Source organism: Zootoca vivipara, chromosome Z2 (assembly GCF_965207765.1).
Source record: "Zootoca vivipara chromosome Z2, rZooViv2.hap1.1, whole genome shotgun sequence".
Lineage (NCBI taxonomy): Eukaryota > Metazoa > Chordata > Lepidosauria > Squamata > Lacertidae > Zootoca > Zootoca vivipara.
In genome coordinates this window covers 29,761,848-29,824,425 of record NC_142585.1, presented here as the reverse complement: position 1 = coordinate 29,824,425, position 62,578 = coordinate 29,761,848, and the positions used below count along the sequence as shown (strand labels likewise).

Genomic DNA, 62,578 nt, shown 5'->3' with positions numbered 1-62,578 from the left:
ATATTTTCTAACATTTTCCTTTCCAGTATAAAATAATTAAGCATATTTTCCAGATACTTTTGAAGCATTAAGACTACAAAACCCATGTTGCTGTGTGCAGTCTGCAGCAAAATATGAACGTGCAAGTATTTATGCAGCCTTGAGACTACAGTATTATTAATATTACCCATCCTGGGGCAATCCCAGTCAGATAGGCGAGGTGCTGCTGCTGCTGCTAGAATCGTAGAATTGTAGAGTTGGAAGGGACAAGGATCATGTAGTTCAACCTCCTGCAGTGCTGCAATGTCAGCTAAAGCATCCATAACAGATGACCATCCAACCTCTGCTTATAAACAAAGGAGACCCCAACCACCTTCCAAGGGAGTCTGTCCCAGAGTCAAACAGCTCTTACCGTCAGAAAATTCTTCCTGATGCTTAGTCAGAACCTTCTTGTTACTTGAAGCCATTGGTTCAGGTCCTACCTTCTGGAGCCAGAGAAAACAAGCTTGCTCCATCTTCTATGAGATAGTCCTTCAGATATTTGAAGATGGGTATCAAATCTCCTCTCAGTCTCCTCTAATCCATACTAAACATACCCAACTCCCTCAACAACACCTCATAAGGCTTGCTTTCCAGACCCTTGATAATCTTGACTGCTCTCCTATGCACACATTCCAGCTTGTCAATATCCTCCTTAAATGACGGAGCCCAAACCAAGGCAGAAGAGAGCAGCAATATGACTTCCTTTGATTGGGACACTATACTTCTATTGATGCAGCCTAGAAATAGCATTAGCTTTCTTTGCTGCTGTATCAGGTCCTAGGGCAGGTTACAACAATTAAAAAATTTAAACAGTTCATGCATTGCATGTTTCACTACAAACAGAGAGGCTTACCTGATGTAAGCAAGTGTTTTTATTGGAAGAATGAGAGCACAGGTGATATAAAATATCTCTCAGATCAGCCATAGCCAGCCTCTGTAAATCCTTTGATCCACTCTCTTCCCTGGCAACCAAGCTGCAACCAGTCTGAACCAGGACTCAACACTGTGATCTGTAAACAAGTTTGGACTAGAGGTGGTTTTTGTAGTGTTGCAGGGGTTTGTTTTGTTTCTAAAGTGTACTGGCTGCACAAATTGAACTAGAAAATATATTATGTTCTGATGGACCTAGAAATAAACTGTTTCCAGCAACATTTTGATGTGGAATGAGAGAAGAATGTTTTAATATGTCTTTGCTGCAGGATTGCATTAATATTGCTGCATGCGTTCCCACCCCCTTTTGAGTGCTAAGAGACTCCAGGGGTACTATGGTTCTGTTTCCTTGGAATGAAAGTCAATGGAGATTGTGAGATCATTAGTATTTATGGTTTTATTTACATACATATAAAACCTGAGCATAGATGGAGGGACTCACATCATTAACACTCAAACAGATCTTTCTTCCCCATTTGGTTTCCACAGAATCCTCAAGCCACAGCTTTGGGTCCAGCCCAGAGAAGAGGAGCCTCTGTAATTCCAGTTTCCAGCAGTAGCCCCAAATTCTCTCACGCTATTGTTCTCCATCCTAGGTTGATGTAGCTCCAACCAGGTGAGGTGGGTAAAGGCCCACCCATTTGTTTCTATGGCAACCTCTTTGGACAGGTAGACATTGGCAGTACTTAATTGGCCAGCCAAGGCCAGTACCTTAACAAACATAATGATCTGGCTGGTTCAACAGATTTCCTGTTATACTGTCTACCCTCATAGGTACAGAATCACAGGGTTGGAAGGGGCCCCATGGGCATTGTCTAGACCAGGCATCCCCAAATTTCGGCCCTCCAGATGTTTTGGACTACAATTCCCATCATCCCTGACCATTGGTCCTGTTAGCTAGGGATCATGGGAGTTGTAGGCCAAAACATCTGGAAGGCCACAGTTTGGGGATGCCTGGTCTAGACAGACCCTCTTCCCAAACCTACAACAATATTATTGCTTTTTAATCAATTTTTATTGAAATTTCTCAAATAAGAAATACATAATAACAAACACAGCATACAAAACAAAACTTTACTGTGAACTTAGTATCAGAACTACCTGTTGATGCATCAAACTAACAAACAAACCAGAGGACACGATGATAAGGAGACACAGCAACCTGGAACATCAAATTCCAAATCTACTTTGTAGATTTTTACATTAAAGGTCAGAAGTGTTTAGGTATTATACTAGTCCTTAACGGACTATGAAGATCTGGAAGGACGACTCTTCGCTGTTGACGCAAATCAAATTCAATAGATGGAGACCAATATTATTTAAACAATTTGTTTTGCTCCTGCTATGATTAATATAACAATGCTTCCTAATGCTATATTTTCTACATGTATGGAAGGAACAAGGCAGGGTAGGACGCCCTTGGAAGGTAATAGAGCGAATAATACAAGAGTTCTTAGGATCCAGGCTCAATTCCGCTTGCATCCCTGAGTCATAGCCATTCTCTTGTTTGCAAATGAGAAACCTTGCAATGTGATCAAATATTTCATGGTTGATGGTGCCTTTGCTGCTAAACATCCTCTACTGTCATTGGATGGCCTCTAGGCAGCAAAGCCAGGCCGGAGTGACCTTCCATCCTGTAGACACTTAAATCTTATTGATTTCAGTCTCCTATTTAAGCCATCACCCCAAGGCACCCTGCCATGTGAGGAACCTGGTTTCCAAACAATACTGGAGCGCTGGGGTGCCCCCTCCCCGCTGCCATGGAAGACTGTTTTCTTCAAATGAACATTTCTCTGCCTGCAAGCGGTGCATGCCATCCTCCTCTCCAGCTCTCTCAGCCTTGGCTTCTTTTCTTTGTCTATTTTTGACTCAAGCAATAGAGATGTGGCTGCCCTGACATTTTGACAACAGCAGGACTTTAGAAATGAAAGATTCCACCGTCTTTTTGATTGGTTTGTTTTTAGCTTCTTTATGCTTCATCCCCTATCTGTGGAACTCAATGAAGTGCTCTTCCGAGGACGGACTATTATTTTATCTGTCCTGAATCTCCCAACGTTCAGCTTCATTGGATGTCCACGAGTTCTAGTGTTACAAAATAGGGGGAAAACAACACCATTTCTCTATCCACTTTCTCCATGCCGTGCATAATTGTAAAAACTTTCATAATGTTGCCTCTTACTTGCCTTTTCTTTAAACTAAAAAGTCCCAAATGCTGCAGCCTTTCATCACAGGGCAAGAGCTCCACTCCTTGATAATTTTGGTGGCTCTTTTCTAAACCTCTTCCATCTCTACAACAGCCTTTTTGATGCAAGGCAACTAGGACCATGCACAGTTTTCAAATGCCTTCACAGCATTGATTTGTATAATAGCATTATGTTATCGGTAGTTCGATTTGCAGTTCCTTTCCCAATGACCTCTGGCATGGAATCCTTTAAAATAACAAGCAAACACAAAACGATCTAATTTAGTAGCCATCATTGTTTCCTGTGGAACCGAGTTCCACAGTCTTAACTCGCCTTTTCAGTCTGCCTTTTGATACTTGAGGTGTATATTCTTAAGACCCAACTTACTATTGTGGTGGGGAGTTGTTATAAAACTGTTCTTAATACAGTATTGTGTTTTACTGTTGTAAACTACCCTGAAACCTTAGGGTGAGGGGTAGATAAATAAAAACAACAACCACAACAAAATAACTTCATGCTAACGGATTGAGGTTGAATCCTGACAAGACAGAAGTACTGTTTTGGGGAGACAGAAGGAGGACAGGTGTGGAGGACTCCTTGATCCTGAATGGGTAACTGTGCCCCTGAAGGACCAGGTGCGCAGCCTGGGAGTCATTTTGGATTCACAGCTGTCCATGGAGGCACAGGTTAATTCTGTGTCCAGGGCGGCTGTCTACCAGCTCCATCTGGTACGCAGGCTGAGACTCTACCTGCCCGCAGACTGTCTCGCCAGAGTGGTGCATGCTCTGGTTATCTCCCGCTTGGACTACTGCAATGCGCTCTTCGTGGGGCTACCTTTGAAGGTGACCCGGAAACTGCAATTAATCCAGCATGCGGCAACTAGACTAGTGACTGGCTGCCGGGACCACATAACACCGGTGCTGAGAGATCTACACTGGCTCCCAGTATGTTTCCGAACACAATTCAAAGTGTTGGTACTGACCTTTAAAGCCCTAAACGGCCTCGGTCCTGTATACCTGAAGGAGCGTCTCCACCCCCACCATTCAGCCCGGACACTGAGATCCAGCACCGAGGGCCTTCTGGCGGTTCCCTCGTTGCGAGAAGCCAAGTTGCAGGGAACCAGACAGAGGGCCTTCTCGGTAGTGGCACCCGCCCTGTGGAACGCCCTCCCAGCAGATGTCAAGGTAATAAGTAACTATTTTACTTTTAGAAGACAACGGAAGGCGGCCCTGTTTAGGGAAGTTTTTAATGTTTGATGCTGTACTGTTTTTAACATTCGGTTGGAAGCCGCCCAGAGTGGATGGGGAAACCCAGCCAGATGGGCGGGGTATAAATAATAAATTATTATTAAACTAGTGGAATTCAGCCCGTTTAAAAACGGGCGCTAGAGCGCGTGTCTCGGCAGAAGCCGGGGCCGCGGCGCCGCCTCCTCGGCCAGGACACCATGGGCGCTGCTAGGAAAAGGAGAGGTGTCGGGGCTCAGGCAGCCAAGGGGCGGAAAGGAGGCGGCGGTGGGTGGATCCCAGGGCCAGCGAGCCTACTCCTCCTCTTCCAGCAGCCAGCCAGAGGCTATGGCGACGCCCGTGAGGAGCCGCGAGGGGCGGCCGGAGCTGCCGGGAGATGGGAGGAGGGGGTCCCACCATTGTCGCGCTCCTGCTGCTGCTGCTGGAGGAAGAGGAGGAGGAGGAAGGAAGGAGCCCGGAGCTCGAGGCGGCCTCCCCGGCGGCCCCCTCGGCTCGACACCCACCGCGTCCTCAGCTGCACATGGCAGCGGTGACTCTGCCGCTTTCCCGGTGTCTCTGCCGCTTCCCCGGTGTCTCCGGCCCGAGTCCTGGCGCTGCTGCCTGGCCCGAAGTATCCTCCGCCGGGGCGAAGGCAAGCGAGGCGCTGAGTTGCGGCTCTCTTTCCCCGGCGCCGCTTCCTGCCTTTGCCCTCGGCCCGAGAGGCGGCAGTTCCTGGCGGCTGCTTGCCGTCATGTCCCACCAGACCGGCATCCAAGGTACTGAGCCCCTTGGTCTGCTGGTCGTAGGGGGGGGGAAGGGGGCTAAAGCAGCCTCCTCCTCCTCCTTGCTCTTTAGCGCAAGCACACTGAGGCGCTTGTCCGGCCGGGAGCGGCAGTTGGCAGAGGGGGGGGGAGAGCGTGTGCGCGTGTGTGTACGTCGTCTCTGCTGTCCAATCCCTGTGTCCCTGGGGCCCATGCGCAGTACCCCAGGGACACACGGGACAACTGGACACAGGGACAACTTGGACATTATTATATAGGATTATTATATGCTGCATGAAGATTTCTTTTTTTTGTATCTGTTCTGAATCTGCCAACTTTAAACCTTAATAGAGGCCCACAAGTTGTAATGTTATGAGAGAGGGAGGCAAATTTTCCTCTGTTGACTTTCTCCATGCCCTGCATGATTTTGTAAACATCTATCCTTTCACCTCTGAAATTCCCTCTGCTGTTTGGCCAGCCACTAGTCCTGTGAGATGAGCAAACAAATGGCAAATGTCTGTGTTATGTATTGAAGTTCTCACCCTGGCCAGCAGGGGTATAGTGTACATATACGGTAGTTTTCACTCAGGTCCACGACAGTTAATTTAGTCGGGAAACCTTGGGCTGTTGTTACAATGTTGTCAGCCGGCTGCCTATAAAAGCAGGGAGGCTGAGCTGTTGAGTTAGTTCTGTTCCAGCTTGCTAATAAAGAGCTGCTTAGAGAAATTGCTGTGTTGTCTTCTATGTCTACCCACTATTTAACACTGGAGATGAAGGTAGGATCGATGGACATCAGAGCGCAGCCAGAATCAGACACTCACTGAGCGGAATCACAAGCAGAATCATGGACAGAACAAATTCAGAGCTGACCGTTCTGGCTAGAGCACTGTGTTCCATCCATCACCCTCCACGTCAGCATCGGAACCATGGCTTCATTCATGCCTCTCCCGCCATTTGCCCCAGCCTCTGAATCATGGGACACATACCTCGCTCGGTTCGACTGCTACCTCCAGGCAAATGGGCTGACAGCAGGGTCAGAAGAACGTAAGCAAGGCCTCTTCCTCAGCTTCTGTGGACCCGAGAGCTTTGAAATGGCCCGAGTATTGGTTGCACCTCTAGCAGTCCAGGCAATGCCATGGGACACACTTCAAGAGAAGCTCCGCAACTACTATGCTCCGAAGCCGTCTAAAATGGCTGCCTGCCATGTGTTCTACCACCGAGACCAGGCAGAAGGGGAGTTGATCAACAGCTACATCACCACCCTCCGAAAGACCACATTGCACTGTGAGTTCCGAGACTTGGAAGATGCCCTGATGGATCGAATTGTCTGCGGGGTCTGGGACAACCGTCTGCAACGGCGTCTCCTCGCCAAGCCAGACCTCACACTGCAGAAGGCCATTGAGGAGGCCGCGGCCTCAGAAGCTGCTGAACTCTGTATGTAATGCAACCACTATGACTTTTGTTGTTGTTTAGTCGTTTAGTCGTGTCCGACTCTTCGTGACCCCATTGACCAGAGCGCACCAGGCACTCCTGTCTTCCACTGCCTCCCGCAGTTTGGTCAGACTCATGTTTGTAGCTTTGAGAACACTGTCCAACCATCTCGTCCTCTGTCGTCCCCTTCTCCTTGTGCCCTCCATCTTTCCCAAGAACAGGGTCTTTTCCAGGGAGTCTTCTCTTCTCATGAAGTGGCCAAAGTATTGGAGCCTCAGCTTCACGATCTGTCCTTCCAGTGAGCAATTAGGGCTGATTTCCTTATCTCAGTGGGGAAGGGTGTTATGTATTGAAGTTCTTACCCTGGCCAGTAGGGGTATAGTGTATATAGTTTTCACTCAGGTCCACGTCAGGTAATTTAGGTGGGAAACCCTGGGCTGTTGTTACAATGTTAGCTGGCTGCCTATAAAAGTAGGCTGGCTGAGCTGTTGAGTTAGTTCTGTTCCAGCTTGCTAATAAAGAGCTGGTTGGAGAAATCGCTGTGTCGTCTTCTATGTCTACCCAGTATTTAACAGTCTGGATCTGATACCAAGATGTGGATAACTGGACAATGATGACCCCACTTATAAAGCCCAGCCTATGGTCCAGTCCCCAGAAAATGTGGTTTACCTTCTTCTCTCAAAGCAGAGTTATGTGGAACGGAAAGAGCTGAAAATAGTATGCCTGCCATTCACCTTTTGTGCTATATTGACTCTTCCCTGGGGATGCTACCAGATTTGATGTCCACTTGGAAGGAGTCAGTTTTTCCTAAAAGGGGAGGCAGGAACAGTTTTGCAGTGACTGATCTAGGCAAAGGATAGCACGCAAACTGAGTTGGTGGCCAAGGTTTCCTGGCAGGCTGCTTTGTGACTGAAGGGCCCTTCCTTCTGGATCAGTGACTGTCCTCTGAAGTATTTACAAACAGTACAGCAGGCAAAGGAACTGTTAATATGCTCTTTGTATCCCTGATTCATTGTGGCTCCTGTGCTGGGATTGGTTATAATAGCCACCTCTGTGGATCCTGGTAGTGTCACACAGCCATGCGTTTCCTATTTGTTTCCGATTTTTTGACAGCAGTTGGAGATTTTAAAAAAAAAAATTATGGGTGGTATCAACAATATCTGGACATTTTCTGCGGTCAGAAAATGGCAAATGGCAAAAAGTCTACATTTGTTTGTTTGTTTGTTTGTAGAGTTTGTACCTGGTTCTTCAGCTAAAAAAGCTCCTAGAGTGGCTCACAAACAATCAAAACAAGACAAGTATCTCCCCATTTTTTAAAAAAATGACAACCAAGGGCAAAGAGACAGGGAGGGAAGAGGAAAAACAAAAACCCAGGTAGATTTCTAAACAGTTGTTCTTAGAATGACCAGCAGCAGGAGGTGCCTGGTGGAGCGGGGGCCTTTGGCAAAGGTGATGGAGGCAGCTTCCTGCCTCCCACCTCTTCCACTGAGGTCTCATCTACAGTTCCTCTTGTTCTGCTGCTTTCCCCCAGAGAAGACCAATCTTTAGCACTCAGTTGGAGCAAACCGCAATCGGGTTTTCCAGGGACTGCAGTTAGAGCTAAAAAGTGGGTTTTCCCTGGGAAGGAAGGGAGACAAGGGGAAGTGTGGACAAGGCCACAGGCAGCCTGAGGCAATGGCTTTCCCACAGGTGCCATTTGAGGGGAGAGGAAGCCTGGTGGGGCTGGCCTGCCACAATAGAGCCGATGGAGGGAGCCCTGAAATGTTAAATGAAAATGTCTTTTTACCTCTTAGCAACTTATGGCTGGCCAGGCAGTATAGTGTAGTGGGAGCAGGCCCAGGAAGACTTAGGTTCCCTTAGCCCTGAAACTCTTTAGGTATCATTGTGTCAGCTGCTCTCCGCCAGCCTTGTCTACCTCACAGGATTGTTGTGAGAATAAAATGAAGTGTGTGGGGGGGGGGAGAACTATGTTTGCTGCCTTGGAAGAAGGACGGGATATAAATGTAGTAAAACAAAAACGAGTCAAAATCAGCCTAGCAAATTGTGACGGCGTGGAGCTGCGCCAAGAGAGGGAAGGGGTGGTGGTGGTGGAATCAAACTAGAACAAGCTGGCCCCTCCTCCTTGCTCACTTCACTGCAGCCGCCTGCCACCAAGTGGATATCTTTATTTTTCTCCAGGTGCTTCCACTAAACAGCCTTTCAGCCTTCTGAAATTTAACTGGATTCAAATATAGGAAAGGAGATTCTGACTAAAAATCAGGAGGATCTTCAGGAATCATGAAGACTGTTTGACAGTGGAACGGACAACAAACCAACAAAGAAAAGGATTAACAAACCGTTGAAAAGCCATTGAAAACTCACTTCTCTTTCTGGTATGTATGTGCAACCACACAATACCCACTTTTCACACACATAAAGCCAGGAAAATTCTCACCCACCCACAGCATCTTGTCTTGAGTTGCTGCCTTTCCTTTCACAAACACCATCATTCCTTTTGCTCTCAAATTATTATTTTCTCTTCGCTACATGGGCTGAAATCCATGCAGGCATCCCCCCCCCCCCGCCGCCCAACTCCCACCACACACACGTCCCTCGCTTCGCTCTCTCTGCAGAAAACGCAGGGCCATTTCCAGTTATTGTCCACCAGCTGCTAGATCCACCCAAATCACCCTCTTATTTGCTGCAACAACCTATACCAAAATGCCCAGCTTTCATTTCATCTGTTTGTTTATTTTGAAGCTCTGTTTCATTTAAAATGCATAAAATCATACAGTAAAACCATATTTAAAAAGTTAAAACCAGACATCAGTTATGGAAAGATGCATTCATAATTGCCTGCACAGGCCAAACAAAATAGAAAAATCTTCAGCAGTCGTTTAAAAGTTGGCACAGAAGGCACCTGCTGAAGCCTTTGCATGGTAGCTGCAGGAGCTGTGCATCGCATCGAGGAACAGCCTGGGGCAGAGGAATGCCTGAAGCGCTTGGTTCCCTCTGACTCTCAGCCAGTTCCAAAATCTCCTGTTGAATAATGCCTTCCTCTGCTGCCAACACCCCTCCTCTCCCCATGTCTTGAAGAGCACATGGCCAAGAGGGATAGCAGATCAATTCAGTTTGGGTCACACTTTTATGAAACCTCACCTAACTTTGGTTTTATATTTATATCCTCTCGGTTTCCCAGTTCAGTGGCTTACACAGATAAAACAACAAGCCAGAAACATTGAGACAACCATCATTAAATGCTATTAAATGCTAATAGAATTAAAATAGTATTTTAAAAAATCCATTAAAAACACAGATAATACAGTAACTTAAAAAAAAAACAACCCCAAAACATCCCAGCACGAGCCCTTTCATTAGAATCAGTCTGTTTCCAAAGGCTTGTTTGGAAAGTCTTCACCTGCCGGTGGAAGGACAGCAAGGAGGGAACCAGTCTGGCTTCTTTAGGGAGGGAGCTCCAGAGTCTGGGAACAGCCACCACCAAGAGGGCCCTGCCCCACATCCCCAAAAGAATAGCCTCCTCAGCATCTGGGCAGGTTTGTTTGAGGGAATGTGATATTTCAGAGAGCCTGGGCTTAAGCAATACAGGATTTTACATCTGTGACCATCTTTAAGAGTGGTGGCTCTGGCACCCTTGTTACATTTGAGCCTGTGTGCAAATGAGCACATCTCCTGGTACACATCACCAGTGCTGGTTGGTGTGTTGGATTATGGCTAGAGAGATCCCTGGTGTGTGTTTACAGTACAGTACAGTACAGTGCAATGAATTTGTGGTATTCTTTAGTGCAGTTTCACAGCTCCCCCCCCTCCCAGCTGCTCACATCAGCATGGCTTCAATTTGATTCTGTTTGTATACTCACTGGGCAGGAGGCATTGATGTGGGATGTCTTTACCCCATGCAAAGGTGTTTCACATCTTAGCTTAGGAATGGCTTCGTGTGCTGCTGCTTTGAGAAACAACGCATCAGACAGTAGTATCTTACAACGAAGTACGGGATAGGATTTGGCTAGTGCTATGTGAACACAGGTTAAAATCCTAGTACGAGAACAAATGAGTGCACAGTAGGTGGTATTGTGAACACAGCCCCAGGTTCAAATCATCAGCACATGGGGTGATTTTGAGCCATTCACTCATCCTAGCCTACATTACAGGGTTGCTATGAGGATAAAATGGGCAAGAGGGTGAACCATCTATGTTGCCTTCAGCTTCTTGAAGGAAGTTAGTATCATAGCTGTCAAGTTTTCCCTTTCCCCTTTCCCTATTAAGCATAAGGGAATTTCCCTTAAAAAAGGGAGAACTTGACAGCTATGGTTAGTATATACGGTATGTGTAATTAAAAAACAGCAACAGTACATTTGGTTTTAGACATAGGGCTGATCCACACTTTTGTTGTGCTGCCAATTCTAGATAGTTCTGTGATGTGAAGGCATGGATCCAAGAAGTTATTTAATTGACATTTGTTCCGATTCAGGAGCAAACGGGGTTTTTCCTGGGGAAAGCAGTGGGACAAAAGAAAAACCTCTCGGACCTGTGTAGATGAGCCCATTCTTGCAGGACAAGGCATCAGACAAGAAAATACACCAACTAATATAAAGACCAGTGAGACTGGGTTTGGGGTAAAAACAGGCCACAACTTTATTGAATACTAGCTGGCCCTGCCACGCGTTGCTGTGGCTCATCCCTGTGAGTGCCCCCACCCTGTCCCGACCCATGAGTTATCCCACCCCCTCCTCTCCCCACCCCCCCGGTTCATCCCTGTGCTTGTCCCCACCCTGTCCCGACCCATGAGCTATGCCTCCACCTCCTCCCCGCAGCCCCCGGCTTATCCCTGTGACTGACCACAGGCAGTCCCGACCCATGAGCTATTGCGCCCCCACCCCAGCTCGTCCCTGTGTTTGGTCCCACCCTGTCCCAACCCATGACCTATCCCGCCCCGAACCCCCTCCCCGACCCAGGCGAGCCCCCACCTCCACTCAGCCTAGTCTGCAAAGCCAAGTCAAGCTGTTGTGGAGAGGGAAGCTTTCCTAGGTGCAGTACCAGTGTAGCTGTCGCTAGAGGGTGCTGTTTTGCATCATCTCCTGTGCTCCCAGCATGCACTTGAGGGTGATTTGTGAGTTCTGGAACAAGGTTTTTTGGGGGGTTTACCTGGTGGAGGTGTGACATCTGTCTTAGCAAACTTTATAAGATCCTTCAGACATTCGCATGTGATGTTGTGTCAAAATTTCACCTCAATCAGTCAAGCGGTTTTGGTGAAAAGTGGAGACACACCCACATGCCCTTTTTACATTTATATATATATAGATAGTCATACTGTGTTTCTCCGAAAATAAGACACCATCTTATATTTATTTTTCCTCAAAAAACCCCCACTATGGCTTATTTTCAAGGGGTGTCTTATTTTTTCTCTCCTCCTCCTGCCGTGGCCGGCATTGCTGCTGCGCCTATCCCTTCCCTATGTCTTATTTTCGGGGTTTGGCTTATATTCCTTGAATTCTTAAAAATCCTGCTATGGCTTATTTTATGGGTATGTCTTAAAATATGAGAAACAGGGTACCTCAGGTTACAGATGCTTCAGGTTGTGCCTTTTCGGAAGTACCTGAGCTTTTTTTGGGGGGGGGTGCCCACAGTTGTTCAGCTTTGGGGTGGGGAATTGCACAGAGTTGTGGAGCATTTTGGGGGGGGATTGCTGACAATAAATCACCCGCCTAACCGCCACTTCCAATCGCACGCCTCACCAGAGCCACCAATCGCCTGCCTGCTCACCACCAGCCGCCGCAAATCACCCACCCAGTTGCCGCCACCAATCGCCATCAGGCCTTGCTGCATCCACCAATCACATGCCAAATCGCGCTGACAATCTCCTGCTCGCAGCTGCCACCAATCGCCCATCCCCCCTCTGCACTATCCATGTATAAGATGACCCCCAAATTTAAATATTTTTAATATAATAAAAATTGCCCTATACACGAAAAAATACGGTAAATACTTTTGGCCCACCTGAGTGACGCATGGTCAATTCAGGTGGGGGTTCCTAAGACATCAAATAGGGTGACCTCCGCAGGGGCTGCTGTCTGGGGGAGTGCCTTTGATCCTGGGCCCCCTGGGCATGTGGACGTGGCCACTCCCCCTGGATCCCTTTAATGGGATACCCCAGCATTTGGAGGGGCAGGCAGAGACTACAACTAGCCTCCATGAAAGATAAAGGATTGCCCCAATGCCCAACCGGTTGTGATGAATTGCAGGTAGTTAGGTAGGCAAAACTGCTGGGTCAGAGCCAATTAGCCCAGTGGGGAGATTCCTACCCGGCCCCTTAAAGAATGGCGACCACTGTAGCCACAACAAAGTCATTGACTACCAGCGTAAACTGAGGGTGGGTGGGATGGGGGGAAAACCTGGCGCAGGAACAAATAGGCTGTGCCCCAGGTGTGGGCTACTTAAATGGGCAAGGAGCGGATCCGAGGGAAGCCCACCGTTGGCTCCATTGACTCTGCCCCTGGCTCCGCCCACGTCCCAGCCTGCACCCCCATTTGACAATGCAGGGTGCAGGCTAGGATCAGGTTCCTGATAGGCAGTGGGGGCTTATGCCCCCTCCGCCTATCAGGAAGGGCACTGGCATTTGAAATCCACTATAGGGGCCCCAGTGAAGCCTCTTCCGTCCAGCAATGCTGCCACACCGAGCGGTTGAGCGGACTTGAGGCATGTTCCAGACTTTGGAGTATGTAACTTACCAACCATATTGTATTTTTGTCAAAACGCAACATGTTTGGTGACAGTTTTCAGGATAGATGAGGATTAATCTGTCATTGCCAAGTCCTTCATCACTGACAGTTAACTTTCTTTTGCATTTCCTATAAGAAGCAAGCACACCTCTTCAAACTGCCTCAACAGCCCCCTCTCAATGGCTAACTATACAAACAACACTTAGAAGGTCATTTGTCAAAACGGTTGCAATCCCCCCCCCCCCCCGACAACTGCAATCAAAGCACTGAGGATGGGGAGTGAATTGAGCTGAGGGATATAATGTTATTTATTTATTTTTATTCACTGCATTTATATCTAATATTTTTTCTCCAAAGAGGTCGTGGTTCTCCCCCTCCTCATTTAATCCCCAAAACAACCCTGTGAGATAGGTAAGGGCGGGAGGCAGTGACTGGCCCCCAAGGTCTTTCCCAGGTCCTACTCCTGTTACACTAACTGGTTGGGGCAAGGCCTGATCCACGAGTGACTTATATGCAAGTAGAGCATAAACAGGACAGATGCTGAATGCAAACAGATGATGAAGGTATTGCAGCCACTCCCTCCAGTTAAGTAAACGGGGAAACTCTTTCAGAGAGGTCCACATATGTATTACAGTTACACTGCCTGCAGCAGACTTTTCTCTGCCTACATCAAGCTGTCAGATAGGTTTTTTTTCTTAAGGGCAGCATCCTCTTTCCCTCTTTCTGCCCATATGTTGCTGGTTAACATTTGACATGCCAAAGAACATCTTCTGAGCACATGCTTCTTTCCCATTGCAGAAAGGAAGAGTTGGTTTCAATTAGAGGAGTGAAAGGGAAATGTTATTATGATGGCATCAGCCTCCACTTGTCAGCATGATAGTCAAAGGGACAAAAGTGCATGGTTTCTGTTTTGTTTTGTCCTATGAAATCCATTTATTGTGATGTCTGAAGGCACTGAGCTTTTTATCTTTAAGAAAAGACCCCTGTAATAAGCACACATTGGGGAGGATGCTTGCAGAAATGATATTGAGGTCATGGAAGCCACAGTTTCTTGCACATCCAGAGGAGGAGGAGGAGGAGCTAAGATATACACCTGAAGAAAGGGCAGGTGGGCTCAGTAAGGGTGGGAGGAAGCATCCATGTATTGTTTAAACCAGGCCACAACTCCTACCAGCTTCATACAGCTGTGCTGGTTGGAGCTAACGGGACATGCATACAGTCCAACTTTTTCAGATCAAAGCTGGGACACGCGTCTTCCAGAACATGCTCCCAGGCAAGCCATGTGACCCACATTGTAATCTTGCCGGGGGGGGGGGGGAGAGAAGCATTTTTCAGGGTAAGATCATGGCATGTGAGATCACAGCACCCAAAATGGCCACCATGACCTCTTGTAAAAAAAAAAGGGATGTCCCGTTCCCCCCTCCCCGGGGCACTTGGCAGGTGCAGACTCGTAGTGCAAAACAACTGGAGGGCACCAGGTTGGTGGAGCCTGGTTTAAATATACACTGGGGGGGGGAGCCACTTGTGGTGTAGCAATTAAAGTGTCAGACTAACCTGGGAGAGACCAGGATGCAAATCCACACTCAGCCATGAAGCTCATTGACTGACCCTGGTCTACTCAATGCTTCTCGGTCCCCTCATACCTCACATGGGTGTTGTAGGAATTAATTGAGGAGGGGAAGAACCACGTATGCCACCTTGAGCAACTTGGTGGGAAAGCTGGCATAGAAATGCAATGAATGAATGAATTAGTAAGTAAGTAAACTATCTATAGTGTTGTTTTAAAAAAATCATTCTGAAGAAGAAAGTTGCACATCTTTCCCCAGCTTTGGCAGAGCTTTGGCAAGGACCTCCCATATCCCTTGACTCAGAGGGAGTGGCATTTGAAAACCCCTGTAAATTCTCGTTCCTGAGTCACGATCTCAGCGCACGCAGCGACTTCAAAGTATGTGACAAATGCATGTGCTGAGCCAGGGACAGCAAGAGCGGCTTTGCTCACACTTGGAGGGGAAAAAAATTCAACACTGGGGAGGCAGAAGCTCTCGTTCTCTGATGTAGGTCAAAGTGTGCAAGTGTGGCCTTAACAGAGCAGCAGCAGCAGCGACAGGGATTCCACGACCCTCTTTCCTTCCCCCTTTCCTAGGCCTTTTCCTTTATGCGTCGCATGACGGAAACAGTGATAGTGTACACAATATCATGGGGAGAAGGGCTCAGGAAATGTCCTTACTTTAAAGGTATGCAGTATGGTGACAAACCCGCTTTCTTCACTCCGAGGAATCATCGGGCTGGGTTTCCTGAGTCTCTGGAATTCAACATCCTGCTTGCTATGCCTATGTTGGAATCCACCCCCCAGCCAGGAAAACAATTGGGAGAATATCTCCCAAGGCCTAAGAATCTGACCACTGGGTGAACTGGTGTATTTGTGTGTGTCTAGAGCAGGGGTCAGCAAACTTTTTCAGCAGGGGGCCGGTCCACTGTCCCTCAGACCTTGTGGGGGGCCAGACTGCATATTGAAAAAAATAATGAATGAATTCCTATGCCCCATAAATAACCCAGAGATGCATTTTTAATAAAAGGACACATTCTACTCATGTAAAAACACCAGGCAGGCCCCACAAATAACCCAGAGATGCATTTTAAATAAAAGGACACATTCTACTCATGTAAAAACATGCTGATTCACGGACCATCTGTGGGCCAGATTTAGAAGGTGATTGGGCCGCATCTGGCCCCTGGGCCTTAGTTTGGGGACCCCTGGTCTAGAGAATGCATTAAAAGTGTTTCAAATGGTTACTAGAAGTGCCAAGAACATGAAGGGACATTTTATCACGCTTGGTGGACATGAAAAAAGGCTTTAAAATATTGGTTACAAATACATATATTGATACAGCAGATTCTAAAGGGTAATATGCAATTGAAGACAGAGCTTTCTTTTTTTAAGGGTTAATGGATATATAACCGGAAAACAAAACTATGGAAGATTGTGCTAATACTGTATATTATTTCAGCGGTAAGATTGTATGCATCTTTTGCATGTAAGATGGAAAAATACAGCCCTGTCTACTATGGAGGAATCACTGATGAAATAATTGGACTTGGCTGAGATGGCAAAGTTAATGTCTTTAATTAGAGAAAAATCATTATTGACATTGGAAACGTCTTACGGACTTTTTGTGTGACAGAGAAAATGAACTTGAAATATCTAGATTTGAAGATTGAAAAAATATTGGCTTATAGAAAATAGATGGTTGTTAATTAGTGGCACAGGAGACAACTCCTGGGGCTGTGGGAGCTTCGTTCCCCCCCCCAATAAAATATTTGAGGGACCCCCCCCCCCCAATTTGATGGGCATTGCCATTCAAATTGTGTCTGTGCATCACATCATTCAATCAATTATGTGGGCTGGGGCTTACCTCGCCCCCCCAATATTTTATTCAATTTGGCCCCCCTGATGAGTGGATACTATGTTTAGCTAAAGGACAGAGAACTTTTCCCATTCTCTTTTTTCTTTCTCTTCCCTCTTTTTCCTTCTTTTTTGCTCCTGTTCTTTTTTATATTAGATATTTTAAATATTTCTTTCTTCTGGTGTATTATAAAGAGATACTTTGTATTGGGTAATGACTATGGTATATCTTTGGATAAGTATAAATAAAATATTTTTAAAGAGAAAGGGAATAGGGTTGGGAAGACAAGAGGAACGTGTTCTCAGGGGCCCTCGAGTGCAGAGGGGCCTCTTGGTCTGCTGATTATGGCAGGTGAGCATCTCTCTCTCTCTCTCTCTCTCTCTCTCTCTCTCTCTCTCTCTCTCTCTCTCTCTCTCTCTATATATATATATATATATATATATATGGGCTACCTTATACCAACCAAGTCAAAATACTAGCCCCACTAGCTCAGCATTGTCTACACACTGACTGGCAGCAGCTCTTTGGGGTTTCAGACACGGGATATTTCCAGTGGTGGTTCTCCATGTGTGAAATGCCCGTTTCTAGTAACGTGTGTCTGTGCCCACCATTTCAAACCCTCCAAGTGTCCCTATTTTCCAGGAACATCCCTGATTTAGAGAAGCCGTCCCAGTTTCTGATTTGATCCCGACATGTCCTGCTTTTCTTTAGGACGTCCCTATTTTCACTGGAGAAATGTTGGAAGGTATGGAGTTATTCGACTCCTGAACCATCTGAAGGCAATTCTGTATAGGGTAGTTTTTTTTATTTTAAATAATGTTTGTTTTATTATGTTTTTATATATGTTGGAAGCTGCCCAGAGTGGCTGGGGCAACCCAGTAAGATGGGTGGGGTATAAATAGTAAAATTATCATTATGGAATGTGAGGTCCCTATTTTCATCAGAGAAATGTTGGAGGGTATGTTGTTAATTTTCAGGAGGAATTTGGTGGCTGAGAAATGCTGTTTCTGGCAGCCACAAGATCATTGCATGGAAGAATAATAATAATAATAATAAAAACTTTTTAAGAGCCTTTTCAACTGTAATTGCTTTTAGATATTTTCAACTGCACTTGTCTTTAGCTAAATTGTGTATCTGTTTGCAGCCCTGTACTCCTTCAGGAGGAAGGGCAGGGTATGAATAAAAAAAAACAGGCAGATTCTCAGCCCTACCTGGAGATGCTGGGGATTGAACCTGGAACCTTCTGCATGTAAAAGCATGCACCAAAAATGGACATGAGTTAAAATGGTGCCTCCATCCCAATCAGTGGCACCAGCCATATTGAGTCTAAGGCAGGGCAGAATTTGGCCAGAATGTTGATATTTCCTGGATCAGAATCTATAGTAAGCAGCATTCCTCAAATGCAGAATCAAAATCCTTTCCAAAGCTTGTCTTTCTTGGCCCAAATGATTCAAACCTTCCAAACCACATAGAAACTCCTCCCTTGGCCTGCTTGTAAAAAATAATTATCAACAATATATGAGCATAATGTAACTGCTGTTAAAAATAAACCCAAACAGTAGAATGTCAGCAGGGAAAACTGCCCGGTGACAGAGTTTTCCTCTTTCCACTGTGATATAGGTTAGGAGATGGTTGAAGAAGGCTGATTGCTGCTGGAGGGAGGGGCAGATTAGGGGTAGGTGGGTTTGGATGGGTGAGAGGGGGAGAGGAATTACAGTACTGTTGTTCGGATTTCGCTATGTGTAGAACAACAACTTCCATTGAGTTGATGCAGCCTAGAATAGCATTAGCTATTTTTTTGCGGCTACATTACACTGTTCTCATGTCTGGTCTACTAAGACCCCCTAGATCATTTTCACATATACCCTGGAAAGTCAGGTGTCCCCCATCTTATATTGGTGCAGCTGGTTCTACCTGCCAAAGTGTAGAACCCTACATTTGCGCCCTATTGATTATATAACATTTCCCCTTTGATTTCAAGAAAATATTCATGGTCTGCAAAACCATAACCCAGAGACCCAAATGTGTGCAGCAGAAAAGCACCCTTTTAGCAGAAAGTTCCATGACAGGATGAGTCTCTTTTTCTTCCCCGTGCTCTCGACTCCTGCCTGCCATGCAACATCCTAAGAAAGGAATCAGTGGAAGGAATAAATAACAACAAGGAGGGAAGCAGCCAGAACATCTGTCAGCCAAATGGCATCTTGAGGGTGACGCCCAAACTTCCAGACGGCACTCTTGGCCTCCAACCAGAGAATGAGTGAATGTGGACCAGGGCCTGGCAGCCAGCCAAGATGGAGCTTTCAAAAAAGCAGCTATGGAGAAAGTGGGTTTTCTGTGGAAAGTTCCATCCAATCCTGCCTGCTTTCTTGCTTGTCTCAAACAAGTGTCACAGGCAGCTTTTGAACTAGATGCGAAAGCGGAGCGGCTATTCTGGGATGGCCGAAATGGAATAGAAAATATTCTGAGTCCTCCACCGCCACAAAACTTATCTGAACTATACTTGCAGAAGAGCTTCCCAGGGCTCCTTCGATAGGGTGGGTGGAAAAGAAAGATGGTGGTGATTATTATGATTAGAATCTGGCATGACTTCCAGTAAGAACAGTGGAGTGGAGTGGTTAGTGGAGTGGACAAGTGCTTGGGAGAACAATCTCTCTCTCTCTCTCTCTCTCTCTCTCTCTCTCTCTCTCTCTCTCTCTCTCTCTCTCTCTCATTTCTTTCTACATATTAAATTTGATTCAAGCCTCCTGCTGAGCCATGATTGGAAATCAGAAAATGCTGTATACTGATTTATTCTTAGAGCAATAGTTCATGTCCTGATGAGTTTCCACTGAGCTTCAGAATGAGAAGAATTTCATCTGTCCCCTGCCTCCACTCTCTGTGAACAATTGCGTAGGTCATATAAGGGGGAAACTATCTTCTTCTTCTTCTTCTTCTTCTTCTTCTTCTTCTTCTTCTTCTTCTTCTTCTTCTTCTTCTAAAAAACCGTCTGAAGTGGAGTGCTCCTTGCCTTAATAAACTAAGGCTCTGCCTGGAAGTGCGAAAGAAAACAGTGCTTTGAAAATTGGTTTCATCTCTCTATAATTGACCCAACAAGACTCATTCTGTGAGTGATCTGAAAATCCAGGTTATTAGAGCCCAGGATCTACCTTAATGAAAGGTTACAAAAGCACAGATAAAAGAGATAAAACCAGGTTGATAAATCTTCCCCAAAGAACCTATGTTCTCTTTAATAGCCTTGTCAAGCAGAGAAGAGCCAGAGCATAGAAATTCACCGAGGCAAATATCAAATCTTTAGAGCATCTTCTTGAGTCCACTGGTATTTTACTATGTTTTGCTGCAACGTCCCAAATATGTGTAGCTACTCCAAAGGAGTTTACTGGAACAACTTGGTTCATCCATCCTTTGCCATCCAGTGTGGTGGTGGTACAGTGGGCTTAATGGAGGCTCAGGAAACTCACACCAAGAAGTTCATGAAGAGCTGCACATTTTGTCCACTGTGTGGCGCTGCACACTTAATGTTTTATGGCAATGACATGAGCAATAGCAAGCAAAACCACTGAGGGTTATGTTATGACAAATAAAACTCCACAGGAGGTAATAAGACTCCTAAGATAAGAAATGTCCCCTTACAAAATTATCTTCTCAATGTACCCAGAACACCAGAACTTGTTGGAAGAATGAAAGGTTTGGGTTATGCTTGATCTTAAAATTAAAAACAAAAACAAAACAGACATTATAGTCCTGCAGTGACTGGAGCAACATGTTACTGTCTGGATTTGATGGTGTTTCAGCCCCAAGTGTCTGGAGGCCACCAGGTTGGCTAAGGTCAAATGCTGAAATTTATGTGAATATAACACACTTTGTTTCCCTGTATATCATAATATATTTCTTGATTAATTTTTTATCAGAGAATGCACAGCTGATAAAGTGGTCAGCTTCACCTGCAGACTGGCAGTTTTAAGGGAAAAGGTTTGTGGGAATGATCAGTTAAATTCTGCCTGGTTTAAATATTAACTAATTTTAACTCTGTAATGTATTTTATTTTCTCTTATGCATCTTGTTTTTTGTAACTACACAAATAAATAATATTCGTATACCTAATCTATGGCTGTTGAAGTTATAGAGAAACAACTCTACAGTATTAATGAAGGCAGGCTACAATATATTTTGCTTTTTCTATAAGGACAAATAAAAGTTCAGCTGGATCAAACCAAAGGCCTCTCATGCTCAGTACTCCATTTCAAAGTTGATCTGGAGGCCTAAATTTGGACTTTTTGTAGGTTGTCATATGTCTGGAATTTCCTGGACATATACAGAATTTTTTTCTAATTTCTGCCTGGACAGTGCTAGACACAGTAGTGGCAAACCGTGTTGGCAGTGTTGTTTTTGGCGATTTTTCTCAAAAACATTTATTTCAATTTATTTTCTGTGAATTTGGCCAAAAAAGAGCTCAACAACTTTCCTTTCCAGATTTTTACTGTTTGGCAAGATTTTTGCAATAAGGAAAGTGATGAGAAAATGTGCTGGGAAGCATGGGATGGCACTTGCTTGACATGAGGGATGGGGAAGAAATTCAGTTCAGTTCACACTTAAAGGTGGGCTTACCTAATCTGCACTTTCTGAATCAAAATGCAAACAAAAATATCCTTCCAGTGATTTCCGGCTGAAAAGAACCCCTGTTATGCCCTGTGTGAAGAAGTATTTTCTTTTATCTGTCCTGAACCTTCCAACATTATGCTTCATTGAAAACCCATGAGTTGTAGTGTTTATGAGAGAGGGAGGAAAACTCTTCTCCGGCCACTTCTTTATGTTATGCATAAATCTATAAACTGCCTGAAAGGGCCCACTCCATGCATGCAGGGATCTGCAGATGAAATGAAATCATGACTGTGCAGAGCTCCATATCATGTTGGAAGCTCCTGCAGGTTCACCACTTTCCACGATTAGGGTCCCCTTTCATACATTCCACTGAATGCTCAGAGGTGAGAAGCATGGGTAACTTCATGCCACTATGGGGTTGTGGGCTGCTGACATTGGGCTCATCCACACTTCCATTTGTTCTGTGCCTAGAAAGCATGTGTCTGAGTGGTTTTCCACTGCTCCTCTGCTTTCTAGGCATGGGTTCAAGTGGTTTTGCCCTTGCTCTACCACTTTCCCCTGGAAACCACTCTTTTGTGGTCAATCAGAGCAAATGTCAATCTGAATAAAACCCTGTTGATGTTTGCTCTGATTCAGTGGTAATGGTTGGGTTTTCCTGGGGCAAAATGGCAGTGCAACTGCAAGTCTGAATTAGCCCATAGTCCTAGTTCCCTTACACACATTCCAACACATATATGGGAGGGAGGAACTGGGAGGGATCATGCCCTTGGCTATTGTGAGCATGTTTGCCAGGGAACGACTAAACTCGTTCGGAGGCCTGCATGGTCCTAGGCATTGACAAAATTAAAAACTGTGCAATTTACATCCTATTTCCATTTATTGGTTTAAATTCAGCATAGAAAACCATTCTGAAATCTCTCCATAAGTGCCTGTTTGCAGAAGCTGCCCATAGCCGCCAAGTTTTCCCTTTTCTCATGAGGAAGCCTATTCAGCATAAGGGAATTTCCCTTAAAAAAGGGGATAACTTGGCAGCTATGAAGCTGCCCCAGAACATGCCTCTCCCCTTGGCCTTTATGGCCTGCAGTCCTTGATTCCATTAGCCAAAGACCAAACCTAAATAGGTGGGTGTTTTGTTTGTTTGTTTTTTGCGCATGAGGTTTTTGGGCACTGTTGTAAATAAAACTGAAAAGCCTTTCTATTTTATTTTCAGACTTTCTCCTGGGAACTGTTCAATTACAAAGAATGTTCCCATGCAACTGAGCTGATGCTACCGATTATGGAAAAGGAGAAAACCGCCTTAGATAGCTCGTCACTGGACACAAATGCCTGAAGCAAAGCAAAGGGAGAATGAGTGGCTTCCCGGGAGCACTAGTTTTCCTGACTATCTTCTCTATGGCTTCTTTTTCTTTCTTTCACATTCACTGTAAATGACTGCATACATAATATATGGTCTGGTTCTCTGTGTGAGAAAGAGAGGGGAAGTGCCACACCCACTTTTGCTTCTATGCCTAAAGGTGCAGCGCCCCCTGGTGTTCGGAAGGTTTAGCTTTCCCTGACACATTTCTGCACACGAAAGCTCATACCAAAATAAAAACTTAGTTGGTCTTTAAGGTGCTACTGAAGGAATTTTTTTATTTTGTTTCGACTCAGACCAACACGGCTACCTACCTGTAACATTTCTGTATGTATGTGGGTTTTTTGTAAAAAGCTATTTGAGCAAAAGCAACTTTTTAAAAAAGAGTAACTCAAATGTAATAATTACTTGTGCATTTCCGTTTCTGTTTTCCCTTCCCTTTTTTTGTTAAAAATATCCCATGTGTTTGGAGCTTTCGCGCAAAAGCCCTATTAAAGAACTTCCGGGAGGTGAATTTAATTTGCACACCAGAGGTTTCTTATTGTAGCACTTATTTCTGGTGGATTAGTGGGCACTCAAGCAAAGCATAGGGAAACAGGAAACTGAATTCCTAGAGAGGCATTAAAATGCAGAAGTCTTTGTCCTAGAGCAGGGGTAGGCAAACTAAGGCCCGGGGCCAGATGTGGCCCAATTGCCTTCTCAATCTGGCCTGCGGACGGTCCGGGAATCAGTGTGTTTTTACATTAGTAGAATGTGTTCTTTTATATAAAACACATCTCCGGGTTATTTGTGAGGTCTGCCTGGTGTTTTTACATGAGTAGAATGTGTGCTTTTATTTAAAATGCATTTCTGGGTTATTTGTGGGGCATAGGACTTTGTTCATCCCCCCCCCAATGGTCTGGCTCACCCCCATGGTCTGAGGGACTGTGAAAAAGGTTGCTGACCCCCGTCCTAGAGCGACCACAGTGGTGTGTGTGGCAGCAATGGTCTGATTCCTAAATAAGGTGCATGTACCAATTGCCCTTCTTTCCTGGAGGCAAGCACCGCTGGGGAAAAAGCTTTAATAGAATCTTATTAAAAAGAAGAAGGAAGTGGGGAAAAGGGTGATGGACTAGATGGGCCACATAGGCCTGATCCAGCAGGTTCTGTATGTTCTTCTGTTCTTACCACTAGGAGGGAACAACTGGCTTTAGTGTCCAAAAGTTGTGAATTCTGATATCAAATATTCAGAGATTGCCCAAATATTAATCACTGCATATTTGATACTGCTATTTGTTGGCTGATGATATTTAATGCTAATATTTGACAGCTGGTGCTAAGGCAGTATTTGGTGGCTGGCATGCAATAGCATTTGGTATTTGACAGGCTGACTATTTGAGAGCTTCCTCATTATAAACAATCAATAGATGCCAACAAGTCTAAGTAATGCATTAAAATTTCCAAGTAAAAATTCACATTCAAAAAATTAGCATTTGGATTTCCTGTTTAAAATTTTGAGTAATAACCAAGAAGGAAACTTCAGAACATTTGGCATACCATTCTTAGTTCAGTGACTGGCAGCAAATTGCTCTGCTGGTGAGGTGAAGGGCGAGGATAATAATAACAACAACAACAACAACAACAATAGTTAAACACATTTGCTTCTGTTATTTTTGTATTTTGGAAATTATTCCGTTAATTTTGTACTTTGCTGCTTATTTTTGTATTTTGGAAATTTAAAAATGTAAACTATCTGCAAATTTGAAATATTTCTGAATATTTGTTTCTTCTTGAGTATCTTACGTAATCTTGTGTACTGCTCATGCGGACATGGAGCATCCATAATTCTGGCCAAGTCAGATGGCACATTTGAATAAGTAGATAGCTCTATTGGCCATATTAACCAAGGGAAATCATGTAAGTCTTTAACCAGTTGCTGAGGGCATGGCGAGGTGCTTCCGGTCAGTGGAAGTGTTGTTTTTCTTTCATTTTTCTTCTTTTTTCTTTTCTTATATAGATAAGCAATAAAACACCCCACCCTAAACCAGCAGATGTTGCTTAGGCAATGCATGCAAATTAACGTCCAAGAAACTTAAGTTCTTATCCCAGTTTACCACTTGTATAGAAGGCAATAAACAGTTTGGGTTAACAGAAAGGTTTTATAATGTGAGAGGAGTCCTCTGTTTTCATTTTTAGCCCTGTACATTATAAAGCTGTACCACTCAGTTGCAAAGGTGTCATTGTGCTTCAAGCCTTGTGCCAATTTTATTTTATTGGTCAATTTCCCACATGTGTTATTTGCTGCACTTTATTGTACCCATCAGTCAGACAAGCACCCTTCAAGTTCTTCCTCTACCTTGTTGTTATGAGCTGTAAGATAGTATTATCTCCCATGAAATGACTGTGCATAGTCAGAGCTGGATATTTTGAGATGTTTTGTCTAGTAATTGCATTTATTTGGACAAATGCTTCCTTCCAGACCTGAGCCACTCTCCCACATGTCCGCCCCCTGTGTTAATTACAGCTTCACATTCTGCAACCTCTCCAACTGTTTGTTGCCCAGGAGGAGCTACTATGGGCTTCCGGTCAATTGTGTTGCTGCTTATGGAGGGTGGGGGCATAGAGGGGGAGGCAGTAATGAGGTCAGTGTGGTGCAAGCATACTGGGAAAGCAAATCTGGTGTTCCTGTTGGTACATTTGCACCACACCAACTTCCCCACTGGCTCACCCCTCCCAGTAAACAACAACAACATTACAAACTTGAGGTCAGGTGAGGGAACACTGCCTTTCCATGCTGTCTAACTTTTTAAAACTGATGCCTAGATGTTGAGGAGGGCCAATAAATGTGCTGAATTTTGGCAAAATGGAGGCCCTGTGTGTGAATGGTTCTCGGGTGCAATAGATAGGTGTTCTGGACAGGGCTGAAGGATTTGTTATATAGCCTAGCTATGCTCCTTGATCCATCTTCGTCACCAGCGGCCCAAATAGCCTCAGTGGCTTGGAGTGCTTTCTAACAACTTCAGTTGATATACCAGCTTTTGGCAAGGATAGCTTGGCCACTGTGATCCATGTACTGTACTGGTAATCTTGGGGTTAGATTATGACAGCACACTCTCTGTGGGGCCGCCCTTGGAAACTGAAACTAAGGCAGAATGCCATACCTAGGCTGCTGTTAGGAGTAACCTGCTGCCCGCATGTACCGTAACATCACTGTTGAGTGATCTTTGCTAGCTGCTAATTAGCAACCAGGCCCAAGCTTAAGTTTTTACTGTTAACATATGAAGCCTGTAAGCACCCTAGCAATGTTCACCTGAGATACCACCTTTTCTCATAACATCCTGCTTGAACCTTTAGGTCAATAAGTGATGCCCTCTTGTGAGTATTACATGCCACTGAAGTTCATTCAATGAGCACCTGGGACAGAGTTTTGAGTACAGTAGCCCCAGTGCTTGGGGGTTCATTTTTTTTAAAGAAACTAGTTCTATAAGTTCAAGTTCAACCTGTTCAAAAGGAACTGCTTCTAGTTGAAGTTTGTACTTTTGCAAAACAAAACTGTTCAGTTTACGTTCATCCAAATGAACATTTTTAGTTCATAATAAGTTGCTACAAACTTATTTTCTGAAATATAGGATTCAAAAGTGAATCCTAACACCCCACGACAGACAGAATGTCAACAGGTGAAGCTTTCTCCATTATTGCATTTCCATAGCAGCAAAGGCTCACTCTCTTTAATTTCTGCCTGCCACACAGCTGTTAAAGACATAAAGCATCATTCACTTTGTTCTTAGACCCTATCCTTCTCACTGCAAGTGGCTCTGTTGGAAGGGAACTCTCTCCCTCTGATGGCATAGCAACAGTGATCAAGTGACTAAGTGTCATTAACAACAACAGCACCTTCATATCTGCCCAACAAGCCTTAGAAAATTGCCTCAACATTTTGCTTTCTAACTTTCTTTATAGATAAGAGTCCATGGCCACTGCTGGAGGATGAACTAGAATTTATTCAGTTTTTTACCCCAAAATGAACTTAAGACACCTTTATTTCACCTGGTAATTATGGGAATGGTAATTATGGGAGTTCAGATATTTTTTAAGTACTTTTTTGTCATTTTAGGCACCTCCTTACTATTTTTTTATTCGGGCAGGCATTGTTGAATATTGTCCCTGTTCGCTGTACAGGTAGATTTATATTTGTATATTATATTTATTTCTTTTTTGCACGCTGCCATGGTATTTACCAACTTGTGGGGTCAATTCACGAAGCCTACAGAAATAAATAATTAAATAGAAGATGTATTTCCTTAAGAGGGCATAAAAATGTGTCCCCACAGCCTGAGCTAGGCACAGCCCTGGCCCCTTCCTGGCCCCCTCCCTCTCTGATTCTGCAGCAGCTGAAAAGCATAGTGAGCTATTGAGGAAGAAGCTCCATTGCCACAGCGGATAGAAGCTGATGCAAAGCCCCAACTGTCAAGTCTTGAGCAAGACGGTCCACCCAGGAGGAGCTGAAAGCCCAGCGGTCACTCACTTCCCCCAGGCAATGACTCTGCAAGCAGAGGGAACAGTGTCGAAATGTTGTCTTGGTTAGGGAAGACAAGTGGTGGCAGATAAATGACACATCCGCTGCCTCTTCACAGGCAAGAGGGATAAACACACAAATCTATAGGGCTGGTCTGTGACAGATACTTTAGGAGCTTCAGGAGGGGCTGATAAGCTGGCCTTTGCTTGTCACCAGCCCCCTAATAACTTTCTGTGGCTACGGGTCTGTTCCATGTTGCACACACACCCTATAACAGGGGTGGGAAAACACAGACCTAGGGGACTGAATGCAGCCCTCCAGGCCTCTCAATCTGGCCCCCAGGATTACCTCAGGGGCCATGCTCTTCCCTAGGATTCATGCATTACCACTCCTGCTCCATGCTCTTCTCAAGTGCTTTTGCCTGGCTGGAATATGCGCTTGAACAAATGATAGATTACTTGTTCACTGTGCTCGATGCTCTGGTAGCTTTCTGGTTGGATAATTTTAATGGACTTTTCATGGGGCTTCCCTTGAAGATAACTCAGAAACTCCCAACTGGTCCAAAATGCAACAGCTTGATTACTGGCTGAGGTTGTCTTTAGAGCTCATAAAACCCCCTGTTCTAAAAGAGCTGCCTTGGCTAACTGTTCATTTCCATGAGCAATTCAAGATTTCTTGCGTTAGTGTCCAAAGCCCTAAAAGACTCGGGCCCCAATTATCTGAAAGGACTCCTCCTCCCCTACAGGCCCTCCTGAGTGTTAAGATCAGCATAGAGGCCCTTCCACTAATTCTACCTCCCTCAGGTGGTGTTTTTTTGAGGGGGAGGGTGGTCCTGGGAGAGGGCCTTCTCTGTGGCAGCCCTTATATTGTGGAATTCTCTCCCCACAGAGATGTGTCTGGCTTCAGAAATCCCAGATGCCAGATATGTGTGTGTTTTAGGGCCCAACCTATCCCTGTGATTGTAATATAAAAATTTTAATTGTTGCGACCTGCCCTGGGACCTGCTGGTGAAAGGCAGTGGTAATTCTAGTAATAATAATTCTCATACGAATGCCCTTTGTTTGCTTGGATGAAGCCTCTGACTTTTGTGTGGCCAGAGTACATGTGAGAGTGAAATCCATCGATCTGCTCCCTCACTTTCACCTCTGGCCCTGCCCACCACTGGCATGTGGCCTCCAAAAGGTTGCCCACAAGGGAATGTGGCCCTCAGGCTGAAAAGGTTCCCCACTCTTAGCTTACATGGAAACCACTTCCACATAGGAAGCAGTGTGAAGCAATGGTTAGATTTATAGACAATGTGGTGTAGTGGGTTAGAGTGTCAGTGTAGGACCTGTGAGATACCATGACCCATTTACAAAATTAAACCCCTGGGCACCCTAAGTGGAAGGGACTGTGTACAATTGTGATGTTGTGTTTAGTGAAGGATGCTTTGAAGGCCATCCAGAGGCTGGAACTCCTCTTAACCAAAGACTGTAACAGTTAGTTGGGGTTTTCTTATCATACCCATCTCATATGAGAAGCAACTAAGACTTCACAGTTCCTTTTTTCCCCGGGGGGGGGGGGAGGAGAGAAGACGCTTAGAACTTTAAATAAAGATGACAAACACATAATCATCGAGCAGCAGCAATATCCTCCACTCATATTTTTAAAGAAGAAAAATGAATCTTCAGTTTTGGCTGAAGTCTGAAAACAAAACGGGAAGAGAAAAGAGGCCCCAAGACACTTGCAGCCGGTTTATTATATCTGCACATTCACAGAAGACAAGGCTATCAATGGCTACTAGTCATGATGGAGCTATGTTCTACCTTCATGGTTGGAGGCAGAAATGCTTCTGGAGACCAGCTTCTGGGAAACACAGGAGGGCAAAATGTTCTTGTGCTTGAGTCCTGCTTGCAGCTTCCCCGCAGGCATTTTTTTTGCCACTGTGAAAACAATATGCTGGATTAGATGGGCCATTGGCCTGATCTAGCAGGGCTCTCCTTATTTTTTTATTTAAAATTTTTAAATTCATTTTTAAGATATATCAACAATTACAAATGCAACATCCAGAAAAAAGTAAGTCCCCCCACTCCCCCAGCGTGGAACTAGTTTTATACACCATACAGTATCAATTAAGTTCCAATTTCTGATGTAGATGTACAAAATCATTAAATAAAAGTGCTGTTCCAGTGCATTTTTGGAGGGCAGAAGCTGTGTTCAACTGATTGTACATGGTGAATAAAGTCAGAGGATGTTGCATAAAAGCAATGCTTTTGTTCCCTTTCAGTGTTCTTGTTGCAAAGTGGTAAGTTTGTCCATAGGTATTAAGTCCCAAATCTGTGCAATCTGGGTTTCAAGGAGGTCCACATCAAGGCACTTCCAATGATTTAGTGATTACTACATTTGCAGCAGTTAACTAGTGTTAGATTAAATCCTTATTTATCAAATTGCAAAATTCTAAAGTTTGTTAATCAGTACAGTACCAATTTCAGGTCCCAGTAAGATATTTTGTTTCAAAATCTTATTGATCAAATGTTGTACAGTACTCCCTACCCCACCCAACACACACAGAGGTTTTTGGAAAGTACCATCATAATGGAAGTAAAGTCCCATGTTGTTTGCGACTTCTCCAACAAAGTGGTGAGGAACTTTGATCAATTTTGTTTGGCTTGGAAGGATGCATGTACCAGCGTTGAACAGTTATTAGAGCAATTACTCAAACTGCCCCAAACTTTTTTTTACCATATTTGATCTTCTAGATGTTCACTTATTTCCATCTCAATTTTAGTGCTATGAGGGATGGGGAAGACAGCTGTCGTACCGGTATGTATAGTTTTATATATTTGAGATATCAGTCCTCTTCTCAAAGCGTTTGGAGTGTCCACTAATTGTTCATGCTGGTTAGGTTTCCTGAGCTACCTAAGATTGGATTTCCTGCTGGGGAAAATTTGTGCAGGTGTTGCGCTTCTGGGCCCCACGTGCATTGATGGAACATCCATAAGCCAGCCCAACCCTGTTATGCCCTCTTCCAGGTCCAATAACAAAAATCCTACCCAGCCACATAAAGGATAGCTTACCAGGGTTTCCCAAACTTGGGTATCCAGCTGTTTTTGGACTACAATTCCCATCATCCCTAGCTAGCAGGACGAGTGGTCAGGGATTATGGGAATTGTAGTCCAAAAACAGTGGAAACCCAAGCTTGGGAAACCCTGGCTTAGACCATCCTCAAAGTTTGCCAGTCAAGTCCCTCATTATGGCTCTTCTCATGTTCTTAGGTTCATAAAGGAAATGTGATTGGCTACTGGATGCTGGACCAGATAAGTCATTGACCTGACTCAGCAGGGTTCTCCTCATGGATGCTTCTCTATACGTAGAACATAACACATGCCATTACATCACAACATAATTTCCAGCTGCTGTTGGAGAGGGTGTAAGTACAGAATGTTGAGGAACACAGGAACTCACTTTGTTACATTTAGTTCTCTGTCTTTCTTTCCCTCCACACTGAACATCCTAAGGAATTGCTAGAAGATGCCCAGAGTGTTGGTGGTGTTATAAAGCCCAGCAAATTGCCATGTTTGTTTCTAATTTGGCAGAAACTTAAATCCTGGTCCTTTTTCAGTCCTCACCCTTCATTCACATCAGGGGTTCTTATCATTGCCCACCCCTACAATTGTGCAAATGTGCAAGCATGCAAATTCCCTACTTATTGTGAAGAGGAAGAGCATTTGTTTGTTTCTTTGTTAAATTTCTATAGCACCCTTCATCTGAGGAGCCCAAAGTAATTTATAAAAACACAGAAATACATACCATAGTAACAAACAAAAACAATACACCCCCACAGAAAGTTTAAAAAGCCATAGATAGTTTAATTAGCCAAAGGCCTGGAGCCTCCCTAGGGAGAGCATTCCACAAACGGGGAGCCACTGCAGAAAAGGCCCATTTTTGTGTTGCCACCCTCCAGACCTCTCATGAAGGAGGCACACGAAGAACAGACTCATAGGATGATCACAGGGTCCATATGGAGCAAGGTGGTCCTTGAGGTATTGTGGTCCTGAGCATAATCCCTGACCACTGGCCACACTAACTAGGCTTGATGAAAGTTGGAATCCAGTGACATCTGCAAAACTTCAGATATTTGGTAAAATGCACTCAGAAATGTGTATGTGTATGCAGACTTCTTTTTAAATTGCAAAGTGATTTGGAGGGCTTTCATTAGGAATGGGGGGGGGTCCACCTAACAACTCTCAGTGTCCTTAACAAGCTGCAGTTCCCATGATACTTTGATGGGGAAATCATGACTGTTAAAGTGGCATAAAAGTGCTTTAGATCAGTGGTTCCCAGCCTTTTTGGTATGGCAACTTACTAGTGCAAATTCACTTCATATGACGCATTCATTTATTGTCACTTGAATTTTGGACCTAAGGCCTTTTCTGCTGCCAGCAACCAGAAAGCAATTCACAAGTGTTAAAATCCTTCCTTGGAGGCTTTTATGTAGAGGTTGGATGGCCACCAGTCATATATGATCTAGTGGAGATTTTTTCATTGCAGGGGGGTGGAGCAGATGATCCTCGGGACCCCTTCCACCTCTACAATTCTATGATCCTGTGATTCTATATAAGACTCGAAACTTTCCACCATTTGCTTACAAGTGTCAACACAGCATTATAACCCACCAACCAAACATAAGTTTCTAAGAAGTATTCATCACACCCGTTGGATTGCAGGTAATCAAAGAGGGAGGACATCTTCAGTGTTTTTCAAAAAATTAAATGATGCATCCTTTTGGGGTAGTATCTTCCTTCTGTGCAGTCTATTTTTAAATAAACATTATTGTTCTCCATTCCCCTTTCATTAAACACTTGAAATGAAAGAGGAAGACCACATCAACTTTCTCAGTGAATCTACTGCTTGTTAGCAATGGATGGGAATGGTTTGTAGATGAAGATGCAAACCTTCATTGTGTGTGTGTGTGTGTGTGTGTGTGTGTGTGTGCAAGAGCACAAGGAGGGCCAATGTAATTATGCATCCAGACTAATTAAGTTCTGGTATAACCCATTGCAAGTTTTGGGCAGTGGGGAGAGCAGGACAACCTGTGCCTGGCTTTCAGCTGAATCATCAATTAACTAGTAAGGAGAGCAGGAAAACACCAGTTCTTTGGCATCTTCCTTTCCTCCATTAAAAATGAGCATGAGGGAGCATGAGGGAGCCAGCTGAACATGCATATTGAGTGCCACCATGTTCCCTTAATGTTCAGGGAAGTTTTGAATGACTGATGTTTTATTGTGTTTTTAATATTTTGTTGGGGCTGGGGCAACCCAGTCTCATGGGTAGCATATAAATAATAACATGATTATGATGACAACGATGTTTTACTGTGTGATTTAGAACCTTCCCACTTCTAGCCCCCCACCAGATGAGGAAGTCGATTGGAATTCAAACTTTAAGCCGAGAAGCAAAGCATACATTCCATTTTCCACTGTCATGGTATATCTCACTGCTCCAGAGAGACTACACACTCAAGGATCCCTACCACCATACAGTTACAAGAGCTGTGGCACTTGAGCAAGTGTTTGAACTTGAAGCATGCAATTGTCTTCTCAGCCTTTCTCCTGAATTTCAATATGAATATTGCGTTTTACATTATGATTTTCGCCTTCTCTTAAGAACATTTAAGAATACATTATGATTTTAAGAATACATTATGATTTTCGCCTTCTCTTGAGAACATTTAAGAAGGAAGTTGAGTCAAGCTGGTATTCGAATTTAAAATGTTGAACTGAGTCCTGAATACACATGCCAATTCTAATACCCTGATATTCAGCTGTGATAGGGGTTTAACAAGCAAATTATATGTACTGTAATGCCAAATAAGCTAAGCCAAAGTCTAACTCAGCTGGTTAATGAACGAACGCTAAAAAAAATTTTTTTTGTTTAACTCTCACCTGTTCTCACCAAAAGTGGATTTTGATGTGCATCAGCCACACCAGATAGGTTCACTGTCTCTTAGGCTTGTTGCTCTACATTACAACATACACTGGCGCACATGTCTTTGCTGTCATTACATGGTGCTGGACACAGACCATGTGTAGTTGCTTGACATGTTGACTTCTATCTGCCTACTTGGTGAATCAGGAAGTACCGGAGCAAATGGGAAGTGTATCCATCTATCCCCAAGTAGGCATTGCTTTCAATGGGATGTACATTCAGATTTGCATCTGAACAAACATCCCTCCACATTGACAGAGATGTGGCTTTGAATGCACCAGCCCACTGAAAGCAATGCAGTGTCAATGGATGCATACATGCTGACGTATCTGTTTGGATGGGGATTTGGTTCTTGGTCCATCAAGTGGCACTCACACAGAAGTTCCCTTTTGTGAGTGGATCTCCTTAGTTGGAGCTTGGTGAACAATGCCAACATTAAAGCAGATTTTGTATCCTGGAGACGTAAGGGGACATCCCCCTCATTCCATGGTCCCCTTAAAGCCTCCTGCTTATAGGGTCCACCGAAGACAGCTTGGCTTGACATCTAGCAGTGTAGCTGACTCAGCTGGTGCTTAAGACTTCCATTAGATTACTGCTTCAGAACTTGAAGCAAGCAGCCTGACCATTTTATTTTATTTATTTTATTTTATTTTGCAAAAGGGAGCTTTAAACGTTTTGCCAGATTCCTGAGTTTTGGTCCTTCCCCCAAGTCCTCACTGTTCCTTTGACCACGTTCAATCCAAGTCCCATGGTGATGTTTCCATTGAGGTGATGAGCGTTACCAGCCATCAAGTTTTCTGGTGCTAGCCACTCATGCACACCAAACAGAGCACTGGTCATTCTGTCTTGATCAAATGCTTCTAGAAACCTAACCAAATTTCTTAAGCCTTGCTTTAAATGGATTGCATCTCACAACATTTTAGTCCATACTCGAAGGGCTTATCCACAGGCAAAGAAAAGGTAAATGTGGATTAACCCCTAGCTGCAGGATGGAGAGGACATTACTTAGAAATGCAGTCCTAATTTGGTGTCAACTGGTAGCAGCTGGTTGTGTTTGCCACACAGCTAAAGACAAGAAGCTACTTGCTTTTGCAGCAATATTTCTCAATGCTGACATGTTGTCACTTCACATCCAGATATTTCCTGTCATCTAACCTCAGCTTTATCTTCCCCATTTTCAGCTTCCTCTTGAAAAGAGGAGAGGCCCCTTCAAAACAAGCCTCTGTCCTGCCTGGAGCTGCATTTGCTCCTCCTCAGCTCTGCTTGAAGGGTGCTCCTCAGCAGGTAGAGTGGGCTCGTCTTACCCACTTTGCATGATCACAGGGACAGGTAGAGTATGTCTGCATAGCTCTGCTCATTTGGGTGCTTCCAGACTAGGTGGGACAGGGTTCTTTTTATTGCAAAAACCTTTATATTGCAAACAGGTTTTTGAGAGATATTACAAGCAGGTTGTTGGCAACAGATTTTTTTTTAAAAAAAATCATATTCTCCCTAGAAAGTGTAGATCCAGATTAAATGGGGTGGTGGAATACAAACTGGCATTTTGATGCCAATGACTGCATTGCTTGTGTGGAAACTGCAAACAAACAAGCAAACTTGCACGCATGGGGACCTACTGTATGTTCTACCTCACCTTTCCAAGGCAGTAATGATTCTGAATGCCAGGTTGCTGGAAAACACAGGAGGACAGAGTGTTTTTGTGCTTGGGGAGTCCAGGCTTCCCATTGGGGCATCTGATTTGCCACTGTGAGAACAGGATGCTGGGCTAGATGTGATCCCTTTGGCCTGATCCAGCAGCCTCTTCTTGTATTATTATGGAACACCCACTCAATAACAAGTGCCCATCGGGGAAGCATTCATTGTTCTTTTAATGTGGTGAAAAGGTCTTGAGGTTTTGCTAGGATGGTTGGGAAGGAAAGAGGAGACGGCTGCTCCTACACATTTAAGATTTGTGCAGAGGAGAGAAATTCAGCTGGTAAACCTTGTCATATAAGCTGATATTCCTTGCTCTATGCAACAATTAAAGATTCAGGAGTCAAGATTTTGAAACAATATAAAAATTGACCAAATTTGTCTAGCAGTTGTGACAGCAGGGCAAGGGAATGAGAAGCAGCCCCTCTTGCAAACCACTTTTGGTTCTGAGGCTGGAGGCAAACCAAAGTTTGTTTCAGTGAAGTGAAAATGGGCCAAAAGAGGGGTTGGCTCACAACCCAGGATGCGGACAATAGTGTTTTGTGTTATTTTAGACGGTGGCATAGGAAGGGAGGTGTGATGGGTGCAGGCCACCCTGGGTGTCATCACTGAGCGGGGTGACCATGGCGCCTGGCCTGCAGCACGCCCAAGCCACATGTCTCTCTTGGGGAGTGACACAGTGGCTCGGGCACCTGCAGGCTCTGCGCTGCCCGAAACAGTAACGTGGGGTTTACAGACTCCATGGAGGTTCCGCGCAGGTGCTCTGCTGTTGCTTGCCCTGCCCCCGGGTGCAGGGTATTTGCACTGCCCTGGGTGCCTGAGCAGCTAGCTATGCTGCTGATTTTAGAAACCCTCAAAACCTTTCTGAGATAACTTCCATCAGCCTTCAAAACTATTCTCAGTCTACAGACTTTGGGGGTTTGGAGACACATCAATTTGGGGGTGCAGAAACTGGCCACTAGACTCCAGCCTCATATAGCATTTACTTGATTCGGGATTCTACTCCATAATATTGCTAGCTTTTTTCTGGCAAGGCTCATGCACCTTTAATAGTTGTCCAAGAGGAAGAAATTCAGCAATGGAAACCTTCCCCATCTCTCTAATTTCATGCAGTAGGTAAATGGCACCCCTTCTGTTTTTACCTATCATACTGAACTGCTTATAAAAAAATTAAAAAGTAGCGCTCCTATCTGCCAAAAGGAGAGACTTGCATATTATTCCTTCTCTGCTTTCTCAAAGGGTTCACTCTTTCTTTTTTCTCTGCTTGTTTAATTTTTGTTATTACTGTAGTCTGTTTAACAGTACAGAGTTTCAGTTGAGTACCCCGTAATTCTTTCCCTACAGCTCAGTTCTCATGTAAGGATGTCAGCTTCAGCTGCCCCTTAAAGGTAAAGGTAAAGGGACCCCTGACCATTAGGTCCAGTCGTGACCGACTCTGGGGTTGCGCGCTCATCTCGCATTATTGGCCGAGGGAGCCGGCGTACAGCTTCCAGGTCATGTGGCCAGCATAACAAAGCCGCTTCAGGCAAACCAGAGCAGCACATGGAAACGCCGTTTACCTTCCCGCCGGAGCGGTCCCTATTTATCTACTTGCACTTTTGATGTGCTTTCGAACTGCTAGGTGGGCAGGAGCTGGGACCGAGCAACGGGAGCTCACCCCGTCACAGGGATTCGAACCACCGACCTTCTGATCAGCAAGCCCTAGGCTCAGTGGTTTACCCACAGCGCCACCTGGGTCCCTTTCAGCTGCCCCTTACTAGTGCCTTAAACAGCTTTTCCCCACAGCTATTGTCAAGGAAAATATTTAAACATACCCAGCAATGATAGGCATTGCAGATGTTCTTTGAATGTGCCAGGCACTGTAGAACATATCTTTTTCTACTGTCCATTGTACAACCAGCTATGTCCATTGCACAACGCATGCTATCCCTTTTTTGGGTAGTCTAACATCATGGCACAATGAAAATATCAGATTCTATCTGTCTGACATTAACCTGGAAGTAACTGTGCAAGGGTGACTGAGTTTTTGTCAATAGTACCTCCTAGAGTGGTGAATGGCACTATTTAGCGGGAAGAAATCCCAATGAAAATCCTTGTCATTATATATTTTACCTGGCTGCTTATTTGTATATATTTTAAAATTTTAGCCGAGATCTTTAAAGCTAAATCTCAAGTTGCCTAATTTATTCAATGGTGCCTATCTAGTCTTTTATATATTGTATGTGTTTGGATTATCAATGTATTTGGATGATGTTATGATTTTATTGTTTAAACTTATGCCAGCGAAGGCTAATAATAATAATAATAATAATAATTAAATATGGATGTTTTATGATGGCCTATACTTGTAATAGGGACACAGGTGGCACTGTGGGTTAAACTACAGAGCCTAGGGCTTGCTGATCGGAAGGTTGGCGGTTCGAATCCCTGTGACGGGATGAGCTCCCGTTGCTCGGTCCCAGCTCCTGCCAACCTAGCAGTTCGAAAGCACATCAAAGTGCAAGTAGATAAATAGGTGCCACTACAGCGGGAAGGTAGATGGCATTTCCGTGCGCTGCTCTGGTTTGCCACATGACCTGGAAGCTGTACACCGGCTCCCTCGGCCAATAATGCAAGATGAGCGCTGCAACCCACAACCCCTAACGGTCAGGGTTCCTTTACCTTTTATACTTGTAATGCCTAATAAAGTTTTGGTGAAGTAAGGAAGCCTTAAACAGTATTGCTCTCTGAAAAATTCAGCTGCTACTTTTTGCACTGTAAAGGCATGGCTGCTGAGCTGATTGAGAAGTTGGCAGCCCTCTTTAGAGAAAGTAGTGTCTCCCAGACTACTAGCTGCTGGTGATCTTCACTAATTGTGCTAATAATTACCCAGTAGGTATTTAGCATTGTTGTGTGCTTATTTTAAAGGGAGGTAAATGTACTGAGGGTAACATACTCTACAGAGATAGTATGAGAAACTTCAAACTGTCAAACACCCTATCAAAATGGTTGTGCTTTTAACAGTCTCCCTCCCCACCCACCCTGAACTTGAGGGTACTTGTTGAGTATATATTTGTTCCCCTTTTCATTTATTTTGGAATTAAGATGGAGGCATGCTTAAATCAGGATTGTTATTTATTTGTTGCATTTATATCCCACCTTTTCGTCCAAGGAGCTCAGATGCAGTGACTGACCCAAGGTCACTCAGGGAGCCTTATGACCAAGTGGGGAATCTAGAACCCTGGTCTCCCAGGTTGTAGTCTAACACTCACCACTCTGCCACACTGGCTGTAAGGATTAGTAATCCTAAACACATTTACTAATTCAGAGTAACTCATGGGATTTGCATCCAAATAGGTTAGGCCAATTTTGAGTCACACAAGTGACTCCTGCATTTTAAAACAAATTGGTCCAAACTGAGGCAATTTCTCACTTACTTTGTGTGTGTTTTTTAATTTCGGAGACAATAATGCATAAGTCCTGAATCCAAAATGCCAGGAAAACTAGTGATTATTTGTTGATTCCCCAGAAAGCACCTCAGGCCAATCCTGGAGTGGATTTTTTTTATTTAAAAAAAACCCATAGAACCATAGAGGGACCACAAGGATCACCCCTTGCACTACAGGAATATTTTGCCCAACACCCTGTGAGATTACAAGTCTCATAGAATCATAGTATTGTAGCATTGGAAGGGACCCTGAGCGTCATCTAATCTAACTCTCCTGCAATGCAAGAATATGCAGCTGACCCATACAGGGATCAAACTTGCAGCCTTGGCATTATCAGCATCACACTCTAACCAACTGAGCCATCCAGGCTCTACCAACTGAGCTAGCCCAGCTCCAGTCTTAAAGGGGCATGTTTCTTTCATAAACAACACCCAGGTTGTTCTAAGCATAGTATTGGATTGGTAATCATTTTTATTTGCCTTAAAAAAATAAAATACAAAATACAGAAAGAAATAGGAGAGATGTGTGTCGCTCTTCAGTTGCACGGCTGAGACACATAAAAGGGTTAGAAAGAGAGTGCAATCCAACCAAAATCGATTAGAATGATTAAACCCAATGGCTGCAGCTAACAAGTCAGTTGATTTCAATGGGCAGACCAGGGTCCAAATCCTTACCCAACCACATAATGACTTAGTAACCATGGGCCAGTCCCTGCCTCTCAGCATACCCTACCTTGCAGGGTTGAAGTGAGGATTAGATGCAGAGGTAGAACCATGTATACTGCCTTGAGCTTCTTAGGAATGGGGAAAGCCTGATACAGTGGATATATTTCAACGGGTTACCAGGAAACATTTGTTGCTGGATCATGTATAGTATCTTTCAATAGACATGCATCAAGTCTTCAAGCTCCATAATACTCTTTATAAAGGGGGAGGGGAATCATGCAACACAGATTTGAAAAAAATATATTGAAATATTGCTGACCTAAGCATATAGATCATGTTTTAAAGTAGCCCAAAAGTAACTGGACAATCAGAAAGGCACAGAACCATGGTATTCTGCATCTGAAAACTGAAATAGTCTCTGAAATAGGCCCCTGGTGGCTATGATGACATGATCCTCCCCAAACAATTCTAGAAAAATAGGTGATGGAATTCACCATCAACTTCTCCCTTGTTCTCTTAGAAAGGCAATGTTGCCCACCTGAGAGGTGCCGGAGCTGAGCCCCTGGGAGCTCCGGCTGAAAAAAAAGCCCTGTGTAAATCCATTTAGTGCACTACACTGTTGCTCTCAGAGGCTACAGTTGTCAAATCACTTTACAGTATTTCACAGTACTTATTAAAACCAGCCGTGTTCCTTCAGTAAACAAGGTGACAAAATAAAGCTTTCACGATTCAGATGCACATTATCCAGCGTGCAGGTTCAATTCCCAGGAAGGGCAGGGAAAGGTCCCTGGTCTAAAACCCTGGAAAGAGCTACTGCCTTTGTGGACAATACTGGGCTACAGGACCAATATCCTGACTCTGTATACAGCAGTTCCTAATGCTCCTAATTACACATCCATGTAAAGTGAAGTGCAGTATGATCCACTGCATGCATACTCAAGAGTAACTCCCAGAGTATTCAGTAAGGCTTACTCACTAGCCAGCAGCCTAAATTGTCCTGGAAATGTCTGGCACTATTTCATGGTTATTAATAAAAAGCTAGACGAAGTTAGAACTGACTGCTGAATGCTTCTCGATCTGTCTGTCTCTCACACCAAATGCACCACATATAGGTGTATCTCTCTGTGTGTATGTGTTTAACATTCTGATGACATGCAATTGTTGCCCCCTCGCAGAATGGTGAGCTTTTGGCTCTTTGCTTGTGAAACAATGTGTGTGTCTTGACATCAAGAGCGGACAGGATTCCTGTACCTTTTGTGCAAAAGAGGGAAGTGTGACCAGGGGCATGGCTTTTCTGCCCCCCTGCTGCTCTGTCTCAGACCAGGCACATCCAAGCTCCCACTTCCACAAGCCGCCCTACAGACTCTTCATAGCGAGCTTGCTGTAGGGTTCGTGGGGAGTTCCGACACCTCTTTTTCTAGAAAAATAGCACTGATAAAAGCTCAGTGCTTAACAACCGGAACCACACAGTAAGATAATTAAAAGTTCAGGGTCTCTTGGAGGGCTGAAGAGATTAGGCTTCCATTATGGAACACAAACTATGCTGCTTCAAAGCATTATCATGAAGCAGTTCCTAAAAATAAAATAAAAAAGAACATTTAACCCTGTCTGGGAGGATAAAGGATTATTGGCAGAGGCTGTAGAACTCTCTGTGAGTTATGGAGAATATTCTGAGACAAAAAAGACTTCTGGATGCCTAAGATGCATAGCTGCCAACCCTCCCTTTTCTTGCGGGAAACTCCCTTATTCCAAGCCACAGCTGTCAGCCTTCCCCTTTTTTGCTGGAAATTCCCTTATTCCAGCGCCGTTTCCCGCTGCTATCCTGGATTGTTAGATATACCGTAGACTGTCCCAGGGACAGGTGAAGCTGTGGCTGCTCCCTTATTTTCAAATCCGAAAGTTGACAGCTATGCTAAGATGTTTAGTAGAAGAAAAAATGGAGCATTAGGACACCCTAGACACCCAGACACCTGGGAAGAAGTCTTTTTGTCTTAGCTCTGCCAGCGTAGTTCATGCACTGGTTACTTCAAGACTGGGTTACTAATAGTGGGTGCTATGGGCTTTTAATAAATAAAAAATAATTTTAAAAGACTCGATTACTGCAATGCATTCTATGTATCTGCTCCTTTTTTTAAAAAAACAAACAAAACAAAAACATGTTTGTAAAGAAACTCAAGTCAAGTCAACTTTGGTTCTCCTTTCCTGTTCTCTGGTTCCCATCAAAACAAGCCTTTTCTGATCTTGTCTTTTCTTCCCTCACTTTAGGGTGCTGCCTGGCCGGATGTAACATCACCAATGTTTCCTGAGTGCTTCTCTCAATGTTCCCTGAGGATCTGCAGTGCTTCTCTCCGTGTATTTGACAAGCTGAGTTCGACACTCAATGTGGCAGAGTGTCAGTTTGTCAAATATGCAAAGTGCGGCATTTGCCCAGCAGCGTTGAGCATCCAGCAAGGCATCACAGGACCTCTCCACGAAGCAAGAGTCATTGCTGGCAAAGAGGGGCTCTATGAATGGCAGAGTTTGGTATTGTTATGAGTTTGTGGGGTGTGAGATACCTAAGTTATTAAATCAAATAAAAGTTAGAATTAATCAAGGTTTGGGAAGTTAAACGGTGCCAAATGTTGAAGGCCTGGATGCAGTTTATGTTAACATGTATCCCAATATTATGTTAGGTGGTTTGTTCAAATGTTTCCAGATCTAGCTGGCGCTGCTAAGGTTTTATGGATGTTCCTTCTGGATGTTTTTATAAATGGACCATGGCCATGTTTAAATGTTACTTCTTTTATATTGCACTACGGTAGTTGTGCGGAGTGGAATTAGATCACAATATGCTACTTCATGCATTTATGCTTTGAAGAAAATGTGAAGATCCACATCGTGAATAGGAATCTCAGGCTGTACTGTGTGCGCCTGAGTACACAAACACACAGGCAGAGCCCTCTGTATTTTCTGTAGCCAGCAGCTGTGACAGCAAAGCATGCTCTCCAACAGGGCCAATGTTCAGCATTCCAGATCTGGTGCCCACCAGAAATTCTTGTGCTCTCAATCCCATCAACTCCAGCTAGCATGACTAGCTGTCAGAGATGACAGGAGGAGCTGTAGACCAAAACATCTGAGGGGCACCAGGTTGGGAAAGGGTGGTCAAAGTGTTGAAGGTCTGTTGTGTGAACTGCTCCATTTCTGTTGGTTCAACAGACTGAAACAGCACCAGTACATTGGTGACAGTTATTTCCTTAATGATATTCTGAAATGTTTGCATGCACTTAAAGATGCTTCAAAGTGTATTACATGTAGCAATGGATTTATTGTGTGACAGTGTTGCAGTCAATGTTGACACTGCTGACTGAATGCACAAAGGGGGGGGCTGGATTGTGCCCATTGTGTCCTCTCCTCTACACCTCTATTTACCATAATATCCAAAAGAAATGGCTTGGGATCCAAATACTATTACGGTAAGAGCATTCTCCTCTTAAGACATTCTGCTACGGCCTAGTTCTGAGGGTCTCCCTTCTTGGAAGGAGATGCTTTCTTGCTAAGGGGGCCATGTGGAATTGCGTCACTAAGGAGGTATGGTTGGTGCCTCCTTTGCAATCTCTTTGGACTTGGTTAGTACGTTTCTGTTTATTCAGGCATTTTAAATTTGTACAATTCCTCAGGCTGCCTAATAACTTTAATTTGCTGTCATTTATTATGATTGAATAATGTTAGCGTTTTATTGTGTAGTATTAGGTTTTAACTAATTTATACTGTTAAAGATTTTGGGGGACCCCACTAAACCCTAGAAATTAATAAATGGTGGCAGATTATTTAAAGGGAAGGTTGCAGGCCAGTGGAAAGGTACAGGCCAGGCTTCCTTTCTAAGACAGGGCCTCACCTGGGATAGAGACATTAACATGACAAAAGGTGTTGATGGCCTGTCAAAGAGGAAATTTGGGCTTAGGCAGACAGAGGTTGCCATGGTGATGGGGTGTGTATTTGAGATGACAGGAAAAGGGAGTCTTTAGGGCAAGATGTCCTGGAAAGAAGAAGGGGGAGGACAATGAGGGAGATCCATCTTGGGCAGGTTGGCTGAAGGCTGGCTGGGAAAGATGTCTTTGACTCCAGGGCTGGATTGCAACGGGGAACAAGCTATGTTTGAGATAACTGTGCTGTAAGATCTGGACCCTGCCCACTCAGACTTAAGGTGTAAATATGTGAATAAACCATGTTTCTTAAAGCTACAACAGTCTCTGATGTGTCTCAATTCTCCAAAGGAACACACACCCTGGGGGAGTGCCTGGAACCCCCTGGCATAGGAGCCAACTCCTAGGGGCAGAGGTCCCTTCACCTCCCCCCAATAAAATTTATGAGAGCCCCCCCCCAATTTGATGGGTGTTGCCATTCAAATGGTGTGTTTGCTGCATCTTTTGATCCATTATACAGGTCAGGGCTTACCTGTCCTCCCAATATTTTATTTGAGTTGGCACCCCTGTCCCCTGCGGGCCCATGGAATCTTGCCACTGCTGGCAGAGAGGTGGGGGTGGCACCCAACTTCTGTAACAATACTTTACAGTATATTGTTATTGACTGCCCAAGAATGTGTGATGATGGTTGGTCAAAAAATGTTTTAAAACTGAATGAATGAATAAGAGAGCACTTGTGCATATAAAACTATACGTATATAGTCTCAAACCCACACTTGGGCACCCTGCAAAAACACACACACTCCTGTTTGTTTGTTTGTGTTTGTGTCTTTCTCTTTCTCTCTGGGTGGGCCAATACAAAATTATTCCTGGACCATCTATCCATTCTTCCATTACTCAGTTCCTGGCCCATCAGGGTTGGTTTGTTTTTAATGGAAGCTAGAGTTTCACAAATCGTGCAATTAGGGTTTTCCTTCTGTGTGCCCTAAATACTTGACTTCCAAACCCAACTGTTACATTTTTACTACTAAACAGAAAACACACACACGGCAAGTGAAAAATTAAGCTAAACGATAAGATATGCCTTGATGTATGAAAGGGGTAATCAGTCCAGACATTGTTGGATTCCTAAGGTGACACAAGACCCTGCTACTGTATTGGATATGCCAAGGCTCCCCCTCTGGGGTTTGTCACTCGTAGGTAGCCAGTGTAGTGCCCTTCAGAAGTTGTTGGACTCCAAATCCCATCAGCCCCAGTCAGCATGGCCAAATATCCATGGATGATAGGTGCGGTTCAATCTCTTCTAGAAGACACCATGCTGCTTATTTGTGAAGTAGATGCTCAAGTTCTTTGAGGGGGAAGGGGAATCAAATATGTACACTTACTGTATTTAAGTGAATATCATGTCACATTCAAAGCCCATATTAGAAACAAAGCTCAGTGTTTATTTTGCTGGCATTCATCTCTGCGTGACAGATAGCACCTTCTCCCATACATGACTCCCTGCCCCTTGAAACCTACAAATGGAGGGTGCTGTACTGTGCCATTTTTTACCCAAATGGAGCAGGATTTTGCCTCCCTCAGAGAGCCAAATGGTCATTTCCTTGACTAGTTCCCACCTGTTTTTGTGCAAGAGAATCTCTTAGTGTTTTGTTGGAAGCCGCCCAGAGTGGCTGGGGGAACCCGGCCAGATGGACGGGGTATAAATAATAAATTATTATTAATTATTATTATTATTACTGTATTATTCTCTGGGGACATTGGATATTTAGAGACTCTGAAAGCTTCCACACCTGATGATGGTGTGATTTAACACTCCTCAACTAGAATAGCGAAGAAAACAGAAAGACTGAAAGCTATCCCTTTCCCTCACATCTCGTCTGGAACTGCAGCAGGTAACAAACACCCTCTTGCTGCTAATGTCAGGATAAGGAGGGAGACTGGTACTTAGTTCCCACACCCTTTCCCCTGCCCAAACTTCTCCCCTCTAGGTTCTTCCCATTGCAAGACTCCTTGAGGCTATATCCCAGGGGTAGGCAAACTAAGACCCGGGGGTCGAATCCAGCCCAATCGCCTTCTCAATCTGGCCCACGGACGGTCCGGGAATCAGCGTGTTTTTACACGAGTAGAATGTGTCCTTTTATTTGAAATGCATCTCTGGGTTATTTGTGGGGGCTGCCTAGTGTTTTACATGAGTAGAAAGTATGCTTTTATTTAAAATGCATCTCTGGGTTATTTGTGGGGCATAGGAATTCGTTCATTTTTCTTCTTCAAAATATAGCCCGGCCCCCCACAAGGTCTGAGGGACAGTGGACCGGCCCCCTGCTGAAAAAGTTTGCTGCCCCCTGCTCTATCCTACTTCTTCTCAGATGCTGTTGGTGGTCACTACTGCAGAGGAAATCTCAAGTGCCATAATGCAGCGGGAGAACACCTGCTGTGAATATAGAAGTGTCCTGGTTAAATCCCTGGTGTCTCCAGTTAGGTCTGGGGAAGATGCCCTGCCTGAAACTGCCAGTCAGAGTAAATAGCACTGAGTGTGGTGGACCAAACTGGACTGACAGTTCCCTATTTGCCTAATTCATTTAGCTTCCTATGTTTAGGCAGGACAAGACAGGCAAGGAAAGGACACAGGGGTGGGCAAAGGAAGGTAGTTAGAGTGGCTGGGACTGTCTTCTGCTGCAACAACAACTAAGTGTAGAATCAGAACCATCAAATTTGTGTAGCAACTTGGGGGGTTGTATCCACCTGATACAACCCTGGGGAGAGAGGAGCTAACAGATCGCAAACCGCTTGGGTGGCAGCAAATCAAGGGGTGGGGGGTGGGAGGAAGGCTGCAAAAGAATTTGGGAAAACCCAAAACAAGGAAAATGAGATGGGTTTGTTTCCCCCTTCCCTTGTGAGTTCAGGGTTGGGAGCCCTGTCAGTCTGAGCAAAGGCATCTCTCTTCAGCATATCTAAAGCTTTGTTGTTTAAGGGCATAGGGAACCACAATATAAATATGGCAAACAGTGAATTTAACATATTTTATTTATTTTTTGGTGTTTTTTCTGCATTCATGTTATATTTCTCTCTCTGAGGAGCTCAAAGCGACGTACACACTTCTCCCTCACTCCGTTTCATCCTCACAATACTGTGAAGTAGGTTCGGCTGGGGGTCTGTGACTGGCCTGTGGCACCCAAGTGAGCTTCAAGGCTGTGTAGGGATTCGAACCCTGGCCTCTCCCATGTCCTAGTCCAACATTCTGCCACACAAATAGATAGATAGAAAAATTGTAATCCTCCCTCCTCCAAGTGCAACTCATGCATTGCCTCTTTACAGTATAAGGTCTATAAGGATGGCAATGCAAGAGAAGAACAGCCCACCCACCAAGTGTATGAAAGGGGGAATTATGAAATAGCTTGGACCAATGATTTTCAATGAGTGTGCTGTGGCACCCTGGGGTGTCTGGAATGATAGTCAAGGGTGCTGCAGGGAACCCTGGTCTCTGTCCCCCTTTGCTTCCCTCCCTCCTCTGATGCCCCCCTCTCGTGTCTCTGCCTCCCAAAGGCTGGCGCAGCTGCTTGTTGCAGCAGCCCTGGCTACAAGCTCCCCAGACGAATGGTGCCTCTGGGGCTGGCCAGGGGGTGCTGGCTGCCAGGAGCAGAGTAAGCAAGCAAGTGGGCAAGGGAGCCCAGCCAGCCAGTTCACCAGTCCTTGCTGTTGGGAATGGACAGACAAGTGGGAGGCTGGGCAGGCAGGTGTGGACTTTCTTGTGCTTGCTGTGTGCGAAGCCTGCCTGGAAGCTGAGTGCCCAGTGCTGAAGGGAAGCCTTTCTGCCATGTGCAGGCCAAGCAGCACCCATTGCTGCCATTGCTGCCTCCCAAGGTGACTACGGTGCTGGCCTCATGTTCACCTTTGGCCAATCTCCATTGGGCTACTAAGGCTGGGGGCATCCTCTTCCCAGGCACTTGTGGGGCAGTGTGAGGAGGCACCTCTCTTTGGGGTGGGGGAGGGCAGCTCAGAGACTAGGGGCGGTAGGAACGGCTGCCTGGAGGACTCCCAGGGAGAAGGGAGAGGAGGTTGAGGGAACCCTCCACAAGGGGGTGTTTGAAAAAGGGTGAGAGGCTGCTGGCTCTGCAGGCAAGGGGATCCTGAGCCCCACAGCTGTGCCGCAGAAAGAATGTAGTTGGTCAATGGAGCAATGGACTCAGAAAGGTTGAGGACCTCTGATGTAAATGACACAAACCTTTAAAAAAGCAACACGGGCACCAGTCTGATTGTCTTCCAGACCAGCAGTACTGAGGGAGGGAGCCTGAGCCCCAGACATGAAATGAACATGAGCTGCTTTGGCAAAGAAAATATCACTAATAAATTTAATAATAATGATAACAACAACAACAATCACAACAAGAGCAACCACAAGAACAACAACAACAACACAACACCCACTACCACCACCACCACCACCACCACCACCACTAGCATATAACAAAACTGATTATCTTCCACCTTACACAGGGCAGTTCTGAGGCAGAGAACCTACAATGCATTCCTGAGGCACACTTGAACACAAGCCATTGCTTTTATGATCCACACTTCATCCTACTTAACTAGCATTGCCATATTTCAAAAAGTGAAACTATTTTGAGCTCTGGCCAATGTTTGGGCAATGTTGTTGAGCTTTTTTAAAATAGCTAATTCTCAATTCATGGCTGTTTTCTCACTGCATCCTGGTTGTGTCATGGAAAGTCAAGATGTATGGCCTCTTCGCCCAATTGGTGGCACAATTTTACCTCCAGAAACAATATGGGAAATAGCCTGCCGGTGGCTATTGAGGAGAAGGGCGCCTCAAAGGGCATCTAGCACTTCAAATTCAGAATCTGAATCACTGACCAGGGCCTCATACATATTGACTGTCTTGAGTTCTATCGCCTCTTCCTCAAGGCCTAGTATAGGTGCCAGGATGTAGCTGTTGCCAGCACTGCGGTTCAGTGCCTCGTACTCAAATGAACATGCACACCTGTTGTCTCTTCCTAGGTCATGTGGGTGGGCCCCATCACTTCCACCTGTGTTGTCATCACCGCTCTCTTCATCTGTGCTTCGGGTAATACAGAAGCTGAAAGAGAAAGTAAAAGGTGAGAATCAGGTCAATAGACCCAGGGCTTGCAACAGGCATAATGGAAGAAAATGAAGCACTTTGGAGGGCTGGAACTTCAAAGGCAGATTTGCATTTCTGCAGTTAGATGGTTCTCTTTGCACAGCAGGGGCGTAGCCAGGATGAAAATTAGGGGGGCAAGGGGCAGGGCCAAGGGGTGGGGGGAGGGGCCACAGTGGGGCAAGGAAAGCTCCCTTCTCCCTTGCCAGCTTTCCCTCCACCCGCCCCGGCGATCGCGGAGGGGGAGGAGGGGATCGGAGCAGCCCGATTTCGGGCTGCTCCGACCCCCTCCTCCCCCTCCTCGAATGGCAGGGGCGAGGGGGCGCCAGGATCAGCCCGAAATCGGGCTGCTCCGACTCCCTCCTCCCCCTCCGCGATCGGCAGGGGCGAAGGGGCGCCAGGATCAGCCTGAAATCGGGCTGCTCCAATCCCCTCCTCCCCCTCTGCGATTGCCGGGGTGGGTGGAGGGAAAGCCCCAGAGCCGCTGTGGGGCAGGCGGAGGGAAAGCCAGCCAAATGCTTTGCGCGGCTCTGGGGCTTTCCCTCCGCCCGCCCCACAGCCAGCCAGGGAGAAGGGAGACGGCACCGGGCGGGCAGCAGGGCAGGCTAGCCAGCGGCCCTGCTTCTAGGGGGGGCAACTGCCCCCTCCTGCCCCCCTGCCTACGCCCATGTTGCACAGCTTCCTATGTCCTGTTCCAGTTTACTGATACCTTTCCAATGTGCACAGCCTGTTTTTGAAATCCATGCTTCGACTTTTAAACAAGTGCAAAGATTAACATCTGGCCATTTGCCACTCCCCTCCTGCCTGCAAAGTGCACCCCCACCTTAGGTTACCTTTCATCAATGCAAAAAAAGAAAAAGGAAGGGGCCTCAGGCATGTAAAAGGTAAATGTAAAGGACCCCTGGATGGTTAAGTCCAGTCAAAGTTAACTGGGGTTGTGGCGCTCATTTCGCTTTCAGGCCGAGGGAGACTGCATTTGTCCACAGACAGCTTTCCGGGTCATGTGGACAACAGGACTAAACTGTTTCTGGTGCAATGGAACACTGTGATGGAAACCAGAGCGCACAGAAACACTGTTTACTTTCCTGCTGCAGCCGTACCTATTTATCTACTCGCACTGGTATGTTTTCAAACTGCTAGGTTGGCAGGAGCTAAGACAGAGCAATGGGAGCTCACCCCATCATGGGGATTCAAACCATCAACCTTCTGTTCAGGAAGCCCAAGAGGCTCAGTGGTTTAGACCACAGTGCCACCCGCATCCCTCAGGGCACAGGTGAGAGACGGGGAGCCCCCCCCCCCGCCCTGCCCTGCCAGAGCACTGAAGGCAATTAAAAAGAGATCCTTGCTACTTGTGCTGTGGACTCTCATGCCCTCTTTTAGCTCTAGACAAACAAGACTTGCTGGTTGTTGCATTGCTTCAAAAACCTATTTGATCAGGGGAGGCAATGCACTCAAATTGTGCATATGTGTGTGTGCACCATGAGGAGGGGTGTCTCTCCAAAAGTCACTTTCCACTCACAACATACCACTATTCTATCCATGTTTTCTAAGGAGATAGGGGACTCACTTGCTGCATGGAGTTGTGTGGTCCTTGCTGTTGTTTTGCACACTTTTATTTTTCTAGTGGTAGCGGAACTTATGCCACTGCCCAAAAAATGAATCAGGGGAGCTTGTCAAGCCACTGAACAAGGCCTGATTTGCTGGAAGTGTCTACCCTTGTTTTAAAGATTTTAGCCCAAATATTTGATCCAATAGTTTATGTCCTTTGCAAAAGCAGGGGATCTGCTGAGCCCACTGGTGGCATCTGGCTGGGGCTGGATTAGGACTGCCAGAGGCCCTGAGCACTGAAAAGATTATGGTGCTCTCCCCAATTTGTAGTTCAAAATAAGTTCAAAATAAAAAAGAGAAAAGAAAAATCAAGAAGAGTACGAGTGGAGTGTAAGGAAGACTAGCAAAGTTCTGATTTTTCACATGACCACTTAAATGCTTTAAAATATATATATCAAAGGTCACCCCCACCAAAAAACCCCCACAAACAAACAAATAAATAAATAAATAAATAAAATGGTCACTTTTTTGGGTACCCCTGTTTTGCTAGTGCCCTAAGCACATCCTTTTGGATAATTCAGCCCTGAATCTGGCAATTCAGGATGAGACCTACTTCTCATTCACCCTCCTCCTACCACAACAAATATGCACTGTAGCATCTATATTTCAGGTCCTTTTCACTCATTCATATTTATCTTTCCAAGATGCTGCCAGCCCAAACATGTCAGCTCTACAACCCCTAGATAATCATATAATCACTTACTATGAAATTGGAAAGCCGTCACCTGAAAAACAAACAGCAGAACTTTATGAGAAAACGTCCCTCCAGAAAAGTACAGTTTAAAAACTGCAAACAGCTTTTGTTAAAAATGTAACAAGCAATATCAGATGAACAATGGAAGTGCAGCTTACACCCTAATCCCAACAAAGGAGAATACAGCTGCTCTGTTGTTCTGTATGTGGCAGGGTGGCACTGGTGCAGCTCTTAGGCGAAACGGCCTATCAACATTTATGTGCTTTTGTATACCCTTGAGTGAAGGACGGTACACTCCTTCTGTCTGGCATGGTTGTCCTATTCCACCGAGCACATAGCTTCGGGAGGGACGCACATGGAGCTGTGATGGACACCTGCCTAGTCAGCCACATCAGCCAAATCAACCCTGGCAATCAATAGGGTGACAGATGTGCAGTCAGATCACTTCTTCGCGCTCCTTCCCTTATAGTTCCTTTTAACTGTTTGTCTTTGTTTCCACCTTTTACATATGATATAATCACCTCTTTTATTTTTCCCTTACCTGTTTTAAGTCTTGTGTACAGTTTACCTGTATGTTTTATCTTATGCTGGTCTGTGGCCAAATTAAAGTTTGATATACATTTATGTGCTGGCAGCACAACTAATCAATGGGCTGTTGAAACCGGGCAATAGTTTTGAAGAGCGGTCAGAAACTATGGATCTTGCAAGCCATTGTGAAACCTGAACCTATCATCCTCCGAAAACCTGGAGGAACTTCTGGATTTGGGAAAAAGACAACAACACCTGCTCACATTTAAGAGGCATGATTACTTTCACTGGTACCTGAGTACACTTCTCAAAGTCCTTTGGATCCCCACTTTCCCCCCATTTTGAAGTTGTCTCTTGTATCTCACCTCCCTTTCACCATCTTCCACTCTTTCTGCCCATGAACACATTCACTGTTCACAGATCTGGCTGGATGTTTTACAGCATTAAAAAACAAGCAAACTCCAAGTAGCTGATCTGACCAATTAGCACACACCTTGGTGGCTTCCTGAACCTTTCAGCTCCCTGAACAAAAATGATATTGCCTGCTATCCCTTCAACCTTGTACTGTACCTTGGAAATGTTTTTGAGGACACTCATGTGCCCATGTTCATTTGCAGGTACTTGGTTTCACCTCTTTGGAGCGGCTATTCACATTCCAAGGGCAGCTCCCTCTTAGGGTTGCCAGACTCAATAGAGGACAGGACTTCTGTGCCTTTAATTGCCCTGCTCTCTTTTGAGTCTGGAAACCTTAAAGAGAAACCAGCAGACCCTTTGTTTAATTTCCAAGCAAAGAGTCTGCTGGTTTCTCTTTAAGGTTCCCAGACTCAAAAGAGAGCAGAGCAATTAAAGGCACAGAAGTCCTGTCCTCTATTGAGTCTGGCAACCCTACTCCCACTTGCACAAGATCCCCTTTGGATTCCTTCTAACTGCACACAAGTGCACTGAAATGTTTGGAAGTGCCTTCCAAAGCTGTATTAACAATTTGTTGGGTCCAACACATGACTTCTGCATGGAAGGCAAAGTTCTAGGCGAAAGTCATTCTGGTTGCATGGTCCCAAGCTCCCCCACCACAAGCCCACGTGAAACTTAGTACAACAAATTTCAGAATGGGGCGGGGCGGGGATGGGGATGTGGGTCTTTATTCCAAATTCTGTCTTTTGCATTACAAGTTTGAAATCTTAAATTCAAGGGGGTGAATGCAATGTGACACTAGGGTCAATGATCTGCCGGTGCAAGAAATTCTCCTTGCACGAGAGAACATTCTCCCCCGCTTCTCTCCACACGCACACTCCTTAAATCTGTCCCAGCAGTTCTACCAACTCTCTGGAGAAGATGTGGAGGAGGTTACATTGCTCAAGCAGAAATCCTTGCACTTACTGGACTCATTAGCAGAAAACTGCCCAAGGTCTGCATCCCAAGTTATGCTCAGAACTACCTGCAGTTCACTAGTCCCACAGACAGGGTTCCTAAATCCTTCACCCTGGTCCACCCTCCCTGGTCCCGAGGACTAATGCAGCAGAGTCCCTCCCTCCAGTTCTTCATATATCATTTGACTCTGTCAAATCAGAGAAGCCCTTGTTTTCTGAATGAAAACTGACTCACTCACCAGGTGCATTTCTTCTGTGGCAGACAAAACACGTAAGAATGCCGGTGATAACAAGGGTGATCAGAACAAGCACGATGATGGCGAAATCCGACATCTTGGACCCTAGGGCAATACAGCAAAGGCTGAGATTTACAGTAAGAGACTTGCAAAAATTCTTGTTTGGTACAAGTCGTGCTCACGTTCAGTGACCACCCCCCCCCCTAGTCAGATGGGACTGTAGTACAGCCTACCTTGCAGGGCTATTGTGAAGAATGAAATAACTGCAGCTAGGGCCATGGATATCTTAAGCTGAGCCTTCTCGCCACCATGGGCCAAAGGCGGGTCAAAGCTCAGAAGGAGCTCCTGCTTGCAAGAGGGGTTAAAAATAATAATAAAAGGTTTCTTCAGCTGTGTTTGAAGCAAGAAGAAGAACAAGCAAGTAGTAGGTCCCTTGTGCGGAGAAGACAGAGAAATGCTTTTGGGTGGCAGAAAGAAGACAGAGTTGCTCAACCCCTACTTTGCCTCTGTCTTCACCCAAAAGGAAAGCAGGGCCCAACCTGGTGATAACAGAATAAACGATGCAAGAAGGGAGCTGCAGCCCAAGATAGAAAAAGAGGTGGTGAGGGAACACCTAGCTACTTTAAATGAATTCAAATATCCAGGGCCAGAGGAGTGGCACCCCAGGGTACTAAAGGGTGCATATTTGCATGCCTATTCATACTGATATGTTCGTTTCAATGCACATGTCCCCCAAATATATACATTTTTGTAAACACTGCTTGGAAAACTGCACCGCAAAATTCAGTTAAGGGTAAATTTTGTAGGGTGGCACTGTTTAGGTTCTCACGCTGTTTTGAAAAGTGTGGATTTGATACAACTGCCTTTAAATGTGAACTAAATTTAAATTCTTCCCAATCCCTAGTTCTGAGAATAGGTCATAGGACTTCAGCTTGAAGGGGAATCAAAACATTTTAAATCCTTTCCTACGTTAAATGCATCCTGAAAAGTGGCAGGCAAAAGGTTGGAGCCTAACTTTCCTGTAGTCCCTAGTATGTAAGGGGTTTGGTGAAAACAAACAAACAAACAAAAACTTGTAGCAAGTCCCCCCCTCCCCCAATGGGGGATGCATTCAAAAATGGCACTTCCAACTTGCAGCCTGAATTCTGCCACCTTCAAGCCTGCCACACAGGCAACTTCACTTCCTCCTTTCCCTTCGCTTTCCTATCAAGTGCGGTTTTTACCAGTAGGCTGTGGTAAAGGCTTCCCTGTAGTAGTCCCTGCCGTAGTTGCTGGTGTTGAAGTTGTAGCTGGACCTGCAAATCAAGGCAAATATCCTGCGTCAGCAGAAAGTAGACTGGCTTTCACCCACAGAACAACTGAAGCAAGGTTGGAGGAGAATCTATGCAGCAGCCGTTAGAACTCCCCACCCCACCCCAGTGTATTCACAGGGCGAATTTCATCTCCTGTGCTACACAAAAGACTTTGGGATCGAGGTGTCAGGTGCTTCTGCTGGGGTGTCAAATGGGGTGACCTTTAGAAACAGGCTCATGTCGGACAGGGTCTTCTTCTTTTTGCCCCGGCACTTTCTCCATGAAAACCAGCTCTTTACCGCTCAATTGGAGCAAACAGCAACCTGCAGGAAATCGAAATAGCTATTTGCTCCAATTCAGCAGTAAATATCGGGTTTTCCTGTGGAAAGCGGTGGGGCACCAAAAACAACCCCACCCCACCCCCACACGTTCAGACACGAACCAGGAAACCATGGACCTGTGCCTAGAAAGTGTGGGGCGAAAGTTAAGTCTGGATGAGCCCTAAATGAAATAAAAATCTAAATTCTCACTCTCCGGAAATGACAGTGAACAAATGTTCCTCAAAACTGAGAACTCCCTCCAGCAGTTAAAGTATATGTAGGCCACTTAGGAACCTGATCTTTTTTGTAACACATCTTAGGGCCGGGATACACCAGTTACTAGTACATTTGTATTCCATGTTAGCCCTATTCAGAGAAGACTCACTGAAAGGCATGAACAGGACTAATTCAGGTCCACCCATGTCAGTGTGTCTGCTGTGGCTGAAAATGACACTTGTGCTTCTATAGGTGCAGAAGCACATTCCTGGCTGCTAGTGAGAGTATCCTCTTCCCCAAGTCGAGTCCTAAAGATGCAATGAAAGCCCCACAGTACAGCTTGGTTAGTTTTTGGAGCTGAAAATGCTGGTCCCTGTAACGAGGTAAACTTTACCTGTCACATGCAACCATGGGTAGTATCCAGCTACTTTATCAGTACAGTGGTGCCTCGCTTAACGAAAGGTTTTTTTCTAGCGGAGGTTGCCTTGCTAGACGAATGCGTTTTACGAAAAATTCGTCTAGTGAATCGCGGTTTCCCATAGGAATGCATTGAAATTCAATTAATGCGTTCCTATGGGCCAAAAAAAAAAAATATTCAATGCATTCCTATGGGATTCGCTAGACGAATTTTTCATTATAAGAAAAGACCTGTGGAACGAATTAAATTCGTCTAGCGAGGCACCACTGTACATCTGTGCTCAAGGGCCAAACCAGGGGGAGTAGCCAAGGCCCCACCGCCAACACGGTCTTCCTAGTTTGCGAAGGAGCCTTAGGGACAGAAGCAGACTTCTGGGTTCTTGGCACACAGAGAGAAGGAAAGGGTGACTAGAGCCATTGAGAAGGATTTTGACATTTCCTGGAAAGGCCCCTGAGCAGAGAATTTTTTGCAGTGAACCACAGAGCTTTACCTGCATTGCACATTCCCCTACCCTCCCTGAGAATTCAGGTTGCCCTCCTCCAGCAGTCTAAAACAACAGGAAGGCCACACTAATGTTCCTCACGTTTTGCCGTGGTGAGCTCTCTTGAGTTGAAGCTGCCAGATGTGGTTCTTCCTCCGAACACCATCCAAGCTGTGCTTGTGGCATCTGAGAGATTATTAAAGATACGTCAAGTTGAAAGTCTCCATACTTTGCCTTCCCCACATGCACTCATGTCCCCCAGTGTCACTGTTCTCTTGGTAGGACTCAGCTGGGAGAAAACCATGCCCTGGGAAGTGCTGTGGTGTGGCATTGCAAGGCATTGAGAAGGTTTTGGCATCCCTCATCTGCACACCCCTTTGCTGTCTAGACTGGGCTTCCACCTCCTCACACTTGATATACAACTAGAGACGAGTTGAGTTTACAGGGGCAGGTCTGCTACTGTCATGCCCAGCTGCACCCTTTGAGACTGCAGGGTGAAGGAATCCTTAATTTCTATTTCCCCTCCATCCATGATCATGTGGACAACTGGAGGATGCCTTCAACAAGGGGGAGAAACAGTGGACAAAAGCAGAAGAAGGGCAATTGGGGGCATTCCCCAATGGCTGCCTGCTGTAGCAGTTGAAGGCCAGGCAGAGAGGCAGGTGACCCCGCCTCAATCACGCACACATTTCCCACCCACAACTCAAAACTGAACAGCCTATCATTTGACAACAGCTTACCTGCCACAGCTGTGGTGTACATTGTGAACTCAGTGCTAGGCCCCGAAGTAGATGGCACTGGAGGTCCTGCAAGCAAAAGCAGGAATGCATTTTTCTCTCTCCATCCCTCCCCTTTTCTGAAGAACAGATCAGTTCTTTTTTGCATGTAAGATTCTGATAATCATTAGATGTACTGATTGTGCTTAAGCACTGTTCGTATTGCACAGCATTTATTCCTGCACATACCATGTTTCTCCGAAAATAAGCCATACCCCAAAAATAAGCCATGCCCCAAAAATAAGCCATGCCCCAAAAATAAGCCATACTTAATAAAAAAAAAGACATCCCCTGAAAATAAACCACCGTGTGTGTTTTTGAGGGAAAAAATAATAAGACGGTGTCTTATTTTTGGAGAAACACGGCAATATGTATCCTGCACCATCAATGTAACTGGTGTTTTACAGGGCAGCTAGCACACTGCAAAGGTGGAGTTTTTTGGGTGGGGTGTGTGTGTGTCAGTTTGGATGATACCTGTGGGTCCCTTCCAAACCTGCAATCCTGCATATGTTTAGAGTGAGACAGGAAACCTGCTGAACCAATCAAACCAGTCTTTTTTGTTAAGGTAATAGCCTTGGCTGGCCAGTTAAGTACTGCCATTTACATGTTGTAGGAGGCTGCCAGAGAGACAAGTGGGTAGGCTTTTCTCCACCTCACCTGGCTGGATACCATATCAATCTAAGATGGGGAACTCTATGTGAGAGAGAGTTTTGGCTGACCCTGGAAGCTGCAGAAGCAGGGACGTGTCTGCTGTACGCTAGACCCAAAGCTGTGACTTGGATCTTCCCTAGGAACCTAATGGGCAAGTAAGATCTGTGGAGTTAAAATGCTGTGGGTTCCCAATTCACACTTGTCCTTTGTTTTTTAGATATACCCGGTAGGATTGTAGCCTTCTGCCTTATTGATCTTTCTGAACTGAATTTTATGTTAAGAATGTAAGAATGTCTACTGAATAAGGCCAATGGCCCATCTAGTTCAGCATCCTGTTTTCACAGGCCAACCAAATGCCTAAGTGAACTAGGGAGCAGAACACATTGTTTTATTGTGTACTGTGGTTGTAATTATTGTACACTGCTATGGTATGTTTTTAAAATGTAGCTCATAAATTTGTCAGATAAAAATCTATTTCATGTGAAGAATTTCAGATACTGGAGCTCTTAACGGTCAAGCCTGGACAAAAACGATTGTTATAAATTGGGGTGTTTTTTTTAGCTGCTTTGGAGCAGCTATTGTTACACTATGTATTGCTTTGCTTTATGCTGTATTCTGGTTTTATTGAATTTGTATGTAGCCATTTTACTGCATTTTTAATTAAATATTATTATTATTATTATTTGAATAAATAAATGAATTGGGTTTCCTAAAACTAAATCACTCTGAAGCTACATTGTGTCTCTTTGCATAGCAGAGGTTGTTGGATGTTCTTACTTTGCACATTTATCCGAATAGCTTTACTCTGCTGGCTCTGCGTGCTGACCCCTGCGTGCTGTGTGCTGACCCTGTTTTCAACTTCACAGTAGTATCTGCCAGCATCCGATGCCTCCAGCCGGTCAAAGGCAAGCACAGCTTCCTTGCCCACAAGGGTTGCATTGCCTCCTTGCACTTGTTTGAACCAGCGGTAAGTGATGGGCGGAGAGCCGCTGGTCAGGCACATCAGGTTGAACCTCATCACGCCAGGCAGGCTGGTTTCATCATCATTGGTGGCCTTAATGACAGGCTTGGTCACTGGAACTGGGGAGCAAAGCGATACTTATCAAACACCTGCAGCAAATTTGGTGCTTGCACAGCTCAAGCAGACATAGCATGCGAGAACAGTAAAGGAAGATGACTGAAGATACTTTGGAATTGTCAGGTTCAAGGAGAATGTGATCCTCAAGGTCCCACTTCTTCGCACAATTGATAAAAAGATTGGGGACCTGTCCCCTCCCTCCATTTAGAACATAAGAACCCCCCCCCTCCTGGATCAGGCCCATCTTGTCCAGCATCCTGTTCTCACAGAGGCCAAACAGATGCCTCTTCTGAGAAACCTGCAAGTAGGGCCCAAGCACAACAGTACTCCCCCCTCCTATGGTTTCCAGCAACTGGTTTTCGGGGGGGGGGAACCTTGCTGCCTCCAACTGTGAAGGCAGAGCTGAGCCACTGTAGCTAGTAGCCATTGATAGCCCTCTCCCCCCTGAATTTGGCTAATCCTCTTTTAAAGCCAGTCCCATCTGTCACCAAGTCACCTTGCAAAGAAGCAGCTGAACACCTGAATGGTGAAAGCAAAGCTATATATTTTTCTTTCTTTACATTTTTTTAAAACCTGCTTGAGAATCCTTAATAAAAAGCAAACCACACATTTTCTGAGTAAACAAAATAGAAAATGATATTATGCAACTTTTAAAAAAAAAACGTTTTGAATTTTTAACCATGCAGCCTTGTCAGCATATTAGTGCAGGTTACCTCTTTTAACCTTCAGTGTGATGATCCTTGATATTGTTACCCTGGTATTGTTTTTGGTCAGGAAGGTAACTTCACAGGCATATCGCCCTCTATCTGCCATGCCGAGAGAGTGGATCAGGAGGGAGACATCACCCAGGGGCTGTTTTGGAACGGTGAGTCGGTCTCTGAAATGCACCACAGGTGTCTGGTCCCCGGAGTCATTATCCCGGCGAAATATGGCTCTATTATGATGATCCACCTGCCTCCAAGCAACACCTTGTTCCAGGAAGTCAGGAGATGGGTCGTACAGACATGGCAAAGTGACTGAAGCCCTCCAGGTGCCGTGGGTCTCGTGGGGGCCAGTCAAATCCAGAACAACTGGGGGAGGAGCAAGATAAGCAGAAGGTTATTATATTATTTCACAGGACTGATTGATTGATATACCAAAAATTTAGGCCTGTGCAACTAAAGTGGATTGAAGAGCCCTGGTCTGGGAAATCAATTTTATTTATTTATTTGCTTATTTATTTAAACACACCACACACACACACGACTTTTAGCAGTTAAGAAAGTGATGGGGAAATGCACAAAAAAGTGTGGGATGAACAATCTAGTTCAGCCCCCTGCAATGCAGGAATATACAGCTGTCTCTTAAGGGGATTGAACCTGTGACTTTGATGCTATCTGCACCATGCTCTAACCATCTGACCCATTTGAGTAGATCCACTACCCAACATCAGATTTACAGAGATGCCCCAGCAACTTACCGGTACCAGGTGTCTCTGCCCAACCCCAAAATGCAAAATTGTTGCTTCTTCACACACATGTGTAAACCTTCCCCTTACCTGCAGAAGATAGGACTCATCAACTCCCCTCTCCCCAAGCTGTGATGGCTTTCATATGCCAAGCACTCAAGGGACATACCAAGCAAACAGCATCCTTCACTGGCTCCTTACCTGAGAACAACCAAGCTGTTCTGTTTTCTAGCAGCCCCAATAATAGAATCACAGAATTGTAGAGTTAAAAGGGACCCCCAGGGGTCATCTACTCCAACCCCCCCAAAATGCAGGAATCTCAGCTAAAGCATCCAGGACAGCTAAACCTCTGTTTAAAAACCTCCAATGTGCCTATTTTCACTTATTGCTGCATGTTGATGGGATGGCATAAGAATAGGTTGTCATAGGTTTAGGGGTTCAGATTCCCATGGGTCCCTTCCAAACCTGTGATTCTGTTTATGTGAAAAACAGAATTAGTGGGAAACCTGCTAAACTAGCTCCTTGGCTAGCCAGTTAAGTACTGACATCTACATGTCCTAAGAGTTTGCCATATATAGACAAATGAGGGGGCCTTTTCCTTGGCTGGATACCACTGTCATCCTAGGATGAAGAACAATAGGCCATTAGTGGGGTGGCTGTGTGTGAGTTGTGCCTGATGTGTTGTTCCACGTTGGATCCCAAACTGTGACTTGAGGCTTCTCTGGAAACCTAATGCCAGATGTGCTGCAGCATTAATGCTGTGAGCACCTTCATCCTTTGCACAGGTTGTACCTGCAATACACATGTAAATAAACCTATATATCCTAAAGACACCACAGTCTCCGCTGACCTTTATTCCAAGGAAACTAAACCTGGGTAAGCACAGGAGCCCCTGGAGGCTCTCGCTGTTCAGAGAATGGGGGGCCTGTAACAATATTGTCTACCAGATCAGAGCATTAGCCTGCTTGGGCGTGGCCAAGGGGGCTGCCCCCCAAATCAAGTAAATCAATAAAAATACTTAACTGAGGCTCTGCCCCCCCAACATAAATCCTGGCTACGCCCATGCCAGCCCATTCACCTCAACCATGTTGACACTCTCACGTTTTTCACACAGGGGCCTTTCTGAGCCCTATTAAGGGCTGAACCTGTCATCTTTTGCACACAAGGCTCACAAGCAGGAGGCCCACAAGCAGAACCTGCCTATGACAATGAAGTTAGCACATAGCCATTGTGGCTTGTACACAGGCATTAAGAACTAATAACGGGCACCTCCTTGCATAAAGAGACACCAACTGACCTCTGAAGCCATCTGCCTGAGAAGGGAAAACACACTGCCATATAAGCAAAGCAAACAGCAACAACAGATTAATCAAAACAATTGAGTTCAATAAAGTCATGGGCAGCAGAAAGCCATGCTGAAATAGACAGTGGCTGACATCTTGTATAAAGAGAAACCAATCCAACATTGAAACCAATCTGCCTGACAAAGGAATAGCCAACCAAGAGCCAGAACACCTATAAAATGAAAGATGCAGGACTAAAGCCTGACCTCTGTTTATAAATTAAATAAATACAGAGGTGTAGCTCAAGTTTTCTTGACCATAAGAACACAGCAAAATCCGTGCTGGGCCAGTCCAAAAGGGGCCCTTCTAGTCCAGCATCCTAGACACTTGCCAACCGAAGGCCTCAATAAGAAACCCCAGGGCAGGACCTGAGCACAACATAGCTCTCCCTACTGCATCTGAGACTGGAGGTAGCACAAACCCTATGTGGCTAGAAAATGACTGGCATTTCCTTGCTGAAAGAGACCAACTGAATATTGAAGCAATCTGCCTGACAAAGGAATATCCAACCAACAGAGTCCCTGTGAAATCAAAGTTGCAAGAGACCCTTTTTGCCTCAGTGAAAAGCACAAACACGGGAGCAGGAAGAGGCTGCAAATTTTGTAAGAAATACATTTCTATAAAAACAATGCCAGAAAACAACCTCATAAGTAATTTGGCATGAAGCTAAGATTATGCAAGTTTAAGGCATCTGCTACATTTTGAAAACCACACCTGTTCCATCCACCTGTTCAAGCCCCCATGACATGCTAAACACTTCATACTTCTTTCTTAAACATATCAAAGAATGACGTTTGGCTTATCTAGTAAATGTGAATGAGAGGACAGAATGAAAAGGATGAAAAGCCTTGCAGAATTTTAAAGATACAGCAAATGTAGAGTGGCATAAAACCATCAGATTAATTGCTGTCACTTAAGTGCCTAGGCAGATTTACAGAAAGAAAGCATACAAAATGTTCTACAAGTTCTTTGCAAGTTTTCTGGTTTTCTGTAATTTAATCAAAGCAATAATATATAGCTAGGAGTGATTAAGCAAACAGCAACATTAGTGAAATTTCCCGCCTCTTCCTCACAACAATGCAACAGAGCAACATCACTCATTTCAGCTGCAACACACAAACTGTGACTTTACTGTTTTCCTACCCATGCCTAGTTTTTAAAAGTCTGCCACCTGGTTAATTGTGTGGCACATTATTTAGCCTATTGGTTTATTTATATATAAAAAAGCCTGAGTATATTGCTGCATCATAAAAAAATATCAAAGCAGCTTACAGCAATAAAACCATGAAACAATAGAGCCATAAAAAGTTAAAAACCTTTAAAAGTTTTAATCTAAAAAAATGAAACATTGCAGCCCAGATTGTTACTCTTATGAGTTTGAAGAACAAAGTATTGTATATCTCATTTAAACAATATTAAAATTGCATCCTGAAAGGACTCACCTTTTCCATGGATAGAGGGTGCAAGCAGCAGAAACCACAGCCAAGCTAAGTTGACCATGATTGCCAGAGTCTGATGCTCTGATTGCTCCTTACTCTGTGTTAACTAGTAAGGAGCTAGATCCTTCAAGGGTGCAGTGAACAAAACTTCTCTGTCTCTGCTCCCTACTAACCGGACAACTGTATCGCTGTATCTCAGATTTTTATACCAGTGCCAGCGTATCTTCGTCCCCCTTTTTCTGTTCAAAAAGGAAAGGAAAGGAGGGGCATCTTCCAATTGGCTACATGCATCAAGGACATTATTGGAGTAAGCTGGTTGATTATAATAAAAAAAACAAGGAAAAGCAATATCATCACCTTTGCAATGAATGGAAGGGAAAAATGCACTCGTTTGCAGGCTGAAGGGTTTATTTGGAAGAACCTTGTAATAGTTATGTCTTGATTTCTGCATGACCTTTAGAAAGAACTTTGTTTTAAAATCAGATGGTTTTTTTCCCAACACACACTTCTTCTTCTTCTTCTTCTCTCCCCCCCCCCCATCTCCATTTTTTGCATCCTCTCCTTCTGCTCACATTTCATGTATATTTGCTAAGTTTCTAAGTTTCAGGGTAACCCTAAATGGGCTGAGAGACTTTGACACCTGAACTGGACATTTAGAACTTAAATTTCAAGCACAAAAAGCTCTGTCGGTCCCATAGAAACTGAACATACAGTAGATTTAATTTATTTATTTATAAGTGTTATGGTTTATATCCCCCCTCCCCACACACATGGTGTGG

The 62,578-nt window shown here is 44.8% G+C and overlaps 1 protein-coding gene and 1 long non-coding RNA gene across 2 annotated transcripts; one reads left to right on the top strand and one right to left on the bottom strand.

Moving 5' to 3' along the window:
- Positions 1-34,334: 34,334 nt before the first annotated feature.
- LOC148686613 (uncharacterized) lies at positions 34,335-43,092 on the top strand. Its single transcript, XR_015948684.1, has 2 exons — positions 34,335-34,413; positions 41,135-43,092. It is a non-coding gene; the product is annotated as an uncharacterized LOC148686613 (long non-coding RNA).
- Positions 43,093-47,251: 4,159 nt separating this feature from the next.
- On the bottom strand, positions 47,252-61,860 carry VSIG4 (V-set and immunoglobulin domain containing 4). Its single transcript, XM_088665421.1, has 9 exons — positions 61,803-61,860; positions 58,284-58,640; positions 57,270-57,572; positions 55,806-55,871; positions 55,168-55,251; positions 53,562-53,633; positions 52,342-52,443; positions 50,217-50,238; positions 47,252-47,866 (listed from the first exon to the last, which is right to left on the bottom strand). Exons 1-9 carry the CDS (start codon positions 61,858-61,860, stop codon positions 47,599-47,601), a joined length of 1,332 nt encoding a protein of 443 aa, XP_088521547.1. The 3' UTR covers positions 47,252-47,598.
- Between the last annotated feature and the right edge of the window lie 718 nt (positions 61,861-62,578).

Coding starts and splice junctions, on each gene's coding strand:
- VSIG4 (XM_088665421.1), bottom strand. CDS start 61,860: ATGGTCAACTTAGCTTGGCTGTGGTTTCTGCTGCTTGCACCCTCTATC. Junction 55,872..57,269: donor TATTCGGATAAATGTGCAAA/GTAAGAACATCC, acceptor TTTTGCTTGCAG/GACCTCCAGTGCCATCTACT. Junction 53,634..55,167: donor AGAGCTCACCACGGCAAAAC/GTGAGGAACATT, acceptor CTTGATTTGCAG/GTCCAGCTACAACTTCAACA.